This window comes from Hippoglossus stenolepis, chromosome 7 (assembly GCF_022539355.2).
Source record: "Hippoglossus stenolepis isolate QCI-W04-F060 chromosome 7, HSTE1.2, whole genome shotgun sequence".
In the NCBI taxonomy this organism is placed as follows: Eukaryota; Metazoa; Chordata; class Actinopteri; order Pleuronectiformes; family Pleuronectidae; genus Hippoglossus; species Hippoglossus stenolepis.
The window spans coordinates 24224046-24296134 of record NC_061489.1 but is presented as its reverse complement, the minus strand read 5'-3'; the positions used below and the strand labels follow the sequence as shown (position 1 = coordinate 24296134).

General features: G+C 42.8%; 1 protein-coding gene and 2 long non-coding RNA genes across 6 annotated transcripts in view; 1 reads left to right on the top strand and 2 right to left on the bottom strand.

Moving 5' to 3' along the window:
- Nucleotides 1-14403: 14403 nt before the first annotated feature.
- On the top strand, nucleotides 14404-41808 carry LOC124852082. 4 transcript variants are annotated; one of them, XR_007032825.1, is made up of 6 exons: nucleotides 14404-14586; nucleotides 18718-18775; nucleotides 25368-25468; nucleotides 26333-26386; nucleotides 38634-40691; nucleotides 40794-41808. It is a non-coding gene; the product is annotated as an uncharacterized LOC124852082 (long non-coding RNA). The 4 variants fall into 4 exon arrangements; XR_007032823.1 differs by lacking the exons at nucleotides 38634-40691; nucleotides 40794-41808 and adding an exon at nucleotides 33997-35862 and having other exon boundaries at nucleotides 14423-14586; XR_007032826.1 differs by lacking the exons at nucleotides 38634-40691; nucleotides 40794-41808 and adding an exon at nucleotides 34364-35862 and having other exon boundaries at nucleotides 14448-14586.
- Nucleotides 41809-62566: 20758 nt separating this feature from the next.
- Nucleotides 62567-66011, bottom strand: LOC118112489. The gene is made up of 2 exons (XR_004697231.2): nucleotides 65728-66011; nucleotides 62567-63264 (listed from the first exon to the last, which is right to left on the bottom strand). It is a non-coding gene; the product is annotated as an uncharacterized LOC118112489 (long non-coding RNA).
- Nucleotides 66012-70269: 4258 nt separating this feature from the next.
- Nucleotides 70270-72089, bottom strand: part of nanos1 (nanos homolog 1) — a 2682-nt gene continuing 862 nt past the window's right edge. The window contains exon 1 of the mRNA XM_035161862.2: nucleotides 70270-72089. This exon is cut by the window's right edge and continues 862 nt beyond it. Coding sequence (XP_035017753.1) covers nucleotides 71985-72089 — 105 coding nt within the window. The 3' untranslated portion in view covers nucleotides 70270-71984.

Sequence of the window (72089 nt, the reverse complement as noted above, 5' to 3'; positions counted from 1 at the left end):
ACGGAAGCATCGCTCCTTCACTCTTCCAGTGAACCTACTGAGCCTAGTGTGCGTCGTCTTTGCCTAATGCTTTGACGAGCGGCGAGATTCACCACAACAGGTGCTGGGAGCAGCGGCGAGGTCACAGCTTTCACGTTTGGCTGCTAAAGACTGGCGACTGGAAACCTGCAGCGAGGGAAGAATCCAGGATAGTAAAAGGATGTGATTTATCTCCTCTGGCAGAATTCTGCCAAGACCGCGTGAAAAACGGCCGACGGGGTTCGAAAGCACAGTCTGTTGTCAGTACTTTAATCCCAGTGTGTCCACAGAGTGTCGAGCTGTACTGAGCGGTTTCATACTTTATTACACAGAAATTCAGAAATGCCAACAAAGGCCAAACAGATCCAGTTTTGCCATTTAGTTGGTGTAAAAATATAGAAATGCCATCATAGATTTTTAGAGAAAAACAGGGGACTTTGTTATTATGGGGGAAATGAGAATTAACTTCTCTGACACCTTCAGTGACATGAAAAATAAGGATTAACATTTTTATTTTTACCTTTTAACCTTTAGACGAAAGAGCATTAAAATGGGACGGAGAAGCAGTGAACTGAAGAAATGTGGACACCGACCACTCAACGAGGTGAGGTGAGGTGAGGTGAGGTGTTTCCTGAAGAGGTGAACGAGGGATAGTCTCATGTTGAAGGTGGAGTTGGTGATTCTGACACACACACTCGTTGGCATAACTCATTCCCGGTAACCTCTTACCTTAACCTTAACCATCACAACTAGTCCTTACCTTAATCCTTAAGGAAAGTCTTAAGCCCTAAACAACGGCTTTGATAAACTAGCCGGCCAAAATGTCCTCATTTCCAACTTCCTTTTTTTAAAGTTTGAATTTGCTTTTAACATTCCTTTTTCCTTTTATCTCAACCAAGTATTTTATTTGTTATCGAGCTCAGTTCTTGCCAGCGTCATTCAGCATGCTGGACCGAACATAACCCAAACACAACTCTAACCCTTAAACCAAGTGTTTATCTTAAAACAGCCCGTTGAAAAAGTGAGGATTGGCCAAAATGTCCTCACTCCAAAGGGACTATGCTCTAAATGGGCCTCACAAAGATACAAGAACAAGTAATGTCTTTGTGAGGACACTTCTACTAACTCTATCCCCAACCACCCCCCCACTAATCCTAACCACACTAACTAAAAACCAGGACCTCAGACATGATGTCGAGCTTCATTAGAACCCAGTAAAGTCCCAGTAAAATCTACTGGTCCTGACATGGTCAGTGTTTATGCTGGAAAAGTAAAGTGGTGACATAAACAAGCACATACACAAACACACACACACACACACACACATTGGCAAGTGCTGTCACTGCTGCTGAAATGATGAACCTGAAACCACAAAGTGACATTGAAAGATTCATTTGCAAACTGTTTGTGTTTGCGATCACGCTTACTGATCACGCGCACACACGCGCACACACGCGCACACACGCACACATCCTCAACGCCCCCCGCAGCCATTAAACGTCAACTATCCTCCCGTCAGTCGTGACTGGAGGTGGTGGCAGTTTGTGTATTTTGTGTTTATGTGTGCCGGAGTTGGGGGTTGGAGGTGTGTGGGGTGTAGTAGAAGGAACAGCCAACCACATAACTTCGAGCTGTCACCACTGAGTAAGCCCCCTCTCACACACACACACCCTCCGCCACTGCCACCCTTGCCCCTGTCCCCAAAAGGCGGCATACGGCTGTCATCGCCCAAAACAAGATGTCGTGTCAAGGCAGTGAAATTACACAATAACGAGGCTCACTTGAGATTAGGCTAATGAGAAAATCAAAACACAATTTAATTCTTGTCAGCGGCGAGGCGTCTTTAAATTACCTCTCGTAGTAGCATGCTGATTAAGAGAAGTCTGCCACTCAGCCTGCTGCCCACTAAAAATAGCCCCTGGGCTTTCTGGATCACGGGTGGCGTTCTTCATTGCAGGGATATTAAATGCAGATGCACACGCACACGCACACGCACACACACACATATATATGTACATGCATGTCTCTATGGGCACACACATGCACTGAGCTACGTTTATAACAACCAGAGGTCTGTGCTCCATTTGTGAGTTTCTCTTATCGAGCATTAACAGCTCTGTTGTTTAGACACCGAGTGTGTTTGTGTGTCTACAGAGTCAACACTGAAACCTACGTACTTTCCCCCTGATTCAGAATCCCACTGATGTTTTGCAATAGTGTGTTACTCAACACTATGGGATGTAATCAGTCCAAATTACCAAATGACGCTGGTTTCTATTAAAATTCTCACGTAGTCCCTCTCCAGCCTCCACAGCCTGATCTTCCAGTCTGTTGCACATGGGAAATACAAAACGTTGGTGTAAATCCTGCAGAATCGTCCGGTACGCACATAGTTTCTGGGCTTGTCCACGACATTTTACCTTTTTGTTGTCATTTCTTAGTCAGCAGGATTATGCAAAGTACAACGGAACCTATTTCCATCTTGTGGAGGGATGGGACCTGGGCCTGATGCAGGATTTCACTTTCTTTAACATTGCAACATAGGACATTTTTTCCAGGGAATGATTTGCAGATTCTCCAGTGTTCAGAACACATTGAATGGTGAATACATATCTTTGGTTATCAGACCTCCACTCGACCATCATGTGTAATAATTGCTTGGTCTTGTTCTAGTCTTGCACACATATGATTTTAATTTGTTGATGAACGCAATGTTTAACAACTTAAAAAGAAGTGAGGAGATTCAAACTCATCCTTTATAAGAGAGTGTTTTTAATGATCTTACCCTGAAGCCTCCTCTCTCCCCTCCTCTCCTCTCCTCTCCTCTCCTCTCCTCTCCTCTCCTCTCTCTCCTCTCCTCTCCCTCTCCTCCCTCCTCCTCTCCCTCTCCTCTCCTCTCCTCTCCTCTCTCCTCTCCTCTCCTCTCCTCTCTCCACTTTTGCTTCCACTTTTGATGTCATGATGGTAATTAACTGGCAGAACGTAAGCTACAGCGTGTCACGATGCGGCCACATCACTATTCCCAAACAACCTGCAAGCATATGGCACAGAGTGTTACATCCCCCTAATGGCCCCTGAGAGTAGCAGCGCTGCCATCAGAAGGAAGAGGGAAGGTTTCACCGGTGAAATCACCGTCGAGCTGTCAGTTCATTATGCCAGCGTGATGAGTTTATAGGGTTCTGCGGCGCTCGGGGCTGTTCAGCAAGGAAATAAAACTCGTGCTACGCTGTGTAATTAATTATAATATTTTTTACACTCGTAGCACTAGAGTCTGTCTTGGTGTACTGGAGCCCTGCCTTGCTCAAGGACATGGCATCTGCTCTTGGCTTAACTCAACTGTTTACCTGTCATGAGATTTCTTTGTGTGTTTACTGTACAACACAAAATATATTTTCATAGCATTTCTTATTTTCACCTTAATATCTGCCTTTGCCTTGACTTATTTTTTAATGATAATTGTCCTAACTCTATAAAGCAGCCTATACCTAAGTCAAGGTTATTTGTATAATTTGTATAATAATAATTATTAATTATTATTATATTGAAGGGTGAGAAACCCAATCACCCAAACTCAAGTTGAGTTAAAATGGTTTATTTTATGTTAATTTGACTTTATTTCTTGATACAAACCAACATAGTTAAGCACATTTATTTGCATATTTGAAATCCAGTAACACAATAACAATATTTATACTTCTCCCAAAAAACAGAGACACTACAAGTGTAAACGACTTGTCCAGAGGGACACTTCCTGCCTGGTCAGCTGACTCCTCTTATTTAAAATCAGTCTGAAAAGTCTCCATGTGTAACAGATCAAACGGTTCCACCATCAGGAACCGACCTGTCACGTTTCCACATAGAGTGACCAGACTCGTGATCCCCCTTCACCGCCTTCATCTTTCACCGGTTCACCAGGACTTCGATTGCCAACACTGAGCAGCCAAGCGGCTAACGCCATTTCAACCTCTTTATGTGCTCCGCCGCTCTGCTCGCCGCCGCTCTTGCCGAGCCATATGGCTCACGGACACGCTCCCCATTTTTCAGATAACTTCTCAAGCGAGAGGACAGGACACAAACAGGAGGAAGATGTACGAGAGCCTGACTCTCACCCAACCCCCCCCCCCCAACACTTACCACTGTGCATGCTTTGGAGAACAAAGTCATTAAATGGTGACGGTTGTTTGGGGCAGATTTATTCAGTGAAACTGAGGTAGAAAGCAAAACTGATGCTGAGGGTTAGTTTTTAATTATATTAATTACACTAAATTGGAGGAATAGAGAAGTTTCACTGAAGCATTTTTCAAAATTCAACAAGCTCGACGGAAAAGAAAGACAATAAAAGTTAAATGAAAGAATATACATTTTATTACCTCCACCAAGGAGGTTGTGTTTTCACCCCTGTCCGTAATATTATCATGTGTTTGATATCGCAGAATAAATATTAAGTGATTAGTTCCCTGAGCAGTGTTGTAGCAGGAAATCAGGCCTGTTGGTTGGTTGGTTTGTTTGTAAGCAATATTTCACAAAAACCACTGAATGGATTTCAACAAAACTTGGTGGAAGGATGTGGAATGAGAAAGAGAAGAACCTATACAATTTTGGTTTGGATACGGATCAGGGGGCAGATCCAATTTTCAACATTTTAACTGATAAATTCGATTAAAATGTAGTTTCTGCTTGATAGCTAATTTCAAGACAAATTAACTCCTTATTTCTGCAATCAGTAGAAACGCATCTCTGTGCATCGATAATGTTTGCATCGCCAGGAGCGTTAATCAAATGTTTTCAGCCTACATCAGTAAATCAGCTTTTCAAAAAAAAAAAAACCTTAACGATCACACTGTTGTCTTTACTGTGACGTAGCGTCTGCTGCAGAAACGACCGTGGCAAAGACGTGAGCCTCCTCCAGAACCTCGCATTATCAACGCTTCCCATGTTTCAGGGGCTTCATCCATCCTTTGTGCCGCGCATTCCTGAAATAGCGCCATCCTCCCCGAGACCCTCAAAGGGCTCCGCCGCTGAAAGAGTTAAGGCTTCCTCTCCTGACGGCCCGATGTTGGCAATGCATGACAGCGCCAGTTGACAGCGCCGGCTATGGATGACAGATGACAGTGGAGAAGGGAGTGGTTTGGTGCATGTGGATTGGTGGGGAGGGAGGGGGGGGGTGATTATGAAGATAAGGTGTCCATGGGAGATCTCTGAACACTACCCCGAACACACACAAACCATCACATCACCACAACCAAGACATAAGCTCGTGCAAACCTCCCAAACAGATGCAGACACAGCGCTGCATTCAGACCAGTATATACGCACAAGCAGACACACACGACATGCATGCACAATCTCTCTCTCTCTCACACACACACACACATGCACACACACACACGCACAACCCCCCCCCAGGCATCATCCCATCTATTTGACACAGTAATTACAGCACACACTGATTCCAATGATGGATGAACTCCCTGTCTGGGATGTGCAGTCTCTCCTTCCTCCCACTCTCCCTCCTCTCTCCCTCCTCTCCCCTGTGTCCCCCCTCGTTCTGTCACCACAACCTCCAGCAATGTTACACACACACACACACACACACACACACAGCTTTAATACCTTCAGTGCTGCTGTAGGAGGATGTGAACGATGGTTAGTGACAACAGATAACAGGGGTTTTGTTCTTATGAGGAGCTTAGTGAGTTAAATCAGTGTGAACCTCCAATGAAATGGTCCCGGTGGCTTAAAGTGATCTTTGGAGATAATTAATAACAGTATTTATTAACATTATAGAGCTACTTGCACTATTTGAATTTGTCTATGCTGACACATGCATACACATTATACGTTATAAGTTCCAGTAATTCTTATTTATAGAGTCAATATCACAAGTTTTATCCATAACATCCATTCAATGCAGCTGGCCGACAGTATCTGCTGATACGGTTCGATATGAGCTGACACAATATTTCACAGACAAATCAGAATCTGTGTTTATGTTTGTCAATATGCGCTGATATAAAAACTTTTATTTAAAAGAAATGGGAAAGCAGATTTAATAATATTCTATTTTATTTCATTCTATTTAATTTTATCTTCTTTTAACTATTGGTATTTTGTTGTATTGCGTGTTGCTGTGTTTCTCTTTTACTAAGTGAAGCACTTTGGCCGACCAAGTCATATTAAATGTGCTATATAAATAAAATTGATATTTATGTTTACATTTTCCACAAGAAATAAGAATTATGTTAATTATTTACTTCTCTATATTTGGTTGTATTCTTTTTATCATAAGGGTTTAATAATCTATCTATCTATACAGTTATAAATATATATGTCTTGCTGTCAGATATTGTTTACTCCCTAATATCAGCATCAGTATCTCAGTTACTCTCCCTGAGTTCTTACACTCACTGTGCACATCTCACCCCGATGATTAATAAGTATGTCACTGAGGAGTAGCTGCACATTATCCTCTTCTCTCTCTCTCTCTGTGTTATTGGGCCTCACCCCCTCTTAGAGTGAAAAACAAGAGAACCGCCGAGCAGGCGAGGTCTTCATGCCAGACTGGCATAGCAGCAGATGCTTGCTGGCATTTAATTGAGTTGTTAATGCAGCACACAAAAGCAGAGGCCCCCAATTCAATTTGGCTCCTTTCGTCTCGACCCACCGGCCCCTCGGTTTCATTAAGGGGACACGGGAACACCTGGCGGGGGCCGGGGGGGGCCACCGTCACCTTGATTGGAGAGCAAGGTGACGGCCTTCAACACCGGATGTGACAGGGACAAGTCTGGTTCTAAGCTACGGCTCAAATCCTTTAATACTTCACATGTTAGGATGTGTACGGGCCAGGACTCTCTCGTCCTTACGAGGACTCAACTGTAAAAGCGAAATGTACTTGTGGCACAACTTATCGAGTAAATGCTAATTTGGGTTGATGTGAATTTACTAAGCATGTTAAAATTGATCAACTTTCGGAATAAATCTGTTTAAGTTACATGTCCAGTAAAGTCATGATTCAACTCCACGAACACACAAAGATAATAAAAAAAACATTGTCAATAATAATAACAGTTTTAAAATCATTCCACAAAATCGAAAAAACGTCAAATTTCAAAGTCAATTACATTAAAACAGTACAAAGCAAGAATGAGTTGGTTTAACTGTGCATTTAAATAATCTGTATTTTAGGCCTTAAAACGTTTTTAAATATGTCAAAATAATATGTGCAAGGTCTTAAATATGTCTGTTTTGTTAATATTCATAAAACGCAACTTCTGTCATGCTTTAATATTAGAAATGCAGTATCTTTCACAATGATGCAGTTGACTTGGCTTTGCTGTGGGAAAGATGATGGAGACCTTTTCTGCCCGTAGTTTACGAGATAACGTGGATTTCCAGGATTAATCTCGACAAAAACTGACTTGAATTTCGTTTATTTTTCATTATAAAAGATCCAAATTGTAACTTGGTGGATTTCCCACAGTTTAATCCGTCAGACGACTACTTTCCAAACGGTATTCTCATGAAGTCATCAGGTTTTGCACAGATAAAGGTTATTTGTGCTGTTAGTGTGTAGTAAGGGTGTAGGAGAGAGAGGAGGGAGGGTGACGAGCTCATGGGGAGGGGGTAGCATGGAGGAAAGGAGGGTTTGTCGCCTCGGGGCCGCGAGCGAAGCGGCGCTGTAAGAAAGGTGCGTCCTGCTCTTCCTCGCCGCCAGGCCGAGGAACCAGCCACCCCTGACGCATCAAAACCTGTCAGAGGGAGAACGGAGACACGGCGAGGTCACGGCGAACGGGACGGGCGACCTTCTCAACGCCTGCTGATGTCTTTTTCATTAGTCGGCGAGGGGAGGGGGTTAGGTGGAGGTGGGGGGTTGCGACGCGGTCTACTGCCCGAGTGAATTGGCCTGAAATGCAAAGCAATCGAGGCTAATGTCATTGCCCACACAAATTAATGCAAGTGCCACGGCGTTGTGAATGCTGCTATTAATATGGAGGAGGCTCTGCGAGGAATTATCTAATCCCCTCATGCATTTTATGATCTATGTAAATGTGGGAGGAGGTTGTAACTAAAAGGATGATTAAACTGTCAAGTGTTGGACGGGAAATTATCTGCAGTGCTGGAATTTCCAACGCCGAATATTGACTAGCGCTGTTTTTTTTCCAATTCGAGATCTGACATTTAATGTCATTGCATGGTCGTGAGCTAATGCAGCCTTATGTTTATTCATCAATGTTTGCATTTGAATACAAGCTAGTGATTATTTCGTGTAAGTGGAGGCTAATCAATGATCTCAGATAAATCACCAATCAATAACGAGCGTTTCAAGACTCATTAGAGCTTTTGTCCGTACGTTGGGATGCTACAGCGCAGTTTGTTATTTCCAATGTTTTTGTATTCGTGCATGTAATCACTCAAGAAACATGCAGCGGAACAATAGAACACACTTAACGGTCATTAGTGTGGTTTGATGCTTGAATACAGGATAAACGAGCCCAACAGTTCCCTCATGAAACCACATTCATTCTCTGAGGAATCAAAGAAAAATGTCACAATGTTAAAAGAAAGTGAGAAAAGGAAATCCTGATCTGCTCCTGATCCAAATCTGGATAGAAATGTTATGAGGACTTCCATCAAATTTCAGGTAAATCCATTTATCGTGTAATCTTTCTGACAAAAAAAACAAACAAGCTATATCTATTACTTTGTGATTAAATTTGGTTTTTAACTATTTATTGTTTTTCTGTCTATAGAGCTTTGGAAAAACAGTATTTTTATCCCTCCATTGAGTGAATTTAAAAACTCGATCATATGACTCTAGTCCGAAATTTGATGGCTTCTTCCTTGGCTCATGCCCCACCCCTCCACAAAGTTTGCGTGATAACAAACACCACAAGTTGACTAGTTCTCGTCTGGTAGAGTTTTTGTACCTTTGTTTTTGTCGTGTCCACAATGTGTGCAAATGTTTTGTTTCTCTTTTTCAAGGTCCTAACCTGACATGCATCCATCCCACATTAAAGCCAAGTGTCATTCAGCTACTGGTCGTTCGGCCGAACCTAGCGGGAATAACTTGGCCCTGGCTGCAGCCGAAGCGGTTTAACTGTTCCTCCACCTTCACATGAGTCACAGCCACACAATGGCAGAGCTGAGACCTTTTCCGCCTGCGATATTGCAAAGGACAGGGGGAACGGCAACGCTTCCAGAGAGGATGTGAACATGGGCCGTGGGCACATTGTTGGCCTTGAGTCCCACCACGCCACAGTCTTCCAGGGCTTTTGGAGTAAAGGGGGGCGGGGCGGCGGTTGGTAGTCTGCCCCCGTGGTTTCCTGTTCGCATGGCTTTTAGACCTACAAGACACCTGGGACCGGGCCACTGTGAAAGCGTATTCGCAGGAGACGGGTAAACCCCCCCCTTGACGTCAGCGGCGTGTTGGGATCGCGTGATGTGTCGGGCGCAGACGAGTCGGAGAAAACGAGTTGGGCCGTTTCGCCGGCGGTGTGACTCAGCGCTGTTTGTTTACAGAGGGAGACACTTGCTTCCTCCTCAGTTACTACAAGGCCAAATAATGTGTGTGCCCCATCCTGCAGCAGCCATGGCAACAATAAAAAAAAAAGGGATATCATATTTTATTGAGCCAGAAGTGAAACGTGAACCAATTAATAGCATTCTTGGGTTTTTTCTTTTTATTGACATAGAATCTCAACACCAGCATTCACGTTAAATAAAGAGGAGACATGTAATTATGACAGGAGAAGAATCCGTAGAGGAAGAATTGAGAGATTGGGATTTTAAATCTACATGTTTTAAACAAATGCACGAGAGCAGACAAAATAAATATGAATCACCGACATTTTTCTTTTCCTCAAAACGAGCTGCAGTTCGTCTTTTTATGATTTCCAGAATCTCCCTCGCCAATGTCAGCGTTGCATAAATCTTCGGACAATTGTCATCACCTCAGGAAAGGAAAAACATTCTCTCGCTCTGCATCCTTGTCATGTTTGCACGTTGGCATGACCCTCTATTGTTGCACGGGGGCAGAACGCAGCTCTTTGATGCGCTAAGTGATTTACAGACAGAGAGAACATAAACAAACGGTTCATTCAGGACTCGGGGCAGGAAGTGCCCTCCGACTTCAAACAGGAGCTCCAAAGAAAACAATAGCCTCAAGTGGATTTCTCTCACGTCTCTCGTTTCTTTCTGTCATTGAGCCCAGTGGCACAAACGACTACACTTCTGTGAGCTCTATTTTGATCTGTTATAAGTTGTTGAGGCTCACTTGCAATTAATTATTTGAGGTAGTAAAAGTTAAAAGTGTGAACAGAGACGTGTCTTTAGTCTCTGTTCATAGTTTAAAACTCTAAACACTGTGGTTACACACTGCTTTGTCAAGTTCCTTTAATTATGAACATGTGGCAACAATATAAATGTTGGCAGAATTGTTCCGCTGCAGTTTCTTATCACCAAAAGTTCTTGAATCTCGTTGTCTCTCCTTCTTCGGCATCTTCCACACGTATGGCGCCTCTTTGATTTTTCTAATCTTTCAGTTTCGAGTCACTTGAGTGTTTTCCAGAAATGTTCTTGCCTATTCTCACATGGTCTCATTCGGACATTTTGCAAAAATTTTACTCGGGGGGGGCTGCAGCAAAAGTTACAGAAAATGTCCAAAGCAACTGACGTGGATATTTGCTTTCTTACATATAATTATCACCGGAGAGTGAATGTCTGAAAGCAGCACTGTTACACTTGTTATTCACCAAACCTAGAAGGTTTATACAGATTTTTAAGTCTGCTACAAAAGCTGATTATCTCCTTTTCCGTTGCCAGTCGAGGAGTTTGAGGTTTTCTCTCTCGTCAATGTCTTGCCAAAGTAGTAAATTCACGTTTCCATCACTGCTGATTACATTCCCAGGTGAGGGGCTAAAACTCAGATCTTCATTTAACGGTATCTTCACTGTCTTCGGCGTCCGCTCCTCATCTCGCTCCGTCCTGCACCAATGAGGAAGCTCGGATTAAAGCGGCGGCAGGGGGAGGAGGAGGAGGAGGAGCAGGAGAGGTTTGCCCTTTAAATCAGCATCCTGTTGTGTTACAAAGTGAGAAATAATCATTCATTAACCCCTCTGACCCACACTGGGGAGAGGGGGGGGTGGGGGGGTTTCCACATGGAGCCCCCTCATTGTCTCGTCCTCCTCTGCAGCTGGGTCAGGCCGATTGACAATGCACATAATGATCTTAAATGGATTAACTGGCCAAACACGCCCTGAAGTTTCCTTTTCAATTATGAAGTGGATCAGTTTATAAAAACGGAGCCCGGTTGTGGAGAGCAGAGGCCAGAGGACCCCCAGGGATTACAGGGTGTGTGCGTGTCTGTGTGTGTGTGTGTGTGTGTGTGTGTGAGGAGAGAGAGAGGGAGAGAGAGAGAGAGGGTGGGTGGGTGGAAAAGAGATGGGTGGTTGTAGCCTTCAGGACAGGCAGGGACACAATTGGAAAGATGTTTTAAAATAGGAGGGTAGATGAGGGCTGTGTGTGTATCCCTCTCTCTCTCTGTGTGTGTGTGTGTGTGTGTGTGTGTGTGTACATGCACGGGCCTAGGGGGTCTCAGACATGTCATCTCTCAATAAGCTCCCTGAGGTACAGAGTTTATTGTCACAGGGAAGAGCCTGACAGACAAGTTAATCAATCTGGCAATTTGGTGTAACACACACACACACACACACACACACACACACACACACACACACACACACACACACACACACACACACATGGGGGGTGGTGGGGGCTGTGTTTGTGTTGCGATGTTTCAGCTTCAGTTGTTAAACAGCAGGTGGAAGTTTTCTTCTCGTTATCTCAGCCTGAACATCTGCATGAAGAGGAACGTGCCTCCATCACTGGACCGATTAACATTGTTCCTCCACTCAGGCGACTGTGAGTGCGACTGTGTTCAAACTTAACTGTGATAAAATAATGATAAATGCTGGAATATTTCAAAGAAATGCAAAGATTATTCAGTTTTTAGGTGTTTAGATAATTTTTCCTCATCAAGACCACAAACCCTGCCTGATTATTTTGCATTTGAAAACTGATTTAATACAAAGAAACCTGTTGTTTTAATTTTTACAATAAGAAAGTAAAAAATATGATAAATGCAAGAATTCAAAAATAACAACATAAGTATGACAGCTGAACACTTTCTGGGTGTGTGATTTAACAAAGTCAGTATCTTAAGTATTTTAAAGTTTTTAATGTCAAATTTTCTCAGAATTTTTTCCTCCTTCACCTTCGATAACCTGAGGAGTTTATGAGCATTGGAAAAATACCAAAAGATAAAATACAAATACAATACAGTTTGCAGCATTGTACTGCAACAGGAAACAAAACAATGTTTGGGTGAGTCGGAGAAAAATGGCTCATTAAAAAAAATATATATTTTAAAGAATGGGTATTTTCCACTGGGTCCCACTGTGTTATTATCAAATAATGTAAAATATAAACTTTTACCGTTCCCCTGTAACCTTTTCTGTTTTCTTTGCTCATGATGCTGGGAAATGGGACTAGAACAAAACTGAACCATTGAGTATTTACACTTGGAAACACCTGAAAAAGAAATCAATGAGTTATCAATACTGATCAATACTGTTCTCAAGTAATGCAATAATAATAATAGATTTATTTGTGCAGCACCTTTCTCTGCAAGAGGATACAACTTTTAAATTTAATAAAATAGATAAAAAAGCTTGATCATAAGTTACAATTTTTTATTTGTATTGTGATTAATTAATTCCTTTTATATTCATGTTGCTTATTCTGTCCTCTGCTGAAACATTTCAACCATCTTTTTGGGTTTGTTCTCTGGACCCTCTTTAGTTTTTAAACATATCATTTTACTTGCTTATATATGCGAGGGCTCTGTGTGTGTGAGTGTGTGTGTGTGTGTGTGTGTGTGTGTGTGTGTGTGTGTGTGTGTGTGCGTCTGCATGCCTCCTTTGCTGCACGTTCAAGTGTTACATGATCTAAGTGGGTTCTGAAGTGCAGCGCAGACTCGACCGCAGCCCTGCGCCGCGGCACTCTGACAGCTTTGATTAATTTGATAATGATGACCTATTGTGGCGTTTTATGCTAAGGTAAGCACAGCTGTCGGCCCGGGTCAGGACGAGTGGGAGGAGGTCACAGTGGAAGAGAGTTAACTTTGTTAATGGAGACACGGCCGAAGGGGAGACTCGCACCAAGGACAGGGATCAATGACGGAGGGTTGTAATGAAATGGACAGTAACCTTGAGGAAGGTGTAGGTCGTCGCACCGACTGTATCACTTACTCTACGCTTTGTTTATCTGTCTTTCTCTCTCGCTTGATTTGTTTTTCCTCGACATTCACACTCGTAAACTTCATGGATTCCTCAGCCTTTGTTCGTTGGTTTATGTTCATCTCTTCGGTTCAAGTTATAAAAGAAAAACACACACGACGACAATTAGACAACAAAAGAAGTAATTAATAAAACAGCCCTGAACCAATGACACGGTCTAATCACTGCTCCAGATGATGGCGTGTTTGAGTGTTGTGAGAACTGTAGGAGTTTACAGTTGCGACGGTGTTCGAGGCAGAAAAGGCCGACTGATTTTCCACGTTGTCTCTCTCTCTCTCGTTCTCACCGTCTTTCCTCTCATTCCTTCTCAGACACGATTCCCGGAGTCCGAGGGGAAAGCTGCTGTTTCCCCCGTCGAGCCTCGGCCCACGCTGGGAGACTTTTACTCTTCCTGACTTTCTTAACTGGGAGGAGACGAGACACCCGACACCGGGCCGGACAGTGAGTCATCCTTTTCCAGCGTCGACGGGAACTTGAACCTTTAATCCCGGGGATCTCAGAATCCGGAGAGTTGCAGATTCCTTATCATTTACATTAATCCCAGGAATTTGCACCATGCCACTAAGACACAGGCTCCACTTACTTAACTGACACAAAATAGGGCAATGGCCATGATGATACTTGACTGGTTTGAGCCACACAACCATATCATGCACTTGGTTGTAAATAATAACGTAATAAGATTGGCAGCAGGGGACGCAGATGTTTAACGTCAGCCACTGTGCAATGAGATTTGTCCGATTATTAACCTTTACATAAGATGGTTGTGTGTTTATCTCAATTAAAAAACACAAGCCAAAGAAATAAAAACACAGTTTCTTTTGTTGGATGTTACTGTAAATCGATTGAAAGCTTCTGTGGACCATCAATAAAACATATATAAAAATCGTACCTGGATTCAAATGACCTCAGTGTTGAAGTTTTTATTGCTACCTCCGCAGCAAAGATCTGCCGCTCTCACCTTCAGCTGAAAGTTCACCGTCGTCTCCTGCCAAGTACTTTGAAGTGATCCCCTCAGAAAGAAAAACTCCAACACTTGTCCATAAACCATGCCAGGCCCTGCGCCATTGCCCATATGTGAAATCAATACCTGGTTCCAAACTAGCCCCGTCCAAACTACCAGCGCCTTCGTGTTTCACATCCCCGTAATCTGCCTCCTGAACTCTGCGAGACTCGCCGTGAAATAAATCGGCTATCAGGAAGACGAATTGTAAGTAAATCTTTTTGCCTGCGATTGTGGAAAAATCTGGACCCAAAAAACGATGGCGAAGGACATCCAATCCGCTGTCTGGAAAACGCTGCATCCGTGTAATTCAAGACAACGCAGCAGCTGTAAGGATGACATTGATCGTTTCAAAATACCTCTTTTTTCCACTTCTTGATATCGGACCGCTGTGGCTGCCGGAGATTTCTTTACCAGGAAACCGAGGAGAGCGGCGGCGGCGGCTTCCTCCCTGCGTTTGATCAGAACCATACCGAACGGAGGAGGAGGTCATTTGTTGGATTTATCTGCACCACCACAGACTTCAAGGTCTGGCAGACATCTTTTTGTAACATGGATCATTGTGACAGTGACACAAACTCCAAACCTGTGGACGTGTATGCTCGGTTTCTGGCAGCATGAAGCGACATGTACATCTTTTTAAAGCGTATTTCTGAGCAGGGTTGTTACTGTGTGGATCTGAACGTCATTCCTGTTTTTAAATTGACATTCAAACAGGCACCAGAGTTAATCTGAGACTGTTAATTGTTGTATCGCGAGCAGATGCCCGCAGACTGTTTTATGACCTGATTACCATGTTCCTCCGTGTGTCACAACACAGGAATGTTAATTCAGCCCCAGTTTGTGCAGCGGAGAGGGAGGTCGGGAGGATGAGGCATCCCAGAATAGTGGAGCTTATGTAGTCAGTGCACACCGGCCCCGTGGAGCGGTGAGGACTTGCTAATGGCGAGGATGATCCCCTCCTCCCAGTAGGTACCTCCTGTTCCTGTACACACTAGTTAAACATGGTCAGAAATATGTTGTTGTTGTTGCAGCACACATAAAAACATTAGTGTTATTGTCATTAATACGGAGTCGGATAATAGAAAACAAAATATGAAGAACGGAAAATAAAATTTCTGCAAACACTTACATTTATAATGGTCCCAGAAACCGTCTACAGCAACTTTCAGGACAAACATTCAGGAACTCGTTTGTCCCTGCTACTATTGGACTTTTAGATATTTCAAAACAGTTTTATATGATTTAAATATTGTAGTTTCATGTATTCATTTCCTGACTGCACAACAAATTACCCCTCAGGGATCATGGAGATATCCTTGATCCCTGAATTCCAAGTTCATCCTCTGATTGAATTTTCAAAATTTCAATTCAATGCCATTTTATTTGTACGGCACCAAATCATACATCATCTCATTTGGCTTAACACAGAAACGTCCAAGAGAGAAACACTCATGCCAAACAATGTCTACTGAATTAATAAATGGATTTTTAACAATTAATCACAATAATTGTATTATTGTAATTAATTGTTGTAGTTAATTGATCTTAAATCAGGTAGTTAGGGATGTAAATCACAAAACATGTAATAATCATAACATCCAGTAGTGTGGTAGTAGTAGTTTTGGGCCAATACTGTTAAACAGGAAACTCAACAGTAATACTACAGGTTCAAATAATGTCAATTCATTGTTTGTCTCAAGGAAACTCTCCTCGTTTTATCTCCGGGGAAAACAAACACGACAAGGCTGCACGTTGTTGTTATCCAGCTTTAAATGTGTCTGTTAAAGCATCAAGGCAGTGAAGCTTTTTTAACCTTGTTCTACTGTCAGATATTTGTCTTTATAACTGGTAATTGTTGGTCACAGCGCAGGGACCAAACCCCCCCGAACCTTTACCACTTGATTTACAGTCTAATTTATCCCCAACCTCTGAGACCACAAATGGAGATTCCTAAAAACATTCGTGAAACAGAGAGAGGCTCCTCGCTTTCTCTAAGTTATTATAGTCATTGAGAAAGCAGGTTAAACCCAAGATAGAGGGCCAACCTTAAATATAAAGCAGCAGGAGATGGAAGAGTTGGCTTTCAAAGGGAGATATATGGCCAGTACAAGACCAGGATCAGTTGCTTTGGGAACTTAAAACCTCGGATGACAGTGAGAGCCATTTATAATATTAAGATGAATAGGCTCATCCTGGCAACAGCTGGCACGGCCGGGGGTTTGTCTCGTTTGATGCAAATGAACCAGATCGCCGTGTGTTCAGAGGCTATTTAAAGGCAAAAAACGTTGATTTAAAATAGGAGGAAAGAAAGTTGATGGTGCACTTGGTGGTGGTGGTGGTGTGTGTTTTTTTTTTTATAGCTCTTCTGTGAAACACTTTGTGACGTCTCTGCGGGGGAAAGGTAGAATATAAATAAAGAACTCACTGCGCATTATAACACAACAGGAACAAAAAAGGAAGAATATTTAGGTTTTAATTTGGGGTAAACAGTTGATTCCAGCCTTGTCTCTGCCTCTCGGTAGTTATCCCCCTTGTTGGTTTTAGTTCACAGGCCTGATCCTTTACCACTGACGAGGTATGACAGTGTCAGCTTCACCCCACTTCAGGAGTATCCCACTGTGGCAGGTAAAATCTCCCAAATCAACAGCACACATGTTCCACGTTACAGTGGGAACGGCCTCCAAAAAGCCTCTTTCTCCGAGAGTGGCCCGCGTCGATGACAGACGTGTTCTGATTCCACATATGTTGAAATGCAGAAAGCGTTACATGGCCTCTTTGATACAGGATGATTTATAGGGCCTTGACACCGGTTGCAAATGTCTTCGGCTCCGAGGGCACGGGGAGGCCCCGCGCTGCAAGGAGATAGTGCCGATCGAGTCACATTCAGGGCCACGACAGAACGGATTGCGTTTCCACTCGGAGGTTTTTTTGACCTGTTGCCTTTTTGTTCCTCGTTTGGTCATTGTTGTCAAATGTTCTTTCTCATAGACGGACGGAAGGAAACTAAAAAGAAAAGAAGAGCCGGATAAAATTACGACCTGGTGGATTTTCAGTGCCTCCTTACTGACAATGCCATCTGGGAGAAATTGTAATCGAACATCCCTCCGGTTTCTTGTTGTGCACAGATTCCATGCTCCAATTAGACGAGGTTTCTGCAGATACATGCAAGAGGGGGGGGAAAAAGCAGAGAAAGCTTGGTGAAATGTGCCCAGTGTTCATAAAGGACACTGCCAAAATGGTCTGCGTTACAAAATGAGGTTGGCTGAGGTCACTGTGTTGCGAGGTATAATTATATCGTAAAACTAAGCCTCTTGCTCCAGCGTAATTGTAGATAAACAGAGATCTGATTTGTGACACTTCTCAAGTTCGAATCCGGACTGATGCAGCTAATTCAATTAGCAAATGGGGGATCACGCAGCCCCTTAATAGGGATTGGTGGGGATGAGCGAACTTGTTCTCAAAAATTAATTACCTATCACATTTCTCGTGGTCATCAAAGTGACCGGGGCTAATGGCACGGCTAAATCCATATTCAGCCAAGCGCTCATGTTCCATTAGAAATGTCAGTCACTCGCTTGACAGAGTAGTGCAGTAATGTTTTCTGTTGACTCGCGCCCTTCAGAAAGGCCCCAGCATGCAAATGAGCTCCTTAGCTGCGTCTCAGACGATGGAGTAATTTGGTTTAGAGGGCATACATAAATATTTGAGCAACAAACTCTTGGTCACGCGGAACACCGACAAACAAACCTGGGTACAAGTGGGCAATTAATATGTACAGTTAGACGTCCCGCAGGAGGATGGAGTGTAAGTGACAGCATGCAAGCGGTGGCTCAGTGTCATTTTGCATCTCCATTACGCCGCCGCTCTGTTGAATAACTCCTCAAATCTGTGCAGCGCTGATAATAAGTTGCATCGGAGGCTAAGTGCCTGTGTGTTGTTTTAATCTAAATGATGTTGTTGGTTGAATATTCTGCTGCTAAACTTATTGATGGATTTATTCTGCAGTGGGTTGCTTCTTAAAAAAGTTGTTTGTAGTGACCAGGCAGTTTAAAGTGACTCAGATAAAACTTTGTCTTGGCAGTGGTCATAGCGAACAGGTTGTACATTAAAGAAAAGTATTTGTAGTAATGTAACTGAAAATATTGCAAGATCCCATAATTCCCTTTAGAAGATAACAGCTTACAACTTTGCGCAACTTGCTTGAATTTTAAGGAGACGCTCTTCTAATTAATGATCTAATGGGAGAACAGAGCATAACTTTACTTTTTTTTTAAATAACCCAACGCTCTAAATCCTCTACTTAAATCGTTATGTTTACGACTCTGCTCTTTACAGGCGCAGCTCCGGCCTGAACAGATGAAGACAGCTCTCCGGCTGTGGGCGCAGTACACAGGTATGGTATGGCAAGCGTGTGATAGAAACATGAGCCCGAACCGTAAACGTGCCATGAAGGCTCGGGAATGTTCAAGTGCTGGGCTGAGCTTCAGATTGAGTTTTCAGTCGGAGGGGGCGTTCATGAAATCCTGTCAGGGTCCAGTTTGTGAAGTAAAATCAAGACCAAGGACAGTTTAAATATATAATGAAGATTAGTCTTATTTTTCTTTAGATGTGCTTGATCTCAGAGAGGATAAATATAGCAGGAGAACTTTAACGTGTGATACAGTATGTAAGGAAAATAGTTTAATGAAACTATATCTAAGACAGAGATTTTACTCCATTTTATCTTTATCTAAGGAGTTTTTAAAATAGTTTATTTCAAGATTGTCTTGATACTGATATTTTAACTTGCAGTCCTTTAAGTTCAAACACAAAAAGTCTTATAATTTGAAGCCGAAGGACACTATGAAAATGTTGAATCTGTCTTTTAGAGGCGTTTGTTTTTATACCTGCAACAGTGGGATCAAATCAAAGAGAGTTACTGTCTGTGTTAAACAAGAAGAGGCAGAAGAAAAGGAAGAAATGCACTTTACTCATTTCCACTCACTACTGTAACAGTCCAGACCTCTGAACTGAGCTGGACTATGAGGAACAAGCTCTTCTGCCGACGTCAAACAAGCAAATGGGTCAAAACCAAATCCCGGAGCTGTGAATACAATGTAGTCTTCACGCTGGCAGGTTGTTTGTTTTACGCGTGGCCTGAGATAATTAGCCCAGAAGTAATGACTGCTCTCTGATGACAGCCGCTGAAACCTGAGACCCCGGTGTGACATGCTCTCCCCGTCACTCTCCCCTGCCCAACAACTGCAGCGGGGTTATTTTTTGCCCCGGCTGCTAGCGGGGCTAACCTGGCGCCAGCCCCTGGGACCTGGTGATCTAGGGGGGCTGACAGGGCCAGTGCTGCCATTCGACCCTTAACCTCCCACGCCCCTTCTGATGCCAAACGGCAAACAGAACCCAACACTGAAAACACTGTCATGGCGTCCACCTTCGCCAGAGAGGAATAAGGAAAAATATCTTATACCGAGTTTTGAGTTAAAGGAGACAGATCTCAGATGTGGGAGAGGTGGAGGGTGATAGTTGAGTAGAAGTGAGAACCTTGTGGACCAAGTCAAGTCCTACAGTAGTAGCTTCTGTTTCTTCTGACTTAGCAAACAAGCTAAAGGCTTCTGATTGGAATCCAAATGTTAGAATAAAGGACAAGATGGTGAATATTCTTCGTACGTTTGAAGGTCTTCTGCACAATTGAAGTTACCGACTGCCATTAGATGTTAGCAGATGTTAGAAGGTGTTAGCAGCCGCCAAAGGATGTTAAGGACATAACTTCAGTTGTGCATTATAGCGTCATGAAGTGTTTGAGCCTTGGAATCAACAGACTTGAGGGGACGCTGCAGCTCAGGGTCAATCTTTAAGAAATTAAACAATCCATGAAGATCTGTTATCGTAAATCTTGTGATGTGAAGTTCAGACTTTCAATGTCCATAGACTGTGTAAAAAGATGGATGAAGCTGTATGTTTTGCTTAAGGAATATGAATCTACTGTTTATTTTACACTTATAGACATGTATAGGACTTCTTTAGCTAAGTTGTTCACACTAGTTTCTTTGGATTGACTTGCATTCTCCTCAAACAGCCTTGTTTAAATGTCCCGGATCTGAAAACACCTCTCGATGGTACTTAAATTGTCCGTCACGTTATGCAGGGCAGCAGCCGCCCGCTGGGCCACAGCTTAACAAAGGCCATGTAGCTTGATCTTCCTCAAATCTAAAGCAAACAGGCGCAACATGACAATCATGCCACACCAGCGCACTGCAGCCTTAGAGGGAAAACAGTGACTTTCCCCGAGCGGCTATCGGAGCTTTGCCGCCCGCCAAGTGCGAAGGCCTCACAATCCACCGCACTTGTAGGGGGCGCGGATCCTGGCCAGCTCCCAGGAACCCGCTTGTCCTTTTCCAGACCTTTAACTGCTCCAACCAGAGCTTCTCAACAACCAGAGCTTTTCAAACTGGCACTGTCATCTAAATTTGAACGAGTTTCGATGACTCCAACAACAAGGAATGGCATTGCTCAAGCAGCTAAAAGACAGCATGCCACAGACATGCGTCTTTCTTTTGAAGATGATCCCGTGTCTCCGGTTGTCAGTTGTCTTTTTGTTCCCTGAGTATATGCTCTTCAAAGAAGTTAAGGAGGAGGACCCCGACTCCCTACAGATTTGAATCATGTTTCTGGTGCTGAAACAGGAAACGTACGTAACTGTAGGTGTATTTCAGGATTGTTTATGGAGCTTGACATAGTATTTCGAGTATTTTCAGACATGGAAAGAATTAATGTGAAGCTCATTTTCCAGTGATAGCTTATATGTGTATCCTCGTAGGTTTACACGTTGACCATCTCTAAAATGTCTCATTGATTTATGATTAAATATTCAGTTGTGTGAATGACGTCCAGGGTTTAAATATATAACTTAGCAGAGCAAAAGGACAACAAGCAATTTATCCCCAAGAATTTATTTGGTATAAATCTCTCTGAGCTGTATCTCTCCAAGTCAACATCTACAGTTGTAACTGTCATGAGGCGGGGAAGTCCGACCCGTATCTCTTTTCCTCTCAAAGGTTTAGAGGTTACATCCTTGCTCTTGAAAGGCAGACACTAACATTTAAAAGGCCTGAAGGACTGAGGGGTTGTCACTCGTGACCTCCAAATGGTATTCATTCCTTGTCGGTCTTGTGTGTGAAACATTTCTGTTGACACCCTGCAATGCGGCGTTGATGAGTTAATCTAGCAGCTGAGTGTGTCCTTTAACTGCACCCCAGCCCCCTGCAGATTTTCAGAAGAAAAACAGCCCTTATCTCCATGGGAGAAGGGGTGGAAATCGGGGGCCGGGGTGGTCATAAATTCACAGGACCCTGGCCCAAACGTGTGGCCTCCTTTGTGGACAGAGCGCTCGGTCATGACTGCTTCAGCGACTCGCTCCAAGAGTTTGAATCGGCCTCGGTCTTTATCGGGTGTCCAGTTTGACACAGGACTTTGGAAGCGTGGAGTATTTTGTATCTTTGTGTTGGGGGGTGTTGTGGGGGGTCTATAAAAGGAGAACACATTCCTCCTCCAGGTTGAGCAAGACTTGCAAAGACAAGTGAAGGACATCGTAAAAAAAAAAAAAAACTGCATTCTCCCCACACTTCGATTTGATATAAATTGAGCTTAGGTGAGTTTTTGTGGGGGGGGGGGGGAATCCATAACCGGTTTTGACCCGTCACTCTTGAACCCTGGTCCCTCGGCCTGGAGGTCCCTGTGGAGTCAACAGCACCGGGCAGAATTACCCGTGGATATTACTTGAACCATCCTGGACGGGGTCCAGGGTTGCCTGAGATCAGGACAACAAAAATAGGCTTAGAGTATGCTCAGCCCTAAGTATGAAATCCACACTAAGGCTCAGTGCCTTATTGTATGTGTGGGTCGCTGCACGGATATCATTTACTTCTCAGAACCGTCTTGTAACCCGGGCTTATTAGACAGCCTTAATAAGGACATCTGACAGCTGAGGCAAGTTCCTCTCGAACCACGCCGATGTAGGTTTTAACATTCTGATGAGCTGGCTGCTTTCAGGTTGCATGAATGAAAGTGTTTCCATCGTTGGAGGGGTCACGATGAGAATGAGTCCTTTTTTAAAGTAAGCATGTAAAAGCACAACAACACAACGCAGCCAGAAGTGATTTAGCAGACACCAGCACACACATTCTTGGAATATTTGTTGCATATCTTGTGTGATTTGTTTGGACATTGACCTGCAACATTGGAAATTAATATCCACTGGCAATAGAGGTATTTAAAGTGTAATTTACTCTTGCATTTAAAAAAAAAAAATCAAATAAAAACTGTGTGAGTGCAACACGCAACTCAGGTTTTTCACTGTGGGAAAGTTTGGCTCATCCTCAGCAGGGGTCCGGCTGAGCAAGGGGGGAGTTTGCATGCAAGCTGGATGTGAAGGTGGTAATGACCAGGGTATTCTTTCACACTGACAGCTCCTCTGACATCTTGGAATTCATCTCTTGCGGCGCATATTCACGGGCTTAAGACGGCACCGCGGCTGCCTCGCAGGCTGCATCTCACTTATTGTACGAGGCAGAAACAGCTGTAAATAGAGACCTGGGTGCGAGAGCAACAAAGCTCTGACACATCTACAATAACTGCAGCATCTTCCAAACGCTCCCACGCAAGTGCCACCGCTCTTATTTACGGGGGGGAAAATTGATTTGTTTGTGTCATGCCACAGTTTCAGTAAACTCCTGAAGGCCGGGGGGGTCTTACTGACAGTTTGACACCTACGAGGCAAAGGTGAACGGCAAGTGTGGCGCCATCAACAGCCTTAGCTTCTTAGCGCGCAGCTTTGACACTAGATCCTGAAGGCTTATTATGAGGGATGAATAATGTGAGGCAGAATAAATCAATCCAGAACTGTGTCATGAAACCCTGTCAGCATGACGTCGCAAAATTTAAATTATGTGAAGGAAAAATGAAAGAAACACAGTAAAGAACCTGGTAAATGGACGTATTGAAGATGGTGAATGGGTGAATATACTTCATTTCAACACTAATAGGCCGAAAAAAAAATAATATAGCAATAATTATCACAATTTGATTTTAATCAATAGCAATATAACAGAAGCTCAATAAATATCAACATGATAAAACCCTTTGAGAAATGTTTTGATGTTTTGCATGTGTTCCTCAACCTTCACTCAGGAGCATTCATGAGTCTTTAAACTTGAATAATACTAATGATAATCATAATAATAATTATTGTGATATACCCCAATTAAGAAATACACATTTCCATTATTCACCTCCACAAAATTTGATTTAGATTTCATGTTTGTCCGATTTTAAAAGTTTTTTCCAACTGCAAAATACAAATCTAACTTTTCTACTGGATGAGGTTTTATTATTTATCGAGTATCTAATAACATTGGTTCATCGTGACATTCATCTTCACCACTGTGGCGTCACAGTTTACACTTCGAACGCGTCAACATGCTCACACACTGCAGCACATATTAATCTTCTTCTTTTTTTATGTTCTTCAGGTGCCTCGGGGGATAATGGCCAAACTCCAAGAAGAAGAAAAAAGTAAAAAGAGCATTTATTTCTGCTGGAGCCCAGTTGTTCTCGTCTTTAACACACAGACACTCAAGCTACAACTTGAGCCCATTTGTTATCTCTTGCCTCAGCACAAGTTATTTAGCCTGTCAGCAGAATGATAAACTCTCCCCTGCCATGGGTGTCACTTTGACAGCGAAGCTCACGCATTAGCCAATAAACGTGTGAGGTGGACGGGAATGAAGAGATTCAGCCGCAGAATAAGACACCGGCCACTCGGAAAAGTGACAGCGGCTCCGACACAATGATCAATAACACAAAATGAAAATAAACGATGCCGCTTTTCCAGGAGTTCAAGGCAGCACAGGTCCAACTTGTGATTAAACGCTGCTTTTTATAGACTGGTTCTGCCCCAATTTAACAACGGTGACTGAAGAGCTTTACGTAACGTTGTATAAACATACATGTCCGGTGCACACTTGGGTTAGACCTCTTCAGATGTGTCTATAAATGCTTCAGATCACATGTGAAATGCCGTGAACTGTACTGAGGCTCTGGGTATTGTTCACAGAAAAGACTGTGCCACATGGTGCAGCCATTAATCACAGTTAACCTGACATTATGGGACTTCATTTTTTTTTTTTAGGGTGAGAGTTGGACATCGGGTCGGAGAAAGGTCGAGGTTCATTTTTGGTGAATTTGTTGCGGCCCCTCCAAAACTTTAATGAGACTTTTCTTCAGGAGTATGTTTCCTCTTGTAGACGCTAACAGCTCTTTGGTCAATGATGTCTTTACAAAAACAAAAAAGGTAATCGTAAACTTAAAAAAAATCTTTATTATTAAGTAAACTGTTTTCTTTTTTAGTGTAGTCTAAGCCTCTCTTTACTAATTATCTTTTAATTTATGAATCTAATTCTGCTGCTTAAACATGTTCGATGACAAATATATTTTTATTAGAATTTTCACGTCTAAATAGGTTTTTATTAATAATAGGAAATCAGGTTTTTAGTCCTTTAACAAACAGTAACCGCAGGAAACTGCTTCGTGCTTCAACTTGCACTGAACAGGACATTATTAATATAAAGGTACATGTGGAGACAACAAACATTTGCATCATGTAACAGTAAAATCGTCATGTTTGTTTTTCCGCATGCAGCCTCAGCACTTACGTCTCTAATCACATGAACGACACCATCAAGCTCCTCGTCACTCTTCCTCATAAAACCATAATGGGATGTTTTGACAGCGGTCCCTCTCTTTCATTGCCCTTCAATGTTAAGTTGATTTTTTTTTGGATGCGGGACACCACGTTATTAGCCCCCAATTAGTAAGTGTTGTGTTACTCTTCTTGCCGAGTGTGGAAGTTGCCACCTCCTGATTGATTGGCTTCCTGTCACCACGGATGTTTATGAATGAACTAAGCCCCCATTTTTTCGTGCTTATACTCGAAGGATCCTCGCGGAGACGAGACTTGAGAAACTCCAATGCTCTGACCGGCCGCTCTGTGATTCCTCCCCAGTGGGAATCTGAGAGGGGACGGACGGGACAGGAGGTAAAATCAAGCTGCTTCCTAATAGAGCTCTGGAGCAAATCACCCCCTGAAACTACATGTGACATATATAATGTACATATCATGTGCTCCAGCTGTCATTGTGTTCCTCATATGTCAAACCTGATCCGTTTCTCCTAATGCTGATCTACGTTTGTTTTTATTTACATGGAAAGTGGTGTTTTCTGGTGTGTAGATTAAACTATTATGATTATTGTTGCTATTAATGTTGTTATGTGTAATAATATTGCAGATCTGTGTTAGTGCGAGTGAACTGAAACGTGATTTTTTATGCCTTTATCTCATTAATATGCAAACTTAAAATCTGTAAAAAGTTGAAAGAGTTGCATCTTCAGAATCACATACTGTTAAAAATGATAGAAATTGCATTTTTATATCTTTAAATGAAGGAAACTCAATCTTCCTGTTTGTATTTTCCCAAATTCACTTCATAAGCCCAAGTTTGGATTTGACTGGTCGTCGATTAAATCAAAACAAAGACACACTCACTCAACTCTGCATAATTTCAAATCAACACCTCGGCATTAATGGGCCCCGCTGCAGGACTGCGTGTGATAATGTTTGCGGAGGAGCTGCCGAGTTCAGCTGTTGCTTTACTTTAACAGTGCACAGAATGCCCTCAGTGTTCACTTTGAAGAAAAAGTGTCCATCAGATGGCCGACACTCTGAGGAATAGTTAAGCTTACACATGTGGAAAAAAAACAAAAAACTTGGAATGTGCTGTCTCCACTTGGCAAGATGTCACAGTTCTGCTCCGTACATTTGTCGTGACCCCAATTCTGTCTGCTGCTTTCCTTTCCATGCATCCTCTGCTGCTGCCGCTGCCGCTGCCGCTGCTGCTGGCAGCTCGAGCTGGGACAGACACCAAGCTGAGGTCTGACCCCTGCTGACAGAAATGAGGTTTGTATTTAAGACCTGTTGCTGGGGTATTACACTGAACAGCGTCTGGTCCAACTGCAGCCGGTTAGATACAGTTGGCCTGATCCAGCATGAAGTGCTAAATTGGTTATTGCTCCAAAAAATGTTGCCGTTATGTGAGGGATTTAAAAAAAATGGAGCTGCTCAACTGTTAGGATGTGTGTGTGTGTGTGTGTGTGTGTGTGTGTGTGTCTGTGTGTGTGTGTGTGTCTGTGTGAGCAACTGTGTGAGGGCATAACACGCTCATTTTAATGTATGTGGACATTCTGTGAGCATGCATACATGTACACGTGTATGTGTACACATGTTTGTTTGCGTGTGTTGTGTTGCTATGGTGTCAGACAGTAAGAAGTGTGACCAGCCACCTGCTGGAGAGAGAAGCCTCACAGAGAGGCAGCGAGGAGGGGAGGAAATGAGAAGACAGAGGACGGAGTAGAGGAGAGGACAGACAGAAAAAGGAGACATAGGAGGAAGAGTCTCCTTCACTCCTTGTGCTACATGGTCCAGTCCCACTCTGGCGAGTAGGCAGGTCTTTAACGTGATAAACATGAAATGGGACCACGAGCGCTGATCACGAGCCAAGTGACACACGTCTCTGCTCCACTTCTTCACGCAGGCCTCAAATGATTTGCTGGGCGACGATCGAGCCCAGTGTTAATTATTATTTGGCTTTTTACATTTCGTCTCGGCCAAACACATCATGAGCTGCTCTTACTCGTTACAGATCAGGCCTCTAGCATTCCACTAATTTATGATCCACAAACCAATGTTTGGAATAGTTTCCCAGATTCACACTGGGACTGGGATGAAGTCAATCTTGATGAAGAACCAAAATTCATATTTTAGTAATATTATCATGCTCGAGTTCAGGGGTGAGACAGCTCCGTGATTAAAGAACCACATCAGGCCAAAGTGTTTATTGGATAACGTTAAGTACAAAACAACTAATACACACTAATACACACTATGACACTTCTCCTGCAAATTACTACAATAATAATAACTTTATTTGTATAGCACTTATCTAAACAAGGTTAGAAAGTGCTTCACGAAAAGACATGGCAAAAAATAAATGAACTAAAATAAAAAGCTTTAATTTTTAAGCGCCAAATTATATCATAATCAGGTCAAACACATAAAATTCCATATACTGACTTGTCTTGAAGTTACTTGAAACCCGACTGACGACTGTTCGGGGTTCCCAGCTGAATGTTCCTTCACCAGAAGGTTAACACGTTGGATTATTACTAAAATATCTCAACTATTTAACAGAGTTCCGTGAATTCTGGTTCAGACGTCCCGTCAGATTATTCTAAGGATTTTGTTGATCCTCTGACTTTTCCTGTTGCACCGCTGGGATGGATTTTATTACTCAATTCATTGCCATGATATTTTATACATAAACAACCCCCCAGGAAGAAAATGTTCCAATTATCTGGAAAGCAAGTGAAATTCTCATCAGCCTATTTCACTCATTTATCACTATTATGATCCCTGTGGTCATATATAAGTTACCTCCATGTAAAAGTATCAGGACTAGTATAACACAGCATTTCCAACAGTGACGTAAAAGTGATAAGACTAAATGTTCTGAAACCTTTTCCCAAACCATCAAATAGTATTTTAAGTGGGTTTATTTATGAGGAAGATCCAGGTCCAATATTTGCCTTCGTCCCAGTGGGGATAACGTTCCTGTGTGGCCTCCGTGCACCTGAAGCTATGTCACACTCGTCTTTACAAATAGACATGAGCAGCAGTTGGAGAATGATCCGTCCTTTAAAGCCGTGCCAGTGGCAGCTCCATTAAATACATGTCCTTTTGATTTGTCTGAAGACTATGACATGAATTACAACCACGTCCATTAGAAATACACAATGAGCTTAGCGGAGAGCTCAGTCACATTTCGCCGTGTACCACCAGTATGTTGTACTGCATGGTGGAATCAATTACATACACATAACATGGATATCTCTGTTCTAGTCTGTTACTTTCACGGCATAAATATTTTACTTTAATCATCTATCTCACTTTATTGGTTGAAACCACGTGCTGTGAATTTTAGACGACAATGTCACCGTTACAATTATTGTACTTTGGACATTTTAATTGATTCTCACAGGCGGAAACTTCAGCTGCTCTCAGACCTGCTCTGAGGTCCAGATAGTTTTCTGAAATGTTCCATTAGGGGCTGTATGTGAGAATGAACATAGTCTGAGTCAGTTGTTCTAGAGGTTTTTTAGGCAAAACGTGACATTAGACAAGTTACTTCTGTTGATAGTAAAAAAAAAACTCAAGACCTGTTCCTATGATGTTGATTTTAATTAATGTTAACAATAATTTTTTACTTCTTTTTATATCTTTTGCAAGTTTAATGCTTTTATCCTAAGTCTTTGTTTTATTGCTAATGTGTTTTTATTATCTTATTTCATGTTACTATTACTTTATTGTAAAGCACTTTTAAATGCATTTTATGTGTGAAAGGTGCTGTATAAATATAGTTTGTTATAATTTTATTATTTTGTCCTATTGTTATAAACACGCCTGACCTGAACAACCTACTGCTGTTGCAAATATGTGATGTTTGAGGTTTCTGCATATGTTCAGATGAACTGTGGGCGAAGTTTTATCAAAAACAATGAATTTCCTTAATTGTTGTTGTCAGTTTTATTTTCCTCTCAATCCTCTGATTCACACTAGTCCATTACCCTGATTAAAATTAAAAGAAATAAGCTTTATACTCAAACTTCCGTCCATCCATTAGTTAAACCAAACTATTTACTTTTCCTTTGCGGTGTCAACCCCAGCTGACATCGAGCACAACGTTGGACACAGGGCGAACTGTCAGAGACACATTTACACCTCCAAGTCACCAATTAACCTAACACGTGTAATTAGACTGTGGGAGGAACGAGGCCCGGAGAGAACCCGATTATTCCTTAATACATAATCACGAGAAAAACTCTCCCACAATCTCAATCACGTGTGTGTTTCGTTTCTTATTTTTCAGGACGTATCTTCTCATCATGTTTGTGAAACACTAACAACGTGTCAAAACACCGGGTTCAAGCTCCCGGTGAACAGGGCAGAAAAGTGTTGAGGCTAATTCTGTACCCGTGTTGTTCCACCCCGGTGTGATCCCCTGCCATCTGGCGACAGCTTTCGAGCAGAGGTTGGCACACGTCCACGACTCTTACTTCCATCGCACCGGTAACGCTCGCTGTCTATTTATACAGTGCGAGCAAATGGCCATAGCAGGTTTTGTAGCGTGGCTTTAACAAGCAGAAGTGTCCGAACAAAGGAACCGAGGGATTGACAGGGCTATGTGTCGGGGGATGTTTGAGATGACTTCTGCCTTGTTGAAAAAAAGCATCCACTTCCTCACACTGGAGCTGGGATTGCTCATTTTCTTCATATCCCCCCCCCCGAGCACTGGGCACAACTGGGGCAGTCTGGGAGAGTCCAGCCCCATTGTTGTCCCTCCTGGGGTTTGAACACAAGCCGGGACCACCTTCGGTCTCCGTCACGCATTGTTCACCGCTGCACTGCGACAGAACCCCCCCGTCTTTTTACCACGACTGCACTGGGACATCTGGTCTTACAGCGGCCGCCACCTGTTCCCGAGGAGGGATCGCTCACAAAACTGGGATCCATGATATGCCCATTTGTCGGCTGCATTAGTTGCAGCGCGTCATGTGATGTGACAGACTAAGCTCTGTACTCGGTAGTGTCTCAAATTTCCCATTAAAGACGCACAGAATGAGCGAGCGAGGGCGGAGAGAGGTGATTAGTTTTTTTTTTTATACATTTCATACAATAAGCGGAGCTCTGCAGCCGAAGCTGTGAGCGATACAGGAATGAAACAGTCCGAGCTCTGTTCAGTTTTTACGCTGGAATGTTGCAAACATGAGATCTGCTCATTCCAAATTAGTTCAACATGAACCCAATGAATTATTTTTTTTTCATAGAGAGCAGTGGATGTTGGGTACAGCAGAGGCTGAAGTGGGGCCGGCTGATTGGACGGATATATCGTCTGTGGGCGACTGGCTTCATTGTCGGTTGTTTTTCATGTTTGGACGTTTGTTTTATTTGGTAATATAATGATCTGCCTCCTTTCATTCTATATACAATTAACCTAGGAACTGCCACTTATTGTATATTACATATATTAATTCATTCATTCATTCTGTCCATCCTGACTCGCTCACTTTTCTCTCTTTCGACCTCAGCAGACGTCTCTGACCTGCTACAGTTTAAACGTATTTTCAGCTTCTTAATATCCTTGCGTCAACTTTTTTGCAGCGCACGTGTCGTCAACCTTATGAAGATGTTTTCTTAAAAGTGTTTTTTTCTATCTGCATGTGTTTCCCGAGCTGTAGCTCTCTCGGCTACCGGTTCACTCCCCATTTAAGGCTTTTACTGTCGTGTCAATAAGGTCAACATGCCCAAAAATATCTAAAAAAGAAAAGCGTAGGAGGTTGGTTGAAGCCGGGATAATCGTTTGTAAAGGTCTCTGATTCTGCTCGTCCGTAAACGCAGCCCTGAAGTTATAAAACTCCTGAAGTCTCCGTTTTAGGGGCTGGAAACCTGTGAACGCCCGGCACACATGAAGCAAATGCCCTTTAAAACTAAAACATATCAGTGTGGATATAGACTCAGTCTGTGCCCTGATTTTACAACGAATTGAACAAGAGTCTATAAAAACCAATAACTGAGTCAAGATGGAACAAAAAAAAAAATCTAAATACTTCCACGTAATCAAGCCGAGAGGGAAGTGAAGCCAAGAGCCTTCTGTATCCATCTGGCAGGAAAAAGGTATAAAATCATCGACTCCTTCACGAGGAGGCATTTCAAACAGTCAGCGACTTCAAGAGTGGAAGACAATTTATAGATCAAACCTACTGTGTGTTATTAATAGACTTAAAATTACAAGGACTGTAAGTTTATATATATATATATATATATGGAGAGAGAGAGAGAGAGCTCTTAGCAAAAGTCACGGCCATTTGCTCTTGAGAATTTGCCTCAGGAATCTGTGTCCAGATGTGCTCTTTAAGAACAGTTGGGTGCTAATAAGGTGCCAAGAGAAACAGGAGGACGGCACATGAGTCAAATCCTGGACATCAAGCAGGGAGGGAGGGAGAGACGGAGACGGAGACGGAGGAGAGCTGAGACGTGGTTAACTCAACAGTCAGATGACGCCTCAGTGTCATAACCTGGAAGTTGGAAGCTCCGATATTCAGAAGGTTCAGTTTAAAATATGTTTAGGTCAGTTGAGCCTGTGTAACACATAAATGTCCAAAATCAAGGTCAATATGTGTAGATATAAGAAAGTAACATTGTCTGCCAGTGAAATACAGCAAAATCTTGGAAAAACTAAATAGAAAATGCTTATCTAGTTATGTTTAATTGATATTATTAAATCACAACTTAAGTAGGTGACCTTTGTACCATGAAATACTTAACATGAGGTTCAAATCAGTGTGTTTTCATTATCATACGTATGATGATGATCATCACAGTGGAACAGTTATTTCCGGTCTTGGTTTCCTGGAAAATCAGTTCGGTGGTTTCTGTGTAATCCTGCTGACGCACAAACAAACAAACCGACCGGGGGTGAAAACATGAGGTAGCTTTTAAATTAAAGGAAAACACAGACACATCCGAGGTGAGAATATTATCATCTGCTATTGTTTTGTACTTTTTATACTAAACTGCAAAGGTATTTATGTATGAGTATATAGAATTATACAAATATACGTATGTTTATGTATATGCACATGTGCATGAGTGTCCAGTGTGAGATTACTCACTGGCAAGAGCTCTGAGGGGGGAGTTAAGGAAAACACATCCAACTTCCTCTCTGTAAGTAACAGGCACACTCTGAGGAGGTGTTTCCCATCAGGGGGTAAAAACAACCAGGAGCAGGAGCTTATTCACACCCGCCTGGTTAATTAGCTTCCCAGTGGTGCTCGGGAGGTTTTCACCTCGCCTCGCCCAGCGGGGAGACGCAGGAGAGACGTCTTTCAACTTCAGGGAGACGTCTGAACCAGGAAAGTTGCCACAGATCTCTCCTGAGCCGAGTCTTACACAATAATGGCCTGAAGCGATGCATGTTTAGTAAAAAGAACTGTATTTCCTATATGGGTGTGTTTGTGTTACAGTGTTTTGCAAAGTGAAAACAAGACCAGTCAATATCTTACAAATATAAAACATATTGAACAAATTTGTTTAAAGGTGCATATTGTATTTTATAACATATATCATGTTGTGTTTACTGTTGTGGGATCAATTCTTTTTTTCCTCCACTGAGGAGGTTTGGTTTTCATCCGTGTTTGTTTGATATTTAGCAGGATTGCACAAAAACTAGATTTTCTACGAAACCTGGCGGACGGATGTGTTTTGGGTCAGGGAAGAAGTCACTGCTGCTGATCCAGGATTTTAGTTCTTTCACTTTTATTTAACATTTGTGTTATTTGACATGTTTGTGAATTTCTAAAGAAATAATCCACAGAGTCATATTTAGGGGACTGATATTTGTGAGTGTGTGTAATGTGGTTGGATTGAATTTAAGGGGACGGGGGGGACGGGGGGTCCCCTAGTTTGAAGTAGGCATCTACAAAATCCCGACTTTGCCCCAGTTCCCCTGTTCCCTCTTTGCTCGGGTCCGTCTCAAGTCTTTCGAGTGTCCCCCACACGTCTCTGCCTCGCTCCCGATCCCCTTCCCCTCGACTCCGCTCATTGTTTTGGGCTCAGCAGCTGCTCTGGGATTTAGTTATCATCATTCAGGGAGGCAGAGAGGACATCAAGACATTTCCTCTGGGGAGTCTGTGGGAGCCTGGAGGAGCTGCATCGGACACAGTTTGATAAAGAGTCTGTGTGTCGGTGACACTGAAATGCCTCCCAAGTGACCCCCCCCCCTGCTAGCTCCTCAGACTCAGGAGGACAGTTTGGGAGCCTCATTTGCTCCGTGCGATTTATTAAAATCACCAGAAGCCTCGGCCTGACACGGTCACGTAGCGGAAAACTTACAGAAAAGTGAAATGAAGCATTATCTTGTGTAAACATAAAAAGCTTGGGAGGCCTGGAAGGTTTAATTTGAGCAAATCTCTTTTATTCCTTTCGTGATTATTTGTTACGTTACATTCATTTATCTTTTAGTTGCCCGCTGAGCATTTTTTACAACTTTAGAATAACAAAGCAAACAAAGTAGGAAAGATAATCCGTCCGGAAGCATCTTAAATAATGTATGTTTTTTTCCCCATGTGAGTAAGAGAACATGTGTTTTTGATGACCGTGTTTGCACATGCATGAGGCTGCAATTACAGATGCATGTGCATGAATAAGAGTTTGAAACAAGTTCAATTTTTGCTGCATGTTCTTGTAAAGTTCAATCAATTCATACAATACTAGTTTTAGGTTTTTTTTGTGTCAACACTGCAGCTAAATTGGATCATGTGTCCGTTTAAATCAGACACTTCACCATCATTTTCCTGCTCGTTCTCTATTGATCAGATCTCTGTGCGGATCTTTATTGCATTTCTGTTTATTGCATTTCTTCATTTCATTTCTCTCCGTGACAACGTTTGGCTCAGCGTACACGGGGACTGTTTGGTGGAAGGCCTCATCAGAGGGGAATCCAAATCAATTTGTCAGGTCGTGTTTGACCGACTCATTACTGGCGGCTCGATTAAAAAGCAGGGAGGGCTCAGGTGACTGACAAGGCAGCTGAAGCCATTATGCAGAGAAGTGGGAACCCGTCCCAGCGTTGGACGGACCATCCCTGTCCAGAGGCCTCCGAAACCCATCCATCACCAGGAATTTCATTTGGCTCCTTAATGTGGGCTACATGTTGTTTTGGAAGCCGCAGAAATGCTCAGAATTCGTCCAGATTGGACCGTGGGCCGAGCGGGCTCACTCGTTGTTATCATCAACCACTATTGTCTTTCATTGATTTGGCAGGAGAGGAGAGACTGACCATGTTGGAAATGGAGGCGTGTTCCCCAGGTCGGTGCCAACACTGGGCAAGATCAAATACTCAAGTCTGCTTCCTTTGCCAAGGACGGCAATTAAAGCACATTCCTCTCCGGGCTGGATCCTGGTTTTAAATGTCTCCAATATTTCCTTTTAAACAATTGTGGAAACAGTTTGGATTATTAACATGTGTGTCCACTCAGTCCAGCCCGCAGAAGAAATGAATTGCTCAGCTTTGATGAGCGCTTTAATAAATTATCATATTTGTCAGGAGACACATTCCTCGGAAATCTAACGTTTTGTTTCATTATTGTTCAAACATCCGCACAAGAAAACTCAGAATCACAGGCTGGTCTTCACACAAATAAACATAGTGAACTAAACACATTATGTCTGTTGTTCATTTGTGCTTATCAAGTCTTTAAGGATCTTTTTTTTAATTATAAAGTCCCACTTTATGACCCTGAGATTAATGAATGTAATCCAAAACTACACAATTGGTAATTAAGCTGTTTTCAGACATGAAAGTTTGCTTTGTCAGGTCTGACACGTTCACAGGAACGTGGGAAGTTTTTATTTAAACATCGACAACAGGGTCGGTCCTTATCGCCGAAATCTCTCGAATCTCATTGTGTTTCCATGTTGACGTCTCCTTCGGTGCGTTCTTCTTGTCTTGCAGCTCTTTTTCATCCTGTGATATTTATATTCTTTTTGTTTGTTTGTTTTTAAATTTTAAATCATCAACACACACGCTCGCTGTAATTTTTCCTGCTGTGTTGACAACACAGCGACGTCAGACACACGACCGTCTACAAACCAGTCAATGTCAAAGTACAGGTGGACGCAGCCCAGGGAGGTGATGACGACAGGGACGAACTTATATCATGCAAAACACCTGAGTGGGCTCAATAAAATGCAATTCAAACCAAAAACTAAATGGATTCAATTTAAACAAAGTAACAAAGACATGAAGCTGTGTTTGACTTTCAGGTGTGAAAACGCTAGCTAAATATGCATTAGCTAAATGTTGTCGTCCGTCGTACCTTCTTTCTCTTGTTCTTCTGCAGTGTTTCCTCTCGCTCTTCGCTGCCTGTCCAAAAAACAAACTACGCCAAAAGAAATTTAAAAGGAAACGACCTTGTATTTCCTGCGTTTACATCAACTCTGCGTTAAAACATTCTCCTGATGACTCAACGTTTTTCTTGCACTCCAGCTTCACTTTACGGCTTAAAGAGGCGTTTATTAAGATGACAAATGGATCACGGCCGCAACGAGCGGCGCTTATCACCATCACTCTGTTTCCATTTCCACCAGCATTCTGGGCCCCTCCACAGATCTTCGTCACGGGCCCTTAAGTATTTGATACCCGACGTCACGCTGTGTTTATGATACCGCCAAAACCTTTATTACCGTCTCGGCTATCATAACAGTCGGGGGACTCGCTGGGGGCAGAAAAATGGCCGGCAGGCCTTTTTAGATGGGAGCCCATATGCATGCTGATAGATGTAATCCTCCTTCTCCCCCTCTTGCCCTCTGTTTGCTACCCCACACGGCCCTCACCAGCGACGGATCCCCCTTCAAGGCTGTGAACCCACACGGCGCTCCAGCCTGCCTTCATGCTTGTTGACTTCAGAGGGCTCTGATGTCATAATGAAGGGGGCTGGCACTTGGACTTGTCTCCTCGGGAATTTCATGCTCCCCGTGTTTTGAGGCAGACTAAGACGCTCAGCTGGCAGGTACAGTAGAAATTGGAGTTTTATTGCCTCTGGCCCGGGGGGGATTACCAGCCACCCCTGCAGCAGGAACAGGGCAGCCAAGGCGGCGGCAGCATCAGGCCCCCCCCCCCACGCTCGCTCCCTTGAACCTTCAGGCTGCATTTCTCACGCCATCTAATCTGAAACCATGGCTCAAATCGTGCTAATCTCCTCCAAATACAAAGGGATCCAGGGTGGTATATCATTTACAACAGTGGCCTGCTTAAATAGTTAATTGATTCATTGCACCACAGAGGATATGACATATTTTAGAAATGAAGAAGTGCAACTACTTGTTATTTTCTTGCTTATAAACGACATCTTTCTGATGTTTAAACAACGTGTCCAGCAGGAGTCCGGTTAAAGACGGGCAAAGGAGGAGACGAAACAAAAAGGATGTGTTTTGCTAAATGCAGTCTCACAGTGGCAGATATTGGAATGTGCACGTGCCAGAAACAATGTGCAAGATGTTGAGGCTTAACAGGAAAACAGGGAGAAGCCGGGGACAGAGTGAATATGTATTTGTTTTTACTGGGGAGACACATGTTCAGTGTCTATCTCTCAGCATAGATCTTTATTACATCAAACGGCCTGTTCCATGTCAGAGCACGAGCGGGGAACAAAGCCTAAGTTATTTCCTCCGATACCTTTAATGATGTAATGTACGTTGCCATCAGCTCGCGGGGAGCAGCAATCAGTCGGGATATATGGCGTTCCCACACGACTCCCGGAGCAGATCGTCAGCGCACAGCCGCACTTGACAGGGGTACAAATTTATCATTTGCTTTACGATATCCCTCAAATCAGTTCAGAATGCCTTTAAAAGAGGCCGCGCGGGGGGGGAAGCAACGCAAAGACACATGTGAGTCGTCTGTTTGCTATCGTGCTCCACGCGGAACATAAATTCTGGGCTTCCACATGCAGCAGGACGGGCCTGAAGTGGGAGCAGACGTACTTTTCTATTAAAGAGAAGATTCTCCGATTTGTTAACGGCTTGAGTTGAGTTGAGTGACGGTGAAAATGTTAGGAAATTATGAGATATGTTCATAATTTGCAGACGGGATCTTTTTGCATTAAAAGCTTTTAGTGACACGATCACCTCAAGTTCTCCCTGAGGGTTCAGGACAGAGGGTGTTACACCTTCTACAGATTTTTAAGCCCCATGAGTCTGACTGGGATTTGGGCTTTATACATTATAGTGGGAGGCTTTGGATCAGGAGGTGTAGCGGGTCGTCCGCTAATCAGAAGGTCGGTGGTTGGATTCCCACATTCCTCATGCTATTTAGGTGTAAATGGGCAAGATACTGATGTATGATAGAGAAAGTGCTGCACATAGATGCACTGTATGAATGTAATGTGTTTAAATTGGTGAGTGGTCATCAAGAATACAAAAGATCTTATTTAAATACAGACCATTTACAGAAATTATATAATATAAATAGTATTTTATCACATACACACATTTCCAATACTCTGATTTCTCCCCTGGGCCTTGATAAAGCATCATTTTGTTTTATCTCATCAGTTCCTATTGAGGTATTTTCCAGCTAAACTCAAGAAGAAAGACGATATTCATACTGTTGGTAATTAACAAAGATGAGGTTGGGAAAAAAAACTTGTATTACACCCATTGTATTTCAATACTTGTTTGTGAACAATCATGATAATTCGATCAGCGCAGACACCCACTTGGGATTGTGATCTGAGTTTCTTTCTTTAATCCCTCTTTTATTAAACAACACATCAGCGCTGCGTTATGCTTATTTACCTCATGGAGCCGCGGCGGCTGACGAGCGATGTTTGCATTCCTGCAGAGACGATTCTTTTTCTTTTTTCTGGGAGGGAGAATGACAATAAAGCCAAACACATTTCTCATCTTTCAGGCAATAACAAGATTACGTGATGGATCAGCCTCCTGGGAAACTGTTTCCATGCAGCCAATTACAAACCACTCTCCCCCACACACACACACACACACACACACACACACTCTGCTCAACAACACTGTGTCAGATGATGTTTCATTAGCTGTCATTAGAGGCAGATCAGAGAAATCACAGGGCGTAATTACACTTTTCTGCCTGTGTGTCGTTTGATGAGATTTGGTGAATGTTTGTGTAAAACATTTGTGTCCTAAGATCGTTTTCTTTTGTACGGTAATTTACATTTTGCTTGCAACTTATAACATAAATATAATAGTGAAATACAAATTATCTCTGTAGTTTTTTGATTCTGTAACGGCCGTATAATCAGCACCGAACCTCTGCTCGCTAAGAAATGGCTTTTAGGATTTGATTTGAAAGAATTCAGGAGCACTTTAGCATATGGACAGAAATCCAACTCTTCCGTGCGGATGCTTCCTCCCTGCGAGCTTGTATGTGTATGTTTCTTCTTAGCAACACATGATGACGAAGACATTTCACATATGATTACAATTTATGACTGCATTTTTGAATGGTTTCTATTAATCCGCTGCATCCACTCCTCTCCTTCCTCCTCTCCAGGCTCTCGCTCGTGTTGCAGACAGAACGGTTCGGAGTGAAATGTCACCAGAGGATCTCCGCGGCGTTTGATCTGCGTGGTCACGAGGAACTAAGTAACTGACGAAAGCTTGATTGGAGCGATAACTAGCTCTGGCAGCCGTCTGACGAGTCAACGTCTCCTGTAGCGTTCTGCAGCGGCGATGAGCTTCTGAGAGAAGATTAGACTGAACCCAAAAGTGAAGGAGGATCTAATGAGCAAAAAATAAGAGCAGATCCCAAACAGATGCTCTGGTAGGAAGGCACACGGCCACGGCTATTTTGAATTCATTATTTATTTCCCCTTACCCCCCTCTAATGCTCGGAAATGTGTATTTGGCCCAGCTGTCATCGAGCGTGGCGCTGCTGATAGGGGATTTGTCGTGTGTTTACCCAGACGCAAGCGGCTCAATGGTTGCAAGGGTCCGTTGTCTCATGCAAACCCCATCATTGGGTTAAAGCATTTGAAGAGCAATAATATTTTGATGTGGCGAGCTGCTTAGGATCTGAAACTTTGACGTGCAGAACGAGGGGCTGTGGTTGTGGTTTGATTCATGCGTCCTTCTCGCCGGAGGGTGGACACAAAACGTCTTGGGCCTGAACCCAATAGCCTCTAATCAGTGGGAGCAATGCATCACAAGTGCAGAAGAACACACAAAGACCTGCAGTGTAGTCGCATAAAACACAAGAGGTTCAATAAGAAACCCGACAGAACTCATTTCTTTAAATATATACCATCGTCGTGAGCAGTTGTCGACTGACACGATATTTCAGGCTGGAAATTTGACTCCGATCCTCGGTCGCCGTGTTCACGCAAAACCACCAGACCGCTGATTTTGTTTTAGGCTAAACCCTATTTGTTGTAACAGATACGAAGAGAGTCATACTATGTTGATCTGGGAGGTAGAAGAAGAAAACAAGAAACCAATCTGAATACTGATTTTTCTATGTATTTTCAGGCTGTGAATCGATAAAAACTCAGTAGGAGTCTGTACTCAGGGAAAAGTACCACATGTACTTTTCTACTTGAGTAAAAGCAAGTGCATGCTTTTACAGGTTTAGTGTTATATTTTCTTATTGGATCTTCCTGGACCAGTTCCCCTCTCGTTATTTAAATTACTTTTAAAAATATAAAAAACTCGAAAGTACAGATATTTGCTGATACATGTCCTGGAGTCACCTGCAAATAAATCTACTTAACTAAAGTACAGTTACATGAACAATTTACTTAAGTACAGTAATAAAGCAAAAGTACTTCCCACCACTGAATGTGAGGAAGTCAAAAGGGTCAGATTACAAAGTTCTCTTATTGATTTCCATAAAGCAAACTAAAGCACTAAAATTTAAATGATAAAACTTTTACAGTGCCATTTGTGTCATAAATTCTCACATGGTCTCATTCGCACTTTCTCCAGGAGGCTGGAGGAGGAAAAGTTCCAGAAAGTTTCCAGAGCAACTGACTCTGACTCTTGCCTTCTCACATGTAGAGCCCTTGTTGGTCTCTCATGTTCTCTGATGGGCACGTTTCCAGCCCTGCATGCCTCCTTTTGACAAATGCACTGTCGATGGCTGAAGGTTTTGCGATTTGCACGACGTACCGACATGAAGTCGGTGACTGCGTTGTCTGTCAGCCATTTTCTGTTTGAGCCTGTTTGAGCCTTTTCTGTGGCACTGAACAAATCTAAATCCTTCGACTGAGGATCGGCAGGAGTTAGATAACCTAAACTTAAATGTATGCTACTTGAGCAGTAATACACGGTATGTCCTGCTGATAATATATAAATAAATGTTTTGTTTGCACATGCAGTACTGACACTGAACAATGGGGGGAGCATTAGTGTGCAGGTGATGAGAAGCAGGTGAGTGTGAAAGGGGAACGAGCTGCTTTTGCCTGAATGGAAACGTCACGGTGCCTGAATATGGATGTGTTGCTACGTTGCACAGCTGGAATAATAACTAAGTGTTGTGCATTTCAAACAGATGCTGGAAGTTGCTACACTGGAATGCTAAATGAAATCATGGAAAACAGTTTCCTTCTGCAAGGTACCTTCACGTCCCTCCTCTCCTTCATCACGTTAATGTCTCATCAATGCTTATTACTCACTGGACTTCTTTCTCCAGTGTCTTTGTGTTTTGTTGCTGCAGATCCGGGATCGTGGTAGCGGCCACGTCGGAGATCGTGGTGGCAGCTGATCGTGGATTATGATTACAACTAGATTGCTTAGATTCACAATATTCCTACTCACATATACTATAATTATTGGCAATACTAATGAGGATTAATAATAATAACTAATAGTTTTCCCTCACTCTTACTGAGGATTAAGAAGAGAGGATGTCGCCTTTTCTTAAGCCCTGCGAGACTAATTGTGATTTTTGAATACAAATGAAATTTGATTGATTGATTGATTGAAGTAAAACCTTTACTAAATCAATATATATCATTTTTGTATAACATGATCATGAAGACAATATCTAACCTTGCTGGATACCTTCATCAGTGTGATGAATTTGGATTTCTTTATCCGGAATATAAGTGGAAGAAATGATCGATCAGCCAGAACACAAAACCAGTTCCTGCGAAGCCGTTTGCATTCGACTGATCTTCGGGCCAAATATGAAGTGAACCACTGATTGTGAACCACGGAAACAACTGGCATTCATTAATGTGAAGGAGAGCGAACTGTCCCTGGAAAGATAAATGAACGAGGGACCGAGTGAAGTCTGAGTGTGAGCTGCGTCTTTCAGCACGGGCTCTGGCTCTCTGCTGGGACACCAGCGAGTGGATGCTGCCGCTGGAAGCTGAAGAAACAACGAGCAGCCGAGCAGATGATGACTGAGTGTTGGGCTTTGATCTGCCGACGCACGTTCGGTCTGCCTTTTGTCTCCTCGCACATAAACTTTCATTTTAAAACCAATGCAAATGACTCAAAGTGCCGGACAAACACCTTGATGATCCCAAAACCTGGACCGGGTTCAACGAGGATGTCTGCGTTTTCGATAATAAAACTAATATTCTGATTCACCGTACGAAGGACTTTCATTATTAAAGTTCAGCAGTTCAGAGTTCAATGAGGCTGCGTCGCTTCTCTTGTGTTTTCACTTTAAAACGTAAAAAAATCATCGTCCAGATGAGAATTTTGACTTGATATGTAACCTCTCCTTGTGTCTAGAAAGGCGTATGAAAAATATATATATATTACTATTTTAGTTCAAAAAAGCTTAGAAAATAAATATCCTTAACAAATTGTCATGTGAGTATTGTTAGTAAGTGGGTCATTTGTTTTTTAAAAGTTATAAAAAATTATAATAAAGACTACTGACAGGACAGGGGTACTTCAGGGGCCAATAGGAGCCCCCCTGGCCCCACCATTGGATCCACCCCTGGCTGAACTGGCCATAGTTAACAATATTTCTTCAGTTCTCAGTGTTTCCCATCCATTGGTTTATGTCAACAACAATATCAACAACAACACTGCATTGATTTTCTCTCTCCTTCTCTCAAAACACACACACATGCAACACAGACACACACACATACTGACAACAGATCCACTGTCACAGTCTAAAAACAACAACACACTTGGTCTTTTCCAACAGAAACGACGTCGCTACAGGTTTATTTGCACACGGAAAGTGGGAAAGTCACAAGTGAACACTGGAGACACATGTGGAGACGCACTCTGCTGCCAGGTGTGAAGTGACGTGGAGCCGTCCACTTGTGAACGCATCACCCAAGACGCATGTTAACGGCAGGGCCACAGACACTCACCTCTTGTATAGCGCACGCCTGAGCCCCTGGAAGGATTGATGTGTCGTCATAGCAACATTGACCCTTAAAGTCTCATTGCAACCCGAGCCCGGGCCCAGATTTATGGGTGTTTTCAGCTTGTTACAGCAGATTTATCTTCACAATAAAAAAGAACAACAATCTGCAGAAATCATTAAGGGCCGTCTGCTGGAAACTCTGGGTTAAAGGTAAAGGTGCGCCAGAAGAAGCTGAAAAATCACGTTCATATAATAAACTACAAACACTTGGAAGAAAAAACACTCCAACGTTTTACTGCTTCCACAGAGAGATGAGCCCGAGAGGAAAACAAAGTTTGGTCCAGATTAAAGACGTAAACCTCTGATTGTGCAAAAATCCTTTTTTATTTATGAAGCAGGTTTGACTTCTTATTCTGCATCGTAACTTTCTATTGTCGTGCTAAACAAACCGGATTCTGCGTATTTAAATCCTAGAGCAATTGGTTTCTGCATAATTCTGGAGAGGATTAACGTCTTTATTCTCTTTCCTTGAATCACTCTTACATGTGATGAGGCGAAGATATTCAAAGCCCCAAGAACTCGGGCTCGCGCCTCATGAAGTTACCTAAGACTTCTTCAGGAATTTGAAAGAGTTGGCGTGGGAGCGGTCTGGAGTCAGAGATGAAGTCATTAGCGTAGCACGTTGATAAAGACGGATGACACAAGGAACGTGGTGACGAGGAGCTGGAAGGGTTGGAAACAATCAGGAGCAGGGACGTGCAGCGACGGCAGGGCCGGTATTTTAAACGGGACGTCTTCATTCCTTCCTGCCAACGTGAGTGATCTCCTCCCATTCGCCACGCTGGGAGGCTGCGTGACCCGGCAGGGGGCGACGCGGCAGAGCGGCCCTTCTCCGGGGCAGCCGGGAGTGCACACCTTAAGCAGGCTTGACCGACCTGCAGTCACACACACTGCGGTCAAGCCCTGGGCAGAGGGATTTGAGTTGTGACAGCATAATCAATTTCCATGATTCATGATCACCCCCGAAAGGAGGGCGCGCTGAGCGAGCGGGCAGCTGAAAGAGGAGAGCAGGGGGGGAATGCTGACAACATAGTCACAGACCACGGCCATGTATAGCAGTGGAGACACTCTGCTTCTGCGGCTGTGCGACTCCTGTTCGTCAGATCTTTCCTAAATACATAACAATGCTGAGAAACTCTCGCCTCCTTTATGGGGGAAATTCTCTCTTCGGTGAAAACCTCAGAGCTCGGGGTCAGCCGCGGTGCAGACGAGCACCCTGGAGCTAATAGTGATTCACATCCAGATTCATGAAGACTCCGATACAAAGAACCAGCTGAACTTTTTCTGTGCTTGTGTTTCTGCAGCCAACCGCACAGAAGTTTCCTATTAAATGCAACTCAACGCAACTCAACGGAGCCACGAGCAGAGCAGTCGCGGGGCTAAGGCTAAGAAAGCGAGGCCGGCGCGCTGGTCTGATGTTACAGTTATGACGTCTGGTTTCTGCAGCAGTGACAGCTGTGAGCCAGAGGGGGGGGGAAATCAACTCTGCGCCGTCAAAAAAATATTAAAACAAGAGTTGTTTAATGTCCAGTTTGCTGCTCGGTTTCCTCGTTTCACTCATTTTTGGCAGTTGCTTGCCATTTTCACTTTATTTACACTGAACACTGCTGTAAATCCTTTATATTATCTAACATGGAACATCTACATTTATGTCTTTATGACATTTATCTTTGCTCAAATGCACAAACCAATTTTTAAATTCAACATTTTCTTTTCTTTTTAACTATTTTAGTTTTTAGTCCGTTACATACAAACACTGTATATTCTGTTTACACTGTATATATTATTTCTATTCTATATCTATATTTATATTTCCTTCTATTTATATTGCACGTTTACACTTTGGTGATAGTTCCAGGTTTCTAGCCCCATTTGTTAGGCTAAAAAAAAACTACACACAAAATTGCACACACTCATATATACCAGCCCCCAAAATGTTACATTTTTAAAAAATCTAGATTTACACATAATTGAAAAACAGTGTTAAAGAAAGTGAGAGATAATTGCGCTCAGTGTATTTACACAGATAGACATACAAATACCAACAGACCACAAGAAACTAGCAAAATAAACACAACTACTATGTGCAAATAGATTTAAACTGTACAACACAGTAGGGGAAAGGGGAACAAGATGTGTTAAACTTTCCATTTAACTTCTGTTCGGATATGATGGGAGTGTAACCAGAGGACAATAGGGCAAGTCTACATTTACTCCGGTGTGATTAAGTTGGAAACACTTCTTTAGCGCTAAAATACTCCCTCACTGTGTGTAAAAAATATTTTTAAGAGAACGAAGTTAGAGTCAGACTTGGCGTTCATTCAAGTCGGACCAGGTTTTTATTCCATGTGTGGTACAAGGCCAGACATCTGAGTAAAGGACACACTTGCCATGAACCGTGTTATCCTTGTAAAACCCGGGGTTTATATTTTTCCTGCCTTTGGGAAACTGTTAGATTCCTGTCAAACGACTGAATCCTCCACGGAGGGGGGGGAAAGTCTGCGAAATCCTGACCCATCAATCCATCACATCTCGTGAGCAGGGGAAAGCTCCAGATTTACAAACACCGCTCATTAATTTCTCCTGACGTTTTCACTGCAGGAGCTTTTCTTTTATTTCTCACGCTGCTGTCGAGGCAAACAACTTATCCAGGTTGATCCGAGGTTACTCATTTAATAATCGGTCGTGATGTCACCGAATATGCCGGGTTTTAGCGTCGCAGCGTTTTTTCCCCCGTTGCCCTCTGCAGTTCACTGATAACTCAAGGCCGACCCCCGTCTGCCGCCCGCGTGAATGACTGTAGCAGCTGAAAATCTGTGCAGATGTGAGACTTTGTCGCTGTGGATAATGTCACAGACTCGTAAACGCCGGCCTGAGACGGAGAAATTGAATCTATAGTCACTCCCATGGCATTCTGGGAGGTATTCATCCCCTGACCTTTCCGAAGCCACAGAGACCAGACCCCAAAAAAGACTTCAAGATATTTGACTTGTTGAGAAACAATGTCCGAGTTTACAACAACTTACTAAAATGTTAGTTATATTTTATTGTTTAACTTTTCATTCGTATGAAGTTAAATTTGGTGTTGGTTTCAAATTTTACATGCTGAGCTGCTCGTCTTGTTGTGGTGTGTCGAGATTATTTAGATTTAATAAATATCAGTCTTCTATTTTTTAGGATCTCTGAAATATTTTTTACGAAACGCCCGATCTCACAATCCTAAAGAAAGTGAAATATAAATCCTGCCCCCTTGATCGAATCCGCCCCAAAAAGGTAAAGTGTTGATCCTTGTTCCATAGACGACACTTACATCAAGTTTTAGTAATATTGCTTCAGTAGTTTTCGAGGGAAACAGCAATGACAACATTGCCTTATTCCTACAAAACAGTCTCCTAATGATTTTGCACTAAACTGGACACTCTCATATCATATCTTGCATCAAAATCAATGAATTGTTCTCTGAGAAACAAATTTCTTCCTCTCCGCCAAATTTTCAACGGAAACCTTTTGGGTAGTTTTGGCATAATCCTGCTATGTATCAAACAAACAAACAAACAAACAAACAAACAACAACGCAGATGAAAACCGAACCTCCATGGCGAGGGGTAACAAAAGCATTACCTGGTAATCCATAACCTTGGGGTGTTTACTAACCTTACAGTCCATAAAAGCTCCTTAAGCTTCATTACATTTCCTGGCACGGTTCAGCAGCAGCACTCGGCCACATGATGCCGAGCCGACCTCATACCCAGTTTCAGTTGTCGTTATGATATTTCACACACTCCTCCATGTCAGCAGGATCATCTTAATACCTCGAGCATGGACGGATTAAAACACATGACAAAGACCAACAGGTTCCTCAGAGGCTGAAATAACACGATCAACAGTTATTAGTGTTTTTTAAGTGAGTGGAGCAGGAGATCCACAGTTTCTGAGTTGGACTGAAGTTTGTGTGTTTATAACTAAACCAGATTATTAGATACACATGCACAAAGCAATTCTATACTATTGAAATTAAAGTATTTCCTCTGCTAAGGATAAGATGTGTTTTTGTTTGTGTTGTTTAGCAGGATTATGCAACTTTTTAGTTTTTGTTTATTTGTTAAATCTACATTTTCCTTGATTTCTCAGAGAATTCTTGGATTTTCAAGATAAAATGAATCAGACATGTTTCAGGGGCTGGTATTTAGGAGCATGTGCAGTTTGGTGCAGATCCCAATCTGAATGTAGGGATTTCAAATATGATTTCAAACAGGGGCTGTTGGGCCTTGGCAGAGGTTTGTGCTCCACTGACTGGTTCTAGGTCAGTTTTGGGGCAATGCATTGGAAAGTTCATCTATTGATTAAGACGAGTATATTCGGTCAAACATATTTAAGATCCATGAGAGGTATCCAAAAACTTAGAAACACCTTTTAATACACTAAACATTACATCATCATTAGCAGTGGCTATTTTTCTTAAATGCATAGTAGACGTTTTTCTAGACTCGAGAAAATGTAGATTTGAAAAACGAGGTTTATATATTTCATTCTATATTTTGCACAGAAAATCCAGACTGATGCAAACAGGCCGTGAAAAAAAAAGCCTCAAACAGTAAAAATGAGATCGTAAATAAGAGGCTGGTTAGTCTGTCGAACTCCCTCCCAGTTTGTTTGTCCACCTCTCAAGGTCAATGTCCCCGCTGGCCCATTAGCAGACCATAGCTGCCCTGTGTGCTATACATGGAAAAGGGGTTGATGGCGGTGTGCATGCATGGGAGGAGGGCGGGGGGGTTAAAGAGAGGTAGGGGAGGGGAGGGGGTCACAACTCAAGAGTTGATACGTCTGTCTCTCGGAGGCCAGCAGGAGATTGGCCTCTCCTGCCCAGACGGCCGCTGACCCCTGTGGAGACAGTCCCGCGTCAAGTTGCTGCCAGGTCCCTTTGAAAACACCTCGGCCTCGCTTGAGTGATTGGCCATATGGGCGACAGTGCCATCCAGGAACCCCCCGCTGTGCCAGGCATGGGGTGTGGGAGGCATGAGTGGGAAGCATGGCCGCCCACCCCCACCAACCCCCCTTCACCCCAAACCGCCATATTCCAGTAATCTTGTCTCTAGTATCTCCACAGTGTGTCCTAACACAACTACATGCTGTAATTTATAGGATACTAGGACGGGACATCTCGGCCCACGTTACACACACATGCAGACGCACGTCCAGCAGCCCGACACACATGAAACTTAACACATGCATGTCAGCATAGCTCCGTACACACACATCCTCTGCTCATTGGCTGGTTTCCTCATCGTGAGGTCTGCTCTGTGGTTTCTTGTCCTATAACTGTTATTCATAGCTTGTTATCAATTATATTGTTTTGAAATTGAGCTCCAGGAAAATGTCAGTGATCGTAATTTATTGTCTGTGCATATTTCTAACAACTCGACGATGGAGCTTTTTTAATTAATTAACAAGGGGAAATAAGACGAATCCTCTGTTTGGTTGTGTTTTTTTCCTCGGTGCTTGTAAAATGCCTCGGTGATTTACAGTAAACACATGAGCCGAACATCTCCTGCACGACTGGAGGCAGATGAAAGTGTTTTCAAACAGCGTGAATCCACATCAACAGACGCACGGTCGACACTGCGCACATTCAAATGTTTTTATTCTCTCACACAGATCAGAACAAACATTGCAATTCCATTGATTTTCATGTTTGTTCTTAAACCCACGTCCCTGATGCCGCTCGACACAACTTGGGCCAAAGGTTAACTTTTGTCTGCCTGTGTTTATTTTTAAAATCACTTTGATACAACAAACACTTCCTTCTTTCCTTTCGACTAAACGGATGAAAAATGTCCCATCCGTTCCAAAAACTTCAGCCAAACACGTCTGCTCATTAACAGCATCACACTTGTACAACACATCAGATCAGTGGATTCTTCACACAATGAAACACATGTGACAGCAGCAGAAATTCATCAGCGTCGAGATCTAAGATCTGTTCACTGGGAACTGGAGAATCTGCTATTGCAAAAATAAAGCACCTAATAAATTCATTTACTCAACTTTTTCCTAAACTTGGATCCATGTGTTCAGCGTCTCACGGATGCCCGACTGTGTATAAAGATGGACGACGTAAGAGCTCCCTAAAAGTGAGGCCAAATCCTCTCGTTTGCCCCCTGGTGGCCGACTGGAGTATAGGTCACAAATCTGGCCTCCTCCGTGTTAGTTGAGTGTGTTCAATTCATTGTTATGGTTATTCTTGGTGCTGTCTTTTCAATTTCGTGACAGATGTTTACTGATAGTGTGGCTAAGGCCCCATCCTGTCCTGTACCTGCCCAGATAAAGCCACAGACAGTTTGTTATTCTTAAAAGTATATTTCAGGTGGAGGAAAATCTTAGATATTTACTGAATTCAAAGGCCAACTGCTCTGTTTCTGTATCACCTAGAAGGTTTCTGACATTTTCACAATAAACCTTTGGGAGTTTTCTTTCTGGCAAGACCTCATTCATGTATGTGTCCCAAGTAGGGGGCCGGAGTAGAAGAGGTTAATTAGTTGACTGATGCTATAAAAATGAGGTGAAACATAATGATTGACAGCTCAGATTGACTCACGATTGGTCGAGCACTTGTTTCGTCTACTGCAAAGACTCTGGCTCAAAATGGCGTTGAAAGAGTAAGATGGCGGCACTGGTGTCCGAGATATTTTACCTTAATCTTTTCATCCCGGGCAGCAGCAGAGACACGTCGACCATCTTTACATACACCCCCATGCTCCTGCCTCGATGATGTCGTGACAAACCGGAAATACATTAAACGCTTACGACTAAATCTGATCAGCAGATGAAATGACTCCGTGCTCGCCTGGTTCCTGCAGCGGCCCGAGTTTTAAATCCATCCCGGTCCGGCTACACGTCGTCCTGCTCTCCCCCCGGTTCGTCCCGTGTGTCGGAGAAATACAAAAAAAACCATCTTAAAAACAGATCACGATAACGCTGCCAGAGGAATAACGGACACTACAAATAATGTGCCGGGGCCACAGGGGGCTGCGGAGTTTTCCACGCGGTTCACACCACAGGTTAATGCTCCTCCGACATCAAAACCCAACACCTGCAGCACATCAACCTGCATATCTACACAAATTGAAGCATCATGACTTTTGAGAATATAAAACTGCAGGCGGGCCATGTGGCCTGGAGTTATCAATAACAGCTGAAGAGGAGAAATGCACAGCCCGTCCCCCACACACCCCCACCCCTCTTTAAGTGGGATTTTTATTTATTTATTTAGACCTGATAACAAGGGTCGTAAAGCCATTTTTAAACTCACCCCCTCACCCCCTCACCCGCCTCACCCGCCTCGCCCTCCCCTGCCACCCTTCCTGCGCTGTCAGGCCTCAGGTTCAGAGCACTTACTGCTGCTGCTTCTGCTCGAGCAGCATTGGAAACATTTCGCCGGGGTTGTAAATCTCCCTGCCAGATATTTTCTTTTATTCTCCCCCTCGTCCACCTTCCCTCTCTTTATGCATCACTCTTGTTTCTTTCTCGACTGTGCAAAGCCTCACAGAATTATTTGGCAGCGGCGGAGGGACGGCGGGGGTTTGAAATGAGCAGCAGTAATTTCACGTTTACGGGTACAAATTTGCTCACATTTTGTTTGAGTTAGACGTCGCGGCTGCACACTTGTCTCGGTGAGAGGTGGAGAAATCCCCCATGGATTTTTTTTTGCCGTTTCCAGTCCATATGCTTTGTTTCACTTTTTTTCTTTTATTATTAATTTACCAGGCCATCTGGTCTCGGCCTCAGTCACTCCCGGGTCAAACAGTGCTTTCACTTAACGTTAACAGAAAGTTTTTTTTGTCTTTGCACATGAGCCGTGAAGTGCAGGGAACATTTCAAAAATATAAAACGATGTGATAACAGATATGTGTAAGCTAATAATCCCTTATGTTATCACGTCTGCGTCGGGGATAAGCCGCCTTTTCGGTCTTTTAAATGATACAGAAATACTTTTACTTACCATTTAAATAACAAGTGTCCAAGTGTTAACAAGTGAGCTGCACTTTTTAGCCATTAAAAGACTGAAATATTAGCTTGGTCTGCGAAATAAATTAAACTTCCAGTTACTTCACTGTTGTCGTTCTGGTTTTGCTCCATAAATCCCAATCTGTCCTGCACCACAGCTGTGTTCCCGCACTAACTACCATGTTATATTGTTGTTATCTGCTTTCAGGCATTGTTTGGCTCTCGCTCCCAACTATGAATGTCTGATTCTGACACTGTTTATCAAGTGTTCTGGGAGAGAGAAAAAAGTCCAGCGGGCCCCGAGATCACATGCAACACTTGTTTGCTCAGCCAGCTGTGCCGCTGCGAAGGCAACAGTAACATGAAACACTTAACAGCAGCTCGACAAAGGTCATAAATGAAGTCAAGGTGTTAAACAGGTGCAGGGAAAGACGAGAGAGGCAGAGTGGGAGGAATGAAGCCGAGCGAAGGGAGGCGCTGAGAAAAAGACGGGATGAAGAGACGTTTCACCGGACAAACGTCGACCTCTCACTCCCAGCGAGATGGTGCTGTAATAAATTTCGGGTCGTTAAGGGCCCGGACACCTCTTGGCACCGACTTCAAAGGGATCCTGAGGTTCTGCCTGTTAGCTTCAGATTTGGCACGGAGGACGGGCAGGTTGTGTTCCAGTTGCCGCGCCGTGCCTCCACATCTGGCTGGCAGCACCTTTGGCTGAAATTGAGACTTTGTGTCTCCACAAGTTTCCCTGTGACATCTTTATGAACACTCGCTGTTACCGATCACAACACCCGCTGACGCCCGGGGGCCGTATCTCTCGCAGTAAAAGACCCACAACTCACACCGCTGATCATTCCTCACCCGCCTCCTGGTTCCCAAACCTGAGAGCTGCAGCGATGGTGAAGCCTTAATGCGAAACATTTGGAGCGTCTTCCGATCCCGGGTCTCGGCGAAAGGCGCTGCTAAGTAGAACCTTGCAAACTGGAGCGGTATCCATCTTAGGAGGGTTGTGCGCAGTGGAGGAAGGAACCTGCACACCTTGTCCACATTACTACAATGGAGGCCTTTTATGTTGCTCTCCTATCAATGAATCTATCTCGCCTACACTGATTTACTAGTTGCCCTGGAAGTGCCCCCCGAAGCCTCCAACCCCCTGAAGTTCTCCCTTTCTTGTCCAAACGAGAATAAAACAAGAGAATGGTGAGCTGTTTTTTTTTTTTTCCTGCAGCCCCTGACCTGTGCACCCACGTCCACTGTCACCATCTCTGTGAAGCCGCCCTGGCAGGGAAACTGTGCTTATTGTGGCCTCTGAACAGGTGCAGAGTGGAGACCGAGCGCCAGGGAAGGTACATAAATTACAAGGCCGGCAAATCTCACAGCACTGTCCCCGTGTTAATCTGCCAAGAACGCTGAAGGCCGGGTCAAATGAATTCACCCCCGTGGAGAGAAGAAAGGTCCGGACTGCCACCATCAGAGATTATAACTGATGACAGGATCAGTGACTGGAAACCATCGGCTCTTCACGTACTAAAAATACAGTTTAAATATCATGAAAATGTATGTATTTCATAGAGAGATGTCATCATAAATGGACGTTAAATGTGCAAAAATGAACTGAGGCTCACCTTTAAATTGGGTCTGCAGCAAATTTAACACACTCTTAAATATCAGTCCACTCCATATTCCTGATTTCATCAAGATCGATGAATTATTCTCATAGAAATCAAGAGAAATGAGGAAAAATGTCCTATCTTACCCTAATCTGGATCTGCACCGAAATGTAATGGGTTCCTTCCTGACCGACACCACATCCTGCCACCAGGTTTCGTGGTAATCTGTCCGGTAGTTTTTACACAATCTTGCTCATAAACAAACGAAATCAACCTAAAACTCCATCATGCTGAAAATGCGACATTGTGTAAATGTAATTTCCCTTGAATCGTTTGTGTTGTTTTCTCTCATGTAGACATTGGATCTTTCACTCTTTTTGCGATGCGTATTTTATTGGTGTACCTGAAGGACTCAAACCTCAACCTTGATCTTATATCTGTAATCACTGATCAACAGCAGATTAATCAGTAAAGCTAAATGTTGCCCTTGAGCAAAGCACAAAAAAATCCATATTTTATTATTATTCACCATAGACTGGACGCATCTCCGTGTCCTCTCTTTATTTGTCCACTAACACGGAGAAGGTGGAGTTCATGACCTCTACTGCTTTCTGCCACCAGGGAGCGCTCAAGACACTTTGGCTCCACCTTTTGGATCCGTCATGTCCATCTTTATTTACGGGCTTTGGCTTCTACGTAAAACACTGAGCTAAATCATTTCCCAGTATGAAGTTAGCAAGAATCTTTTTTTTATTGTCTCTTAATGGAACAGATCCAACATGGCTCCTGGAAGGAACATGTGATGTCACTCGAAAAACCAGAACCTCCATCTTTTCCATGGGCCCAACAGCAGACAGGAAGTGTCAGTAACATAAGGGGTGGGTCGTTCTTGGCTGTGGTGTGGCAGCACCGCCGGGGGCCCACACTGTGTCTTGCCGGCCTCCCGGTGGCGTCCCTCCACGCCGCCTGTCACTGCAGGACAATGGACTCGGCCCCGGCACAAGACGGATCTTCTTCCAGCGGGCTGTGCAAGTCCTTGGGGCGCGGTGCCATCGCCGGGGGGGCACGGAGCATCTGATGGTCAAACACACAGACGTGTCCACTGGCTGGTGAGGCCAGGAAACACACAGACAGAAATGCACGTGTACGGCGAGCACAGTTTTATATCCGTCCAAGCAGAGAGACGCGACCGCAGCCAAGAGGCAGAAAGGCAGAGACGGTTTGTCAGGGAGAGGAAAAGGGGGGAAAAACGGGGAGAGACTAAATGCAGAGGGGCGGCCGGGGGCATTCCCTTTGGCTTTGACAGGAGAAATAAATCATCGCAATTATGGGTCGGCCCAAGTAAATGGGGACAGGTCACCCTTATCATTCCCAAGTTCAAGGTGTTTCCTTCTCCTCTGAGCCAGCCGGGCCTCGCTGCCAACACACCCACGGCCAGTGACAGAGATCTGAATGTGCTCTGGATGCTCGCGAAGCTCTTGGCAACGCCGCGGCTCGCCTGCCTGCTGCAGCCCAGCAGGCGTTTTGATGTTGACTAGATACTGATTTGGCAGCAGAGTGGAAGTGCAGCAGTGACATGAGCATTGAGATGATGTTTGTGGTGGTTTGTAGCAGCTTTCAGAGCCGGTTGATACAAGTAGGGACTAAATATTCTAGTCGTAGAAGCTGTTTTTGTGAATTTTCCTTCGAAGCTTGCAGGGATGCTCTAGAAAAATAGGATTCAGTTAAATTCTGTGACCTTCTGAAAATGTTAGTTCTCTTTCGGATGTGTATATGGTATCAGTGTGTGTGTGTGTGTGTGTGTGTGTGTGTGTGTGTGTGTGTGTGTGTGTGTGTGTGTGTGTGTGTACGAGTTGGGCTGGTGCCGTTCCCGACTCTCTAACTACTTCAGCGGTCAAAACAAACTGATATTTACGACGAAAAAAAGAGAAAAATCTGCTCTTTCTTTCGTCTCCTCAGTTCCAGACCGTGTGTGCAACCACTAATGTGCAGCCACCTCTTTAATCCTTTGTTTCTTCACCTCCTCCTGTCGTTCTTTCATCGGCACCATTTTTTCGCTTTTATCCCTTTTCAGTCCTGTTTCTCCCCCTTTTCTTCCTCTCTTGTGGGTGCGAGTCGGGGAGCGCAGGACAGGGGGAAATTGGTGTAATGAATTTAGGGCGCTCATGCTTGCTGAGGCGAGCCTCCCTCGGCTGCTCGTAGCCATTAATCTTCCGCACTCTGTCAGAGCAAAATGTGCCCACAATAGGCAAAGGGGGAGCTCAAATTGACTACCAATTACGCGCCTGTGAATAAAGGATATGGAGAGAGGAGGGAGGGCACAATATGGTTCAGCAGTAACGTTTATTTTAACCCTGCGAGCGTCGCAGGAGCGTTAAGGCCTGGAGATAGAGTGTCTGCATGTGGAGGCGTGTGTGTGTGTGTGTGTGTGTGTGTGTGTGTGTGTGTGTGTGTGTGTGTGTGTGTGTGTGTGTGTGTGTGTCCGCTGGAGGGTGAAGAGGCTTTTTGAGGCCCAGGCTCGTTTGTCTCAGGCGAAGTGGTTCACGCCACCATGGGGTGTAATAGGTGGCAAAGGCATTTTGTGATAAGATTCCTGGTGATTATGTCACAGATACCAGGTTCTGTTTGGTCCAATGCGTCTCGGGTGTGTTTATGGTTGTAGGTCTTTTATTGCACTTTAGTGTGTTACAGCCTACGTGTGTGTGTCACTCAGAAGAAAAACATTGTTTGCAGACAATTTGCCAGAAAACCTAAATCTGAGCTGCAGAGTTTTGAATGAACGAGCATTTTAACATCCATGTTTCTTAGGCTTAACATGCAAACTACTATGTTAAATGGGAAATAAATCAAAGTATTTATACTTTTAACCTAAGTATGCATACATTTAATGCATTGAGAGTATTTATACTTCTACAATGAAAAGGACGAACTACACTGCAAGATTTTAGAGGGAAATGTAATTTATTTTACTTTTTCCCCTTAAAAGCATTGACTTGACAACGACTAGTTACTTTGCAGATTAGGATCATTTACAAAATAATTTACACTTGTTATGAGTAAACCTACTTGTATTTAAAATACTTCAAACAATTAGTCCACGACATGATTATTAAATCAACAGAAATCAACAATTTTAATGATCACTTTAGTTTGTTTATCAATCAAAAATTCTTAACACTTTCTGGCTGTAATTAATATGATCATCTTCTGCGTGATCGTAAAATTTATATTTATTTACTTAATTAAAATTCAGTCTTTCAAGTTTTGGACTTTGGGTCAAATAAAATTGAGTATTTTAACTTTTGATGTGTATTTTCCACAATGAGGAGCCTGATTGTTTCTCGTAGATTATTTGACAATTGACGATGAAATGAATCATCAGTTGTGCTAAAATCTGTAAATATTCAAATAAAATATGAAAGACATTTATAAGAACTCGATACCTCCGCCAAGGCCCAACAGTCACACGCTCTTAGATTTCACTCGTGTTTTTTTTTTTTATCAAGATCCCATTTCATCATAAATTATTCGCTGGGAAGACGGTGAGAAACTTGAAAAATCTGTTACGGCTTCGTCCCTGACGGATCCAGCATCTTCCTCCAATTTTCATAAAAGTCTGTTGAGTTGTTTGTGAGTAATCTCGCTCACAAACAAACAAAACCAAGGTAAATAACATACACTGCATCTGATTCCCGTTCAGTATCACTTCCTTTTTTGTAAAGGACCCAAAACCTGGATTTAAAAACTCATTTCCATTTTGTTAAAGAGCTTGTTCAACACGGTCGACTTTTATAACTTATCTTCTTGTTCACCGGTGACATGATGTTTATCTACAGAAAAGTCATTTGCACGGGGGCTATGAAAATGTTTTCCCTGCACAGCCTGGTTTAACACCTCTGGAACAATGAGAGTGGACTGTAACGACACCTAAAACAACACCGCACCAAAGTGCTGTAATGAGGGGGGATACTCGTTCAAGGGAATCCAGTTGTTCTTATGATTGCAGCCCTTCTGGTTGTGATTATTCCAGCACCATGTTTATTGTATTACCCACAAGAACATGACAAGAACTAATAAGTTCCTTAATCGTATCTGATTTCATTCAAGCCTAATTTTTGCTGCGAGAGACACGGGCCAGTTTGCTTGGAAACCAACTCCCTCTTAATAAGACCATTACACGAAGGGTGTGCTCAACATGTGGCCCCGGAATAAAAAAAGAATAAGAGGAAAAAAAAAGAGACTCGACTGAACGTTGGAAGATAAATCGAACGCTCTAATGAAGTTTGACTTTCAGGATTAGGGAATTTAGGCCCAAGTTGCTCTGAAGTTATGCACAGTTTGCAATTCCAAGAAAAACTTCCACAGCTAAAATAATACATTTCAAAGCCGGATCGCCGGTGGAGATCCAATCCGCTGTGCTCTGTGAATTTCAACAGGACGCAGAAAAAAGAAATCTGGACCGGACTCAGGGGTCGACAAGGTATGAATGGAATGTGGTGTTCTCCACACACACACACACAGATTATTAACATTGTGCAAGAAGCTGTTATACAAACCAATGGGGAGTCGTGAGTGTTCTTAGGTAATTCTGCTTGTGTTGCTGGTGTCGATGCAGAAAGTAGCTTGTTTTAACTTCTACATATGCTTTGATATTGCAGTTTTTAAAATTCTCTTTTCTGTCATACTGTTGATAAAACACTGAAACAGCAGACGGCAAGCTGAAGCCGACTTTCACAAATGAAAACAGCAGAAACAGATCAATCTGGCTTTGGTTGAAAACACTGATGTATTCCTACAAAGCCTTTATATCCTCGTCTTTTATCATAATATCAGTAACATGTGTAATCCTCAAAATCCTCTTTCTCTGCTGAATTTCTCTTTCCCATTTTCCACTTGTCGGGGTGAGCAGCAGTGACCTGTGCTCCCCCCCAGACTGCAGTGTCATTCTGGTCTCTAAAGGTGGCGCTGTTTCTTTCAAATCTGCCTGAAACATAGAACGGATTAGGATTTGTCCGTAAAGTTGGTAAGTTAGTAGTAGTAATGGTAGTAGTAGTAGTGGTAGTAGTAGTAGTAGTAGTAGTAGTAGTAGTAGTAGTAGTAGTAGTTGGCTGTAGGTGATATCAAAATATCCTTTCACCACTTTTGTCAGAAGTCACATCGTCGCAACCGTCCCCGAAAGTTTTCACCTCTAAACTTTGTCTCCTCGGGCACATGGCGGCGGCGGCCCTGTGTCCCGGTCCCGGCCTGTCATTGCGGGAGGGGGGGCAGATGGACGATGTTGTTCTGGGTGGGATGAAAGAGGCGTGAAGGAGGCGCAGTCAGCCAACTGCTCAGGGTCATGTAAGGGTTGTGCTCCCCGCTTGACAGAGAGAGAGGGAGAGAGAGAGAGAGAGGCAGGGTGACACCAACAACAGAACAACACACACCCCCATCACACTCACACATAACAGCCACAAACACACTTGCACAGTCCCGAACACAAACATTATTAACAAAACAAACACGCTGATTGACAGGACAAGTCGGGTGTCACGGAGAGAAAACTGTGTCAGTGTTTCTTCTCTCTCTGTCTGTTTAGCAGCGCAGAGCCGACGTCAGTCAGACTGTCGCTGGTTCTGTGTCCGAGTTGCTCTTACATGGATTTAATGAAGGATCATTTCAGGCCATCGCATAAAGCCAAAGCAAATGATGATGAAGGAGGAGATAGAAGATGCTTTTCACTTTCCAGACACTTCCACGTTTACCAACTAGAAGGTCATCCAGAGCGCGTTTCCTCCGCCAAAGCCCAACCGTCGCATTAGATTCAATCAAGTTGCACCAAATTGTTCCACAGATAAGACAGATCAAGATTTCTCCGTTCTTTATATACGACCTTGCAGTGTTAAAGGAAAAGGAAATAAAAATATCCTGGATCCGTCTCCTTCATGGAATCTGCTCCAGATGTTAAGATGAAGTCATCCACCCATGTCCACTAGGGTACGCACGGCACGGACCCCGATGCAGATATCGACTGCGCATGCTCCAGGTGCAATATATCCACCTACTGGAAAGGGATGGAGCAGAATATGGGATCAGGTTTGCATGCGTGCAACAGCAGATCGATGCCGACCTTCATTTAGGGGCGAGCGAGGAGGCAAATAAAGACATTCACTTCAAAGTTCATCTGTGGTGAACTTTGACCTGCGATATTTGCTTCACATTCGCACCCATGTGACCGTGTCCTGAGCGTAAATGGAACCACGGACATGTACGTAGGACGTTGGACCATTACACTGCGTTACCTCAGATGAAGAACTAACCAGTCTCCTGCTCAAACTGCAGCAGAGACTCGCTTATACGTTACCGATCTTTCTGAGGAAATCCAATTCTCCGCATTGTTCGACCCAAACCTGCACATTTTCATCTGCGGTTCAATAAAACTCCCACTCAATCAATCCACTTGACATTTTCAACGCCACCTGCAACACATCGGCTCTCTCACACACCTGGCACAGGCCCAGTGTGACTGCAGCTTTCTTCTACCGGATTTTTACAACCAACGCTCGATTGTGCGAGTCGTAACCTCTCAGACTGATATTTTATCTGCCTGCTGAAACCTGCACTCCAGCACTCTGCAGGGGGTGGGAAGGCACGGCTGCACGGGAAAGTCTCACCGCAGTGGCATCCACCCTCTCGCACTGACAGAGGCAGAGGGAGACATCAATCTTTCACTAATTCCTTCAAGTGTGAAAGGGTCCTTGTGGTGTCAGCCAAAGGGGGAAGATGGTCCAGGCCAGAGGTATTGAATGAGGGGAGGACAGGGAGGAGGAGGATGATGGGAGGAGAAGGGCCTCTCCACCACAGAGACATTTCCTTCTGGGTTCCCCCACCTCAACCCTGGGGCTGACACCCGCGGACGACCGACCAGATGGCAGCAGCATTAACCCAACAAAGGCCATCTAATTAGGGGTACAATAGAGAGAAAGGGAGGGGGGGTATCCTCAAGACGGAGAACAGCCAGGCAGGCCGCCTGAGACCAAAGCAAGTCAATACCTACAGCTCCCATCCCTACACACACACACACACACACACACACACACACACACACACACACACACACACACACACACACACACACACACACACACACACTTAACACACACTCGCTTACACCCCCCTGGCAGTAATATAGGGGGCTATGACTTTATTACCCCTCATTAACACAAATTAGACCACTTGAGCCTCCCTGAATGGCGATGACAAATTGAATTAAGTGTTTGGAAACAAGTCAATCCCCACCCCTGGCCAGGCTGCGACCATATTGCATTAACATGCATTGAAAGGTGTGTGTGTGTGTGTGTGTGTGTGTGTGTGTGTGTGTGTGTGTGTGTGTGTGTGTGTGTGTGTGTGTGTGTGTGTGTGACTGAGTGCGGCTATAAAAACTGCTTTTATTTAGAGGTAGGTGGAGTTTTTTCGAGGCTGTTAATACTTGAATTCCTTTAGAAAATGATGTGGATCCTCTCGGCTGTGGTGAGTTAACTCAAGCCAGTTAAGGGTGAATAAAGCAGAAGGCACCAGATGGTGTGGTGCTCGGACTCAGCCGGTAAAGACCAGACACATTTTAATTTGACGTTACTCCACATTTATTTATATAAATACACAGAACGTATCGGCTTTAGGGAGAAATACCTTTTTTCACTTGTGTGGATTATGGCATGGAAATATTTGATACAGTTTTATTGCATGGGGGGGGTAATTCCTTGTACACTGTTATATTTTAGTTTTTATATATTTTTTATTTTAATTTCACATACATGTGTCTGCGTCTAAAGAAAATCTGTCAAATATTTCTTCCTGGTAGAATCAGGTTTACCATTAACATTCAAGTTTTATTTAAAAACATAGATAGGAACAAAATCCTGATAAGAGATAAAAATGTTTAATTTCCAGAGCGATAAATCAAGCAATAAACATAAAATAAATGTATAATAAATTATGTGATGTGTGTAAACCACACTATGTGGGAAGGTGTGTAAATAGTGAATGATAAATGATATAACGTTTGAGATAATCATCTATAAAACATCCAAAAACACACAGAGGAAGAGTGGGGGGGTTAAAGTTGAAGCTTATTATGTAAAAAAAAACATGTTGTTTTTGATTCTGTAAAACAAACACTTTGAATTATTTGAGAGTATAAAGTTCAGTAAAGTTTAATGTAAAAAAAATGTGTGCATTATTTTGTCTTGAAAATAAATTTTCATCTCTGTGCAAATGAAATCCAATCAAGTATGTTAGAGGGAGTGATGATATAGATTACGTGGCATTATTCATTATTATTATTCATAATGAGTGTTTATCTGTATTTGTCGTTGTTTGATTATATGTTTTTATTTTTGTCGTCATTTATGTGAGCAAATTTCAAAAGAGCATTCAGGTAATAAAGTGTCATCTGATCTTATTTTATAACATCTTATCTCATCTGATCTTATCTCCTCTTATCTTATCTTATCTGATCTTATGAAATTTGGCAAAGGAAACATTTAGATTCAGTGAAAACATCGACCTGCCACCGTCTGAACTCGGATGATCTTACTCCCAAGATAATAATAAATATCAGGCTAATATCAAGGTGTAAATATGTGACGAGCAGAATAATTCATTTCTATGTCAGCTTCTGTCTGTGATGCTGCTCTTCTTCTTCCACCTTCGTCTCGTCTTTAACACGTTTGGCTTCCACCTTGACGGTTGTGTCAGACTGACACCTGGTGGCAGCTCGTGAGAATACAGTTTACAACAGAAATCAGAGACTTGGAAACAAACTGAGTCCACTCAGGTTATTTTATTAAAAACAAACAAACGTATTAAAAACTGATTTCTGATGGAAAGTGCAACATTTTCTTTTATTCCTCACCATGATGAATGTGTGTGATGTTGCAGCTGTGTTCAGACAAACAGACAGAAGCAATCAACTTGAAAGACATGTTGTTTGTAGATATTTTATATTTTATTGCAGAGAAACCTAATAACTGTCATAACATGATTTGCTTTTATTACTTATTAATCAATCAATGGTCTCAGGGGCTGTGTACAATGTCTCCAGTGTCATTGTTCACTCTGATCAAAGATGTCTCACACATGTCACGGAGAAGTTTCTGTTAAATATGAAGCTGATTATAAACCATTAATATCTGGTTAATTGGGCTGTTCTTTTTTTTTATATAAAGAATTGTCATAAATATAGTAGAGAGACAAAGATCGTATGACCCCAGACTTACTGTACGAATAGGTCAGCAGTGTTTCTTTCAAGGAAAGTACATAAACACACATTCTCACATACATCCCCCTCTCTCTCACACACACACACACACACACACACACACACACACACACACACACACACACACACACACACACACACACACACACACACACACACTCGGAGCTATGTGAAGTGATTCGCCTGCTGCGTTCAGATGTCAGACTTTGGCAGAGAAACAGAAGAAAAGACAGATTTCCTTCCTCATGTGTATTTTTCTCGCAGCTGCTACATTTCAAACAACCACTGGACGTGGTTTTAATTCAGAGCTCAACTCCAACATGTTTTTGACTTTACTCAACGACTCTTTCCACCTTAATATATTCACATCGTGTGCAGTTGGAGGTTCAGCAGCTTGTTGTGGAGGAAGGTGGAACATGTCCCTGGTTTCCTTTCGTGGATCCTTCAAAGTGATCTGAAAAATCCATAGAAACAAACTCTTCTCTCTCTAATAACAACAGGTGGGAGGTTTTTCATTTCATCTCACTAATAATGAATAATAAATCAAATCAGGTTGATTTTCCATGATTCACACTTTCATGTTACAGCTGAAGAACCAGTTTTAGACACTGGAAAAACAGAGAACCTCCTAATATACCAGATGTAGCCTCTCTCCTTACATGGCTGCTGCAGAATCAAGTTAAACATTGAGTATGAATCAAATCGTATTATATTATTAAAACAAATCCAATAAAAATGTATTAAATATTCGCAATATTCTGAAGTTCAAAGATATGTTAATTAGTCGATTATTTATGGACCCAGAGCTGTTAATACTGCAGTGAAGTCAAACCCACAGGACACATATATAAATATCCTTCTTAATTTTAATAATCAATCAAATGCTAATTTATTAAATCTCTCTCATATATTGTTTAACATACAAGTTCCTCTAATGAAAGAAATACTATTTTATCTTTCAAAAATTAAACACCAGGTGGTGCTAGAGTTTAAAATAATATAAGTGAAGTGATGGTACTAATAAATGGTTTTATACCATGATTTACGATACCTCACACTTTCTTACTAATACATTCATAGGACTATTAAAAACTTTATTATTTATGGGTTGATTGAATATTTGAATAGATACATCAAACAATACGTTTCCTATTAGAAGAAAGGTTTTTCACAGCCAAGGTTTTCCACCAAATCATGTTACAAATCATAGTCAGTCACAGTTTAAATTTGTATCATTACATCAAATTTCTTTATTTGAAAAGCTCATATTCACAAACTACAATTTGCCTCATGGAGCTCAACACTCTGTACAAGGTGCGACTTCCTCTGTTCACGACCCTCGACAAGTAAAAAACCTCCCAAAATAACTTTTAACAGGGGAAACAAACAGAGAAACTTCAGGGAGAGTCACAGCTGAGGGATCCCACTCCATGATGTTTGTTCTAATGGTATTATCTGAGAAAATATACAACTATCTAATATCTTGACATTGGAAATTAGGCAGTAAGGTCTAAAGTAAGTGATACAGAATGAAACTATCCTGCAGCAGATGGTACATGTTACCCACACTGAGTCAGATGGTGGAAGATCTGTGGTAATTATGAAGAAAAAGTACAATTCAGACTAAAATGTATGACGATGGGTGGAGGATTGTGAACAGCTTTGTTTTGGACATGCAACATATTAAAAATCTTGGCACCTGCATGATAAACCTAAAGCATTTCACAGTAACTCACAGATATCAGATGCAGCTCCACAGCACAAAATCAGAAGAGTCTGTTGCATCACATTAGCTGTTTGGAAAGCTGAAAGTTGAATTCCCAGAGGCAGTACCTCTCCCTGCCTCCAGGCTGCACTGTTGCACCTCGGTCTGGGCTGCACGGCCCTGGTTTTGCCTGCAGACTGGACTGGTCTCCACCTGGAAGTGGTACAAAAGCACAGTTGTGCAGGAAGCTTCTGCAATTTCCTCCCTCTTGCGTCACAAACGCATTACTGTGCCTTTCCCCCCCCAAACCACAACCACATGGGAGCCGGTACAGTGCTGGAATTTTCCCACTGACAAAAACACATTAACTGTGCAGAGCCGCTCACACACTGAGGGGATCACAGGGCCGAGCTGCTGCTGCTGCTGCTGAGGGCCATGAATGAGCCTCTTCTTAGCAGCACCTGTCGTGTGTTTACACGAGCAAACGAAGAGCCGTGTCCGTCAGAGTCTGTTCTTCTACTTTATTACTGACATTAAAGTTGAATGTCAATCGAGTGTTTTATATTCTACAAATGTTCCTGTTATTTGAGTTGTAAAACTTTTTTTTATGTCTCAGTCTGAGTCTGTGATGCTTCACCAACAATCCCAAACTTCTCCTTCTTTAAAATCACTTGTTAAAATGTTCATATTACAGATTATAAAGACTTGTAAGATGCAGCAGCTGTTTCTCTTTATCCCGAAAAAGTCACACTCACTTGTGAAAGTTTTCATGATTCACAATCGTATCATCTGTGGTTTCATGTGTCAGAATACTTTGTTGGTGCTGAGTCTACGGCTCAGTTTGAAAGTATCAGGGATCAGCAGTTTACACAGAGAAACTAAAGAGCTGCAGGACAGTTTACACGTTGGTCAAACTGCTGCTGCTGCTCCCACCTGCAGAGGAATAAATCTTTTAAGTTTCCCCAGAAAAACCTAGAGTTGTGTGTTCATTTGTTCTGGAGCGAGTGGAGGAGACGACCCTCTGGCACGTTTAATCCACTGAATTATTTAATAACGGGAGAAGATAGAAAAACAGATCAATTTACTACTTGGATGCTGAGCAACATGATCACAAAGGAAAAGAAGAAAAAACAACCGCAGGCCATTTTTAATGAGCAATTCGGTCGACTGGAATCAAGACGATATGAATGGAGACGGATTGTGGTGCATGAAATAGTTTGTGTTACAGAAAGTGTTTACAAATGCAGTGTCTGGGTATTTTGATATGAATATATACAGAAATACACCTCAAATCATTCTGACGTGTATTCCTTCACACTGTTGAGTGTGTTTTTTGTTTTTACAACCATCTGAAACTGTCCAGAGTTTCCCTCTGTGTGATCAGGTCTCAGGTTGAAGCTCTGGAGCTTCCTCACAACACAAGACTTTTCTGGCCCGAGCGAATGACAACGTGAACAACGAGCCGCATTCCATTTAGATGAGCTACTTCCAGGGTCCTTCTATGACACATGTGGACTCACCGGCTTAAAACGGACACCTGAGCCATTATTATTGAAATGTGTTGAAAGAATATACTCTGCATGTCTCCAGATTTAGTTTACATCACATAGACTTCCTTTATTGTCATTGCAAATTCTTATAAAAAGACAAACATGTAAATATTGCAGTGTAAAAACTATTAAAATTGCAAATACAAAGTATAGAAGTTGCAGCGTCGTGTCAGTGGAAGAAGCCAAGTGGGCCGAGGTCAGTGTTCGTACTTGGCAGTTGCAGTCGACTTGTGGCACAGCTGTTTATTTGTGTGTGATGTGATGGATGTGAAGCGTCTGCCAGGAGATCAGCCGCTCAAACAATCACGCTTAATCCAATTGATTCTGCATATATGTGCTGTAATTACATCCTTACTGGATCCTAATGTGTGTATGTTTCTTTGCTAACCTTTTCCAGACGGCACACAAATGATCCGCATGTAAGATAAGACAGTGTTTGTAAGGAAAGTGACTGGCCTGTCAAACTAAATCTGACTGTACACGTATGTAAACTGACATATTTTACTTTACTCATGCAGATTAGCTTCCTGTATCCATTACACTGTAAAACAACACAACTATTATCAACAGCTGATGACAACAGCACACTCAGATATCAGGCAATCTGTAGCATGTGTACTAATGCAGTGTAGAATGTAGTGTTTGAAGTTGGGATACAAGAAAACACAAGGTACTTGTACTTGGTTGAAATTTATCTAACTTGTAATTTGCCTTTAGTTTGGTCTATGTCCTGTCCACTAACATGGAGGAGATGGGGTTAATGAGCTATTCTGCAGCGAGCCACCAGGGGGCGGTCTGGAGGATTTGGCTTCACTATCATGCCTCACAGGTGCAGAGGTCTAAACAGCCGGGGCTTTAATGTCCTAACCTCACTCATGTGATTGATCAATGAGATTATTAGCAGCGTAACTTTATTTACACTCACTTTTTCTTTTTCCGTGTAGTTTTAAAAGCTTTGCAGTCAATTGGACGAACATCAGGCTGCACAGTTAAACAATGAGCTTCTGGGTAAACACACATTCATAAGTAATGAACATCTCCGGCGCTGATGTTGCCTTTATTCACACTCTGTGATGAAATGTTTACGGCTCGGTGCAGAAAAGCTTTGAACTCCGGCTGAACTCACCTTGCTCTCGGTTCGGTCGGTTCAGATAACAGCAGCAACTCGTCTCTTACACTCGGACGCTCTTTTCCAACACTGAGACAAACTGTCCCCGGATCAGTCACATCTTTATCACCAGTCTCTGAATAATATTAACTTTTTTCTCCTGACAGCTTTGTGCAGATAAGCGTCGCCAAATCACCAATAGGCCATAAAGTGAGGGCTGAAGATGACGTCCTCTTTACTTCACTCTCAGGAATGACTTTCATGCTTGGCTGCCTTCCGATTTTTATCCCCAGGAGTTGCTCGGCGACGGGACCGTCCTCGTTTCGAGTGCATTCTGGGAAATGATGGGAGCAATAAACAAATTCTCCAGATCTGTAATGAATTCCCTCCTTTCAACATTGTTATCAAAAGGATAAAGACGAGGATGCTGCGTAAATGGGTTGTTTTAGTTTAACGACACACGGCAGGACAACAGTGCAGAGGGTTGATAGTTTGAGGGAAGAGAAGTTTTATCCTTTTTTCATTTTTAAAGTTGATACCTGATGTCACTGGAAAGTCAAGCAAATAAAACCAAGGCTGAAAAGTTAATTTTGCACCGCAGCACATTAACCAGAGGATATTTCATGTAGCGTCCCCAATGAGCTGCTGCGCAAATTAATGAATCATCCAAGTCACATTGGCTGCAGAGATTAACAGTTGCTGCTGCAGAGCGTTAGCCGGGTCTTTATCGCCTGTCAGACGGGATCCAGATGCCTCATTCCTGGAGATAACTGCTCCGAGACGACACCTGACTGATAACGCTGCCCTTTAATTAAATCAAGTTTTGCTCCCTCATCTTCATTTCCAATTATTAAAACAGTGCATGTGAAATAGAACTTTTATTAACTCAGCCAAGGAGACTCTCTCCACTTCTGTCTGTTAGTTTATACGTTTGTAAGCAATATAACTACTCAACAGATTACCATGAAAAACTTCTTTTGCATTTTTGCAGAGTTTCTAGAAGAATATTTCATGGATCTAGATGAAAGAATCCAGTGTGTTTAGAGGACTGATGTGTGTGAAATTTGCTGCAGCTTGATTTAAGCTGTTGGGCCTTAGCAGAGGTATGAACTCCACTGAGCGTCATTATTACTCAATCTGCCCATTAAGCTCTGCAGATATTTGTTGTGGGCACAGATCGTGTACTTTAATCATTACTGTGTTTCCCACTGTGATGTATTTGTACTGTCGATCGATGTTATGTCATCATGTGGTTTGTCTATATGTGGTTCCTGCAGCACAATAGTACAGAAACCTTGAACCTTGAACCTAAAAAGGACTCGAAAGAATCTCACAATCTTTACAGTCGTCTGAGAAAAGACGTTTTCTAGCACAGAATAACTGGTAATACCTCAATGTTGGGTAATGCTCTGTAAGTTTTATAACTTAATGTAAAGGTAATGGTGCTCACTGATCAATAAATGTGTTTTAGTAACTATAATCAATAATTGAATCTTTCCTGTTGCGTCCTTTCAGCTGGATTCATCATCACAGCCTGCAGGAAGCTGTTGTGCAAACACGACGCCGTTGTTTTGACGATGGCGTCTGGAGGAAATTGAATTCTGGATTCTAGAAACTATTTATAAATTCCCAAACTCGGAGATGTAAACAGAAAACAGGTCCCCCCCCCGCTGAGCTGAGGACGCCCCGAGCCCGACGGAGAGTGAAGCCAGGCAGAGGTTTCCAAATGCAGAACAGCCTTTTTTAAGAAAACACACTCTAAAGCACTCACTGAGCAAATGTTAGCACGACTCAATGTTCCTCCGGCTGCACAGATTCCTCCGCGGGATGTGCACGAGTGACTGGGAGGATTATTTCAACTGACAGTGCATCTGCACCAGCGAAACGGCCACTGAGAAATAAGCTCATCATGCTGTGAGGGAAACTTAATAACCTGTCGGCCTCACTTAAACAGCAGCGGGTTTTGGTTTCAAATAAATCCTTTGTGAAATTTCAATTAGAGCATCAAAGCTGTGATCTGCCCTCGCAGGGACAGAGTTGTTAATGGAGGAGCCCGCTCGCCGCAGCCATGTTGACAGAGAGTTCAATAACACCATACTCGTCATTATGATTCCTTCCACACCGGCGGCTTTGAATAACTGGAAGAAGTCACACAAAGCAGGTATCCATGTTTTTGTAATACCTGTTGTCGCCACACGGGGCAGCAAAGAGTTACAAAATCAAAACAAAGGCCAAAAACCTTTTCTAGGAATTTTTTTTCTTGCAATTTAAAATCATACTCGCACCAAATCAGCTATAAAAAACTGTCTAATGTGAGGAGTAAAGACGGCGTCGTCCTTTCCTCGCTCTGTGGAATGACTTTCATGCTCAGCTGCTGTCCAATTTTATCTCCGGGTGTTGCTAGGCAACAGGAGCATCCTTATTACAAATGGTTTCTGGTAAATGGTGAGACCATGAATGAACTCAGTGCATCTCTAACGTATTATCAGCCGTACACACTGATGCCATGTGGGTCAGTGAAAGTGAAGGATGCCATGTAAATGGTCCATTAGGTCGTTGGAGCAGAGTCATCTCGGTGTTTGCTTCCACCTGGAGAATAAAAGAGACTAAGTCTGTTCAGCTTTATCGTAGGTGCAGTGATTTGTGAACTAAGATTTCTTGTAGTAGTTTTATTCCGCTTACAGACAGTTTCATTAGAAAATGGCTTGTATAGTCTCCTGTACTTCACAACATAGTAAAAGATGGAGAATATTCCTTATATACACATATAGTTTCCTGTATAAAAAGTACATGGATCACTCCGACATTTCACCGGGCTGATAACGTGAACATTTTGATTCTCCAATTTGACGCCAGGGGTCAAGAAAAGGTCAATAAAATAAAAACACAAATTAAATAGTCATCTCGTTTTCTACTGCAGGGACTCCCAGCTTGGGGCTGTTGTCCTCCACAGGGCATCTGTGTCATTACAGTACGGGGGACATAGAAACACAGTGGGGTGGCTCTGGAAATTACAAATCATGGTTTGATAATACACGTGTTGCTACAGCGAGGGCATCAAGATAAAAAATGTCCAAATTCTGCAATTTTGGAGGAATTTCTGGATCGAATGTGCAAATAAAAACAAAAAAATGAAGCAAGAGCAACCCTAAACATTGACGATTCATAGAAACCTTTATTAAAAAGGTGCAGCCATGGAACAAAGCAAAGACTATAACTATTGCTGCAGATCATTGGGCTGAATCCTAATCAACTGCCAGAGGAGGAAAGATGATAACTGCTCAGACCGGTGGCGAATTAAAACTCTTCCCTCGCTCATTTTTACTTTTTGAGTAATGAGTTTGTTGCTTCACATGAAACGGACCCATCACGCTCTGCAGAGAGATCTGTTGTGAGCACAAATTGTGTATTGATAAAAAAAAACAGCCAGCCAGCGTAGGACATATTATATGATCATGATAGATACATATCTCATAAATGGTGCAGCTAACTAGATTATATGGGGCCTGTCTGCAGAGCGGCTAATGGAAGCTGTGGCGTAGAGGGAATAAGACCTGTTAGCTGACTGTGTTTGCCTGAGATGCTAGCCCGCCAGGCCTTTTCACCACTGTTCTCGCAGAGATAAATCCCTGTTGCACTTAGTAGTCATCCATTTTTAATGCCACAGCCTCAGCTGGAGAGATGCATGAAGACAGGAGGGGGAGGAGGAGGGGGAGGGGGAGCAGAGAGGGAGGAACAGCCGAGGTGTGGATGACACCAGCCGGATGCTTCAGGCTAATGTATGTACAGTCGTCTAGATGTGTTTTTGTGCCGTATACGCAGCGTCAGCAGCAATTACGAACGTCTGATGTTGTTTTCTCTGGTGAGACGGGCCCTCACACAGAAAAGCCTTTCACAGACTCATCATAGTGACTCTATTCATTGTTTTCTTACCCGGCTGCAGTCTGCTATAAGCATGAGCCCCCAAAGCACAACTGTAGAAAAGCAGGGAGCAGCAGCAAAGCTTCCTGATTGTGTTTGGGCCCCAGTCGGCAGCAGCCGTTCCTCAGATGGCAGGCGGAGAGGCCAGGGAGGCCATTCAATCCAATTCAGTGCAAACATGATCTGTTTGAATGGTGCGGCAGAGGCCAAGATATTCTAGTGTGGGCAGAGCTGGAACAACCGTGGCACTGTGTTTGTCCTTCGGAGACAAATCCTCAACATGCAAGAGCAGCAGATCAGCTCAGTTTGTCCAAAAGCTCCCAAAAGGTTAAAGGGAAAGTTTTTTTTGTACAGACTGTGAAGTTAGTCTTAATGCAGGAGGGTTTAACAGCTGATCCACACACAGTCTGTGTTTTAGTTAATCAGAGAGGCCGTCAGTTAGCTTGGCCAATTAGGGAAAGCAGAGGCACCGCTGCAAATGTGTTTTTACTCGACTCCCCTGCTAGATTTCATCAGTCCATCTGCGAATCACTAAATCACTCAGTCGCTCTGTAACGTGAGACGCTCGCACGACTTCTGTGTTTAAAAGAGGCTCTTACATGTGGACTCAACACAAGAACACGACCACGTAGCTGCAAATATTTGATAAGTTTTTATTTCTCTAGTGAATTCATATGTTGTTATTCTGCACAGCAGCATACAGGAAAAATTGTGGTAAAATATAAATAACAAAGTTCAACAGTGTTTTATCTTTTTTTTCTCTTATTCATTTAATCCAAAGGAGAAAAAAACAACACCTCTGTTAAAAGTGGCAAATTTTTTCGTCAGCCTTTTTCAATATCCACTCGGTCGCACACTCCCAAGACTGTAACATCGAACAACTAAAACTTTCCAAAGTATGGGTGTCACCATTATTTACAGACAATCACCTTGTGGCGAGCAATGCTTATAGCTTCTTGGAAATTCACTTCCGTCATGTTAAAATGCAACAAAATGAAAATACAATTATGTTATACAAAGATCAAAAATACTATCAAAAAACCCTTATTATAAATGGCAGCACTATATCAATAAACTGCTGTTGACATTTTACATGTAAGTACAAAATCCTGTTGAGGTAGCGCCCTCTGAAGTCACTTGTAATGTTAAAATACTGAATAAACATCACTTTATGTACAATACAGCAAATCTCTCTTCGCTCTTCAATGCAATTGAATTCCTTTGGTAAACAAAACTGTCAGAAATGTGCAGTCCTGCAAGTGACACGTTCAATCATACATTCACAACATTTTTGCATCTTTTTTTTGGATTCTTTAGGGGGGAAAAAAGGAAAATAATGGGGTTAACAGGTTTGTTTTTTTGTTGTTGTTGTTGTTGTTTACTGACATTCATTTGTTCTTTCTCACCCCCCACACATTCAGCGTGACGGGGGGTAAAAGGGACTCGCTCCATTTTCATATTGTGAAGAGCAGACGTGCCCATGAGACTCTAAAGTGAAAACAACATCAGGGGCAAATCAAAAAAACAGAAAAAGGAAAGGAGATCCAGTGTGTTCGCCCCTTGTGTGCGAATGTAAACATAAAGAAAATGTAGTTATCTCTCCTCTCTGACCGCTTGTGAAGTCAGAAAACTTCCTCGTCACATAGGACTGGAAAAGAGGGTTTGGCTTTGCAACAACTGATTATAATGGTCCCCGGAGGATATGAGCCCTAAACAGAGGCCGCATTGTCTTTACCCTCCTTGTCTCCCCTGCCTCACAGATTGAATGTCAACTTTTAAAAGCAAGTTGGAAAATATGTTGTGGAGTTTTTCTGGGCAGGCAGATGGGACCAGAGAGTCTCCTCCTGCACCTCCTCTACAGCTCCCGGTCAGACAAGCACACAAGCTCTCACTGCTAATGACACATTCTTCAGCTTCTTTAATGGCAAACGTAACTTTGGTTTTCTAAGACGAGAAAGGAAAAATCGCAGCGAGCTTAGCTCACCGTACAAAAATACTTGGTAGAAATATGACATTCATCCCCTTTGCCAATGTCAGTGTGTTTCCCTACATGACCAAAATACTTTCTTTTTTAAAATGTATTCACACTTTGTGATTATTGATACATCGGTGTATTTATATGCACACGCTCAAATGACTACAAACTATAGAAAGAAAAAATAAAATCCAATGTATAAAGCATAAAATTATTCTATGTGGATAAATGAACTATAAAAATATAAGAGATCTTAGAGAAATAAAAGGATAAAATCAATATGTTTGTGAAACTGGGGTAAAGGCTAGAGCCGAAATTAAAAACAGTCATCTGGAAATTGTTCAGTGCAATTAAATTTACTTTTATAGTCTTGTCTTGTTTAGAATATTTTCATCCTCTTACCACCCACTGCCCTACCCCCCTTTAATGGTCGCTGGGATGGCTGGTCTTTGGACAGTGGACAGTATTTTATCGTGTGGGCATT